This window comes from Pteronotus mesoamericanus, unplaced genomic scaffold, assembly GCF_021234165.1.
Source record: "Pteronotus mesoamericanus isolate MK-2021 breed Mesoamerican mustached bat unplaced genomic scaffold, CSHL_Meso_final contig_173, whole genome shotgun sequence".
Taxonomy (NCBI): Eukaryota; Metazoa; Chordata; class Mammalia; order Chiroptera; family Mormoopidae; genus Pteronotus; species Pteronotus mesoamericanus.
Window position 1 is genome coordinate 12313904 of NW_026555072.1, and position 68345 is coordinate 12382248.

General features: G+C 38.6%; 1 protein-coding gene and 1 pseudogene across 1 annotated transcript; both read right to left on the reverse strand.

The window, feature by feature from the left end:
• Positions 1-2870: 2870 nt before the first annotated feature.
• Positions 2871-33339, reverse strand: LOC129065274 (cytochrome b-245 heavy chain). The gene is made up of 13 exons (XM_054566566.1): positions 33241-33339; positions 30907-31002; positions 29421-29531; positions 22390-22474; positions 20401-20546; positions 19307-19497; positions 16107-16236; positions 13801-13893; positions 11121-11374; positions 10056-10218; positions 8737-8883; positions 6576-6700; positions 2871-5499 (listed from the first exon to the last, which is right to left on the reverse strand). Exons 1-13 carry the CDS (start codon positions 33283-33285, stop codon positions 5373-5375), a joined length of 1713 nt encoding a protein of 570 aa, XP_054422541.1. The 5' UTR covers positions 33286-33339; the 3' UTR covers positions 2871-5372.
• Positions 33340-52124: 18785 nt separating this feature from the next.
• On the reverse strand, positions 52125-52836 carry LOC129065174 (dnaJ homolog subfamily B member 6-like; annotated as a pseudogene).
• Positions 52837-68345: the final 15509 nt, after the last annotated feature.

Below are 68345 nucleotides of genomic sequence, written 5' to 3' on the forward strand. Positions count from 1 at the left end.
ATGAAGCAGAGCATGTCAAAAATCTATGGGCTGCTACAAAAGCAGTTCTAAGAGGGAAATTTATTGTGATAAATGCAGATATTAAGAAACAACTCAAATAACTTCACTTTACATCTCAAAGAACTAGAAAAAAAAGACTGAACTAAGCCCAAAGTTAACAGGAGGAAAGAAATAACAAAGATCAGAGCAGAAATAAATTAGAGACCAGAAAAAAAATCAGTGAAACTAAGAACTAGTTTGTTTTTGTTTTTGTTTTTGGTAAATATAAATGAAATTGACAAACCTTTAGCAGGAACTCAGAAAAAAAGAGACAGCATTTAAAAAAATAATCAGAAATAAAAGAGATTACAACTGATGCCACAGAAATACAAAGGACCATGATATGCCAACAAACTGGATAACTTAGACGAAATGGATAAATTCCTAGAAACATATAACCTACCAAGAGTAAATCATGAAGAAAACAGAAAATTTGAAGAGATCAAAAAAAGAACAGGAGATTGAATCAGTAACCAAAAACCTCCCAATGCAGAAAACCCCAGGACCAGTTGGTTTCGCTGGTGAATTCCACCAAACATTTAAACAAGAATTAATGCCAGTCCTTCTCAAACTTTTCCAAAAATTGAAAAGGAAAGAACACTCCCAAATTCATTTTACAAGGTTAGCACTTTCCTGATTTCAAAACCAGATAAGGATACTACAAGAAAAGAAAATACAAGCTAATATCCCTGATGAATATACATGCAAAAATTCCCAACAAAACCCTAGCAAATCAAATTGAACAGCACAGTAAAAAGATTATATACACTGTGATTCAGTAGGATTTATCCCTGGGATGCAAGGATGGTTCAACATACACAAATCCATAAATGTGATATACCATATTAATTGAAGGAATGACAAAAATCATATGACTATCTCAATATATGCAGAAAAAACATGTGATAAAATACGTCATTTCACGATAAAAATACTCAACAAAACGGACATAGAAGAAACATACATTAACATAATAATGGCCATATATGACAAGCCCACAACTAACATCATATTAAATGGTGAAAATTTGTAAACTTTTCCTTCAAGATCAGAAATGAAACAAGGTTGTTCACTCTCATGACTCCTATTCAACATAGTAGTGGAAGTTCTAGTGAGAGCAATTGAGCAAGAAGAAGAAGTAAGAGGCATAAGTCAAAAAAGCAAAAAGTAAAATTGTCTTTGTTTGCAGATGATATGATTTTATATGCTAAAATAACTGGGTGTAAGCCTATTGCAGAAAATGATATGTATGTGGTCACAAAATTTTTCCAAATGTTACTCACTAGTTACAAAAGTAAAATAATACCTTACATTCATAACTGAGAAATTTGGTGATTAAACTTTATGCCACCAATAACAGGGCAAACTGACAATACCTACCTCCTAATGCAATGCAGTAAGGATACAGTGTCACCTATACATGACTGTATACTAAATGATAGTTTGTATCAGTGTTTAATTCCTTGGGCTGGTTCATTGCATTGTAGTTATTATATAGGTGAAAGTTATTGTTGTTTAGAAAAACCATTACTTGGTGAATTATCATGTTGTATGCTTTAGCTATCTTACAATTTTATTTGTCAGCTATATCTCAGTAGAGCTGGAAAAAATAAAAATAAACAAATTAAAAATTAGCATGAATTGGGTTAATCAGTGTTTTTTTTTAAAGCAAGAAAGGATTACTTTCTTTTTTTAAAGATTTCATTTATTTATTTTTAGAGAAGTGAAAAGAGGGAGAAAGAGAGGGAGGGAAACATTAATGTGTGGTTGCCTCTCATGTGCCCCACACTGGGGATCCGGCCTGCAACCCAGGCGTGTGCCCTGACTGGGAATCAAACTGGTGACCCTTTGGTTTGCAATCTGGCACCCAATCCACTGAGCCACACCAGCCAGGACTAATCAGTGTTTCTACACTAAGACATCATGATACTTAGATAGCCTAAGTCAGTGATTTATGCCACCACTTATATCCAGCTATTCTTAGTATATAATCTGTACCTAGCACAATACCTTTGAAAATATCCTCCATTACTTATACTTTCTCTAATCTACTAGTGCAGTGTAAAGAACATGGACTTTTTGCAGAAAGATGTGGATTTAACTTGACACAGTTACCCAGTAGTTGTGGGATAGTTTGTGCCTAACATTTATCCTCCCTCAACCTCAGTTATTTTTTAAATCAACATGATTGAGATAAAATAGCTACCTTGCAGTGTCATGCAGGATTAGCTGAAGTGTATGTAAAATGTTTGGCATAGTAGAATGTGTTTACTAAATGTTAGCTATTTCTATTATTGACACTTGTTTCAGGTAATGTCCTTTGCCAACGTGACAGCAGTTGCTGACTCCCACAGGAGGATATGCCTATGCCTCTACCCATTTCCTATACACTGGGGACTGTAACTGGTTGACTCATTTAGAATCATGGCCAATACAAACCTGAGTGTATAGGAAATGAGTCAAACATGCATATATATTCACAATCTGATTTGATAACACATAATTACATAGTTAGAACCCAAGTGAAAATGAAAAATAAAGAGGTCTTATGTTAGGGCTTTTTGCCTATGAAATTCTGTCCATGGTGTGACATGATACTTCCTTGTCCTTTATACCAGTGATGTGAGGGTCACCAGGACATTAGCACAGTACTCAGGATTCAGTTTTCCCTTCCCAATCCATAAATTGTGCAGTGTTTGGCATGTCATATACAAAAATACAGGGAATCTTAATTCCACTGAGGCAGAAAAAAAATCTTTGCTATCTGAACCCACCCTTTAATGCAAAGATCAACAACACAGACACCAAAAGAGCTCATTAATTTTAATAGTTGAACACAGGTTTCATAGTTCCTCCTGAGAATTATCTCTCAGGGACCCCCAGGACATTTACATGCCACACCTACAAGTATTCAAATTTCATAAACGCAATATTGCAAAAGCAGGAGAACTAAGAAAAGCCTTTAGAGCCTTGCGATTAAAACAAATGCTTACTCAATTCTCTCAGTTCTTGTTACTAAATGCTAAACTCTAAATGCTAAAAAAGCTGTGCTAGCAGTTTGGAAGAAGCATGAAGAAGGAAGTTCTCAAAATGGCAAGCACTTTTACACTCATTTTTTTTTTCATATTATAACCAGGATGACACAGAATAGATCTATTTATTTTGGTAGCCATATTGGTGTCAAAGGGAGAGAACCCTTTGCTGGTGTCAAAGGGAGAAACATTTTCAGAACAACAAAAAGAGTGGTTTTATTTATGACAAAATAGGTTAATGAGGGCCAAGTTTCCCAGACTCCTTATAACTGTGCTTCCAACTTTGCCCAATGTCAAGAACCAACACTCAGAATACAGACCCAGTCATTGCAATAGCTCAATAAAAACTTGTTAAATGAATGAATTGAAACTTGACATGCTGTGTGAACAGGCTGGACCTATGTTTCTCTAAGTGGAAACCTTCCAGGTACATTTTGGGGAGGTGACATCCAGCAGCAAGCCTGAGTTGTCAGTGCCCTGGCCATTGTGAGAACCCAAAAGAAAAACTAGGTTCTTACTAGTTCATCTCAGTCTTCTGAATATGCCCACTCAGCATCAAAATTTTGTGACCAGAAATTCAGATTCAATATCATATGTAATCAAAATAAAATGAATAAATGTATGCCTCCTTCAGTTACATTCAATATATACAAGACTTTAAGTCTGGGGTAGAAACTGAGCAACATGAGACCCCTTTTCCCTACGCTAAGCTTTGACCTTTTGAGCTTTCTCTCATTCTTCTTTATTTTCTTTCCTCGTTCCTGCCCCTTTCTTCCAAAACCAGTCTTCTGCCCTTCCCTCTGTTTCTTCTCTTTCTTCCTCATTACTGAAGTTGAAGAATTCTAAATATCTGTGGCTCCAGAAGTTGGGTCAATAAAGCTGCTGTTAGTTCCCCCCCCCCAAGAAAAAGAGCAGTAATAAGAAAAAGAAGACTGTTTCTGGTCATGTTGACAGTGATTTAGAGACTCTCTTTTGAACACATAGATAATATTCTATGGAGTGTGATTCTCTATCGAGAATATTCTATGGAGTGTGATTTCAATACACAGTAAGCTGGGAATTTTACTTTCTAAGATATAAATTTCATGATGATGATGATGATAAAACAATAACCCATTAGTCACAGAGTAAGATCCAATTTTCATGCATGAGTATTTAAGTAGAACAAGGGGGGATGATTTAAAGCAGATGGGCATATCAGATAATATATTTATCACAATTCCTAGTTGTAAATTCACAAGTGCTAACTGGAGGAGACCCTTTCAGGTACTAATCAGTTTGCATTTCTTTCATAGCACAGAGACCAAGACTGGAGGAGCCAGCCAGAGTTATGGTAGGAGGTCAGCTCTCTGCCTGCATCTCCCTCTTCTCCAGGGAATCCTATTTGTTACTATCTTTAGCCAGTTCCCTACCCTCAGGAGCATCAGGTGCCTTTGGCTTATAAGTTTAACAGGAGTTATTTCCTTACATAATTCTGTTAAAGGCTTTAAATTAAATCTATCCTGGCATTGTATGGTTCTAAATGTCTTTTCATGCATTCATTCAACAAATTTTTATTGAGTATACATTCTCTGCTAAGCATGACTGTAAATGTTAGATAATACATTAATTCCAGTTAGTCTAATAGTCTTTTGTAAGAAGAACCTCTGACACAATTCATATGATGTATTGGTAAACTGAAGTATGTTTACCAATACCAAAGTGTACTAGTTTATTGGTAAACTGGAGTATGCTCAAAATGTCAATCCTGTCACTATTAAGTGTTGACTCACTCTCAGATATACATATATCTTAACTATTTGGAAAATTTCCTTCCCTCTGACAATATAGAGAATAAAGATGATAGAAAATGGAAAATGAATACTCTCTGGTTGGTTTCTTCTTTTGAGGAGTATACAAGATCATTTCCAGGCCGCCTGGTATTGTGGGAACACTACCAAACCTGGAATCAGATGGCCTACATGTATCTCAGCTTCATAGCCTTTGGGAAGTTACTTCACCATTTTAAGTCCCCATTTTTTTTTAATCCTGAAAACTGAGTCTGGGAATACTTGCCCTGCCTTTCTCTGGCATGACTGATAGGAAAAAATGAAATAATGTTTGTAAAAGTGCTCTGAAAACCATAAAGCCCCATTCAAATGCAAATTTTGACTATCAAATATCTGACATTCCTTAGGAAAACCTTCACATTTGAGTTTCTTTTTCTCCATTTTTTTAAAGGGGGGAACTTACATTATCAACTAGCCTTATTTGGGCACTTGGCAGCATAAGTCACATTTACTTCCTCATGATAGAAACCAATTAGAAGTTTTCCTTATTGAAAATAAAATGCACTCCCCGTGGGCCAGAATCAGAGTTGGAGATGCTTTTTTTACTGAGGGTTTCAGCCAAGGCTTCAGGTCCGCAGAGGAAAACTCCTATTCTGGTACTTTTGGGAAAAAAGAAAGAAAGAAAAGAGAGTTTCAGGCTTTGATATGCCATAGATTATATAGCACATAGGGGGGATTTCCAACTGATTTTAGGCCCCAGGGCAAAGAACCCTCTGCTCCTTTGTCTTTCCCACAAATGGCTGAGTTCAGATTGCCCTGTGGGAGAGCTGCTCAGAGGGCAGCAGGACACTTCAAACGGCAATTCACTTCCCTGGAAAACTATGTTCAAGCAAGGTGTATGGAAACTTCTACCAAAGAAAATATGGTGGTGAATTTCTGAGTCTGTGGGCTACTTCCTTGCAAGGTTGTGTCCTGCCAACCCTCCTGGCAACCTGAAATCAGGAACAAATCTGCTTTAGGTGTACCAGCTCTGCCCACAGCTTGGTGTGGCTTCATCCCCTTACATTTTAGAGTCTGAAGCCCTGCTTCTCAAGGTGTGGGTCCAGGCCAATTAATAGTGAAGATTCTTGGGCCTCACCCCATACCTACTGAAATCAGTGCTGCATTTTGAAAACTGATCCCCAGATCAAGAAATCCCCAAAGTGATTCATGTGCTCATTTAAGGGTAAGAAGCAATGGCCTAAAGAGTACATTTGTGGAGATTTCTTGAGTTTATCATGTATTCTAGCAAGATAAAGGGTCCACTCAAAGTTTCCTGATGGCTAAAGCTTAAGTGAGGGCAGAACAGACCTAGGGATGTCTGTCAACTGAAAGTGGGGACAGTGTCTCCTTAATAACAAGTATAAATTGTATTGAATTAAAAGAATAGATACACTCGTGAAATTTAGAAGGTGAAAGAAAGAACTGAGTTATGGTCCTACTTGGGAGGAGCAGGATTCAGAAAGTCTGAGGTGAGGGCCTGAGAATCTTTGTTTCTAATAACTCTCCAGGTAATTTTGAAGTGATTAAAAGACTCCTCTTGAAGTCAGAGATATGTAGACCATTCCATTGGGTGTAAATACAGGAATCTAGGTATTTTCATTTTCAGAATATACAAATCTAGCCATGTTTAGGAGCTATTGCTTTTAAGCAGACCACAAGCGTCAAGAACACCTTGAAGTGGAAGATGCCTTACTTTGGATGTTGGCTTGCAATTGTCTTGAACTCATTATCCCAGTTGGGCCGTCCATACAAAGTCTTTTGTTTCAAGCCTGTGATGACGTCTTTCTCCTCGTCATGGTGCACAGCAAAGTGACTGGCCTACAGGAAAGTAGATAAATTCAGGGAAAAAAAGAGACACACTATAAAAACACATAGATATATTTACATATCTCACTACCTATTCTAACCATATATATACATTTGGGGCAAGGCATGCTGAAAGATAGAAGATAAAAAAAGATAAATGAACTAGGTCTCCTCATGCAATTTATGATGTAGAAGGGCAGACCTGGAAGTCACGACATGAATAATCATATTTCTAGAACAGGATATGATGAGTGCCATGGAAGAGACACAAACATCTCAATGAGAGTAAAGAAGGGAGTGTGGGTGGAAGGAGATGGGAAGGGAAAGTTTCAGTGTGGCCACCTTTGATCGAGGCTTTGAAGTGTGGGTAGGATTTAATCCTCTGTCTCACTTGCTTCTCTCTCGGCTCTACATCTCATCTGCTCTACAACTTTCCCTCTTCTCACAAATATACCCCCACTCCCACTCCTTTAGGAGAATCACTAAGAATGAAAACAACCATAGACTAAAGTGCACTCACAATTTTGGTAACATAAAGAAAGGTCAAATCAAGCCTAAAACTAGTCTCTGTGTGTGTGTGTGTGTGTGTGTGTGTGTGTGTGTGTGTGTATAGTCACCTATTGATTTCTGTTACCTTTCTAGGGAGCCTCAATTTGAACAACAGATACTTTTCATAAAGAGGTTAATTAAATTTATTCAAAAATTAAGTCAGATTTTAAATCCATTGGACAGGAGATGATGAGCTTAAGAAGGGTGGTTACTCTGGGTTAACAATCCTGTAAAAACTAGTTTTGCAAAGCAAAATGCTTATTTTTAATATAAATATATTTCCTACTAACTATCTGGCTTTTTAAATAATAAAACTGCAAAGCAATTTGTATTTTACAGACATATTTTCTGGGTTTCATTTTTATCAAATATTTTTGGTTGTTTTTTCTTTAAATTGCAGAAGTTGCATCTTGAAATCAGTTTTCTGGAGTAGCAATTTTCATGGTCATGTGTCCCTGGCACATTTGCTACAATACTCTTCTAAGACTTGAAGAATCTATGCTAACCAATATGCCAAAACCTAAATGAGAAAAAGTCAGTTTCCACAGATGTGAAATGCATGGGGAAGATGTCCAGGACTGAGGAGCCACTGAGACACTGGTCAGGAATAGGCAGAGACTCTTGCTGTAGTTCTCTCAGAGTACCAGCTTATGCTGCTTCCATGCAAGTCATTAATGTTTACTTATTTATAAATTGGAATTAACTTGTTTCAGAGTTTCTGAGTCATGCAAAGCTAGAGCATTCTTTGTTGTCGGGGGGTTGTTTTTTGAATTGTAGGATGTTTACATTGCTAAATATCTCTGGAGAGATGGGATATATATACACATAACATACACACATACGTATGTACTATATATCACCCTTTTTAGACATATTTTGATTTATTTCCAAATAATAGTTATCTACTGGGAGTCTCGCTCTGGAGCATTCTGACTCTGCTAATTATTAATTGGATGCCCTTGGGACAAATGACCTAACTTGCTCTGGGCTTTGGTTTCCTCGTCCATAAAATGTGGTTAATAAAAATGGTTACTTCATAGGGTTGTTGTAAGGATTGAATTAGACAAACTATATAAATACCAAGAACAACACCTAGCAAACAGTATATGCTTAATAACTCTGAGCAACTTAATACTATTTAATACTACTTTTAAATTGTATTGTGTATATTACAAAATATGCATAACCATAAAACGAAAGGGATAATCAGTATATGCATGCATATGTGTTTAACACCCCTGGTGGGGGCATTACACTAATAAGGTCAAAGTTATGGCTTTTGTTCATTGTTGGCTCCTTAGCTTTGATCTGTTCCACAGATACCAACTTTAAATCTAATCTCAACCATCTGAATGTGTGGGGATATTGAGAGGTGAATGGGTTGAATCACTGGAATCTATCAACTGTTCTTAGTAAAAACAATGCACAAAACTCTCCAGTAGCCAAGGGAAAGTAAGTACACTGTGGGAAGGACCTGAAATTTGGGCTCTTATACTTACCTGTGACTCATCCCAGCCGGTGAGGTAGATGTTATAGCTGAGGAAATCAGCATTGTTCCTCTCCTGCATCTGGGTCTCCAGCAGCTGAAGCAAGTCCGCAAACCACTCAAAGGCATGTGTGTCCCGGCACAGCCAGTAGAAGTAGATCTGAAAGAGGATGGATCATAAAGCACATTATATTTAAATAGGATCTGTCAGCATTGACACACGGATATCTTTCCTCCCCGCAACTTTTTCTTGCTGCTCAGAAGGTCTAAAAACAAGTGTTCAGAAAGTTCTAGACATTCAACAGCTAGTTTACATGAACCTGCTCCTACTTTCACATTGGCAAGTCAGGAAGTGAACAGCTTGATCTAAAAAAAATACATTGTTTAAGGAAAAAATTAGCCCACCACTTTCTCTCTGGGTCTTTTATTGCCCTCTCAGAACCCCTGGCTTCCTTTGTATCTCCTCTCAGAAAGACCACTGGAATCTAGACTAGCAGTGTCTGCCATAGGACTATTTCCTTGCCTGCCGCTGCCATAAATTCCTGAGTTTCTAGGGAGAAAAGTAGTTAAAGAAGAGAATGAAAAGTCATGGTAATCTTAGTGTTCATATTAGAGGTAATCTCTAGAGTTATTAGAATGTCTCAAGTTTTGTTAAAGATGTCCTTTATCAGACAATGAAACCAAATTTTCATGGGACAAAAAAAATCATCTGGGAATTTATTCTGAAGAGATATCTATAAGAAAGTAAGCTACATGAAAGGCATATCTCCTGCCCTTCTCCTACAACAAAAGTATTGGAGGACTGAAAATGAAATCCATCTTGATTTCTAACCTAGGATCATAGAAAAGTTATTCTATATCCTCTCAATGGAACACGAAGGAATAATTGAAATGGTTATTATAAAGCATGTGACAACACTGAAAAACACTCTTCTTAGAAAAGCAGGACATGAAATTGCACACCCTCAATATTTACAACTTTCTAAAAATATGTACATATGTGGGAAAATATGGAAAGAGAATATACAAACAAGGATAGGTATTGGATTCTCTCTACCCCAACTTTCTTTCTTCCAAATTTCTTGTAATGTGCTATTCTATATAGTAATGTACAAATACAGTATATTACAACTACTGATGGTCCTGCTTATGTAGAAGCACATTTAACTTCTCAAATCACCTTTTTAAGAGAATCCTCCCGCTCTAGAACCGTCCCGGTCCTGCCTACACTTCCCTTGGTCTCTGCCACCCTCAGCCACAAAGGCTCTCTCAGGCTTCACTTGGCAGAGTGTGATGGATGCTTCAAGCCCTCTGAAGAATGAAGGAACTTACCTTTCTGAGCTTCAGATTGGTGGCGTTATTGCAATATTTGTACCAGACTGACTTGAGAATAGATGCAAAGGGTGTGACCCCAATCCCCGCTCCTACTAACATCACCACCTCATAGCTGAACACATCTTCACTGGCTGTGCCAAAGGGCCCATCAACCGCTATCCTGAAAGGAAGCATGAGAGGAGGTGGTTACAGACATATCTTACTTTTCAGAGTGGGATAACGCACACATTATTCCTAGGGGTGTGCAGCATGCCACTTCAAACCAAGACAAGTTATCTATGGGGCACTTTCTTCTGTGAAACAGTTTTCAAGTAACCAACTTAGTGTTAACATTGGGGTTGGAGGTATGAATAGGAATTGTTAGCTTATTGAAAACATTTGGTAACTCTCAGGGGTATTTTGTATATTTCCCCATCCTCCTTCACCCACAACACACACACACACACACACACACACACACACACACACACACACACACACACACATCTGTATTTCTTGTCAGAGCATCCCACACTTGAAATTTCTGCTTATATTGCACATTGAAGTAAAGTAATACATTTCTGTATTGTAACATCTTGTAGATTTAATATGTCCAATTTTCATCTGTCTATTCACTGAGTTATTCAACAAACTTTGCTTCAGCATCCACTAAGTTCCTGACACCATGTTAAGCATGTGGGAAGAAGGAGGTAAAGTGAATGACATATGGTATTTATGCTCAAATAACACATGCCAACTAAGTTTTAAGAATATCTTTAACACACTATAAGTTTGTTAGAAAAATTAATAGACCTTGCCCTTGATCTATAAATATTGAAAGGAATTTTGGAATGTTCATTATTAATATTTTATTCAAATATTTTACACTTCACATAGGATTTATAAATACATGCCCAAACACACCACACACGTAAGATGGGGAACAAAGAGGTAGCTACCTATATTGGTAGAACCTGTGTGTTTTGTCAGATTCAGGAGATAGTGAGAGAAGGAAGGAAAGGAGCTATTCAGTGTCATTTTTCCTGAACTCATACACCTTTGTAATATGCACTTTATACTCACTTAGGTAGCTTCCAGGCATCTTGAAACTCCTGCTTATCGCAGCCACAAGCATTAAACAGTCCCTCCGTCCAGTCCCCAACAATGCGGATGTGGATGCTAAAGAAGTCTTCCTCAGGGGCAGAGGTCAGTGTGAAAGGGTGCCACTCCAGGTTGGACACCTTGGGGCACTTGACAAAAATGTATTGTCCCACCTCCATCTTGAATCCCTTCTTCTTCATCTGTAGCTCGATGGTTTTGAAAGGATGAGTGACTACCTATGGAACAAAACATGTCTCTGGAAACTACACTTTCTCCAAATACTTGCTTTTTCAGTGTCCATATGGATAAAGGGCTGAGATAAGATGCCACACCCAGGTCCCTTCTTCAGGGCCAATACAGCATTTCCTGCAGCAGATGTGACTCACACTGGGCATTGTCCTCAGCTGTAGCCCATGGCCAATGATGTGCTGGTGCAAATATGCAAAGGCCTGGTCCCTCTCCTCAGTTTTGGACAACTCCGAGGATCCATGCAAACTCCAGCACTCCCTGTAGCATCAGCTGAGGCTACAGCTGCAACCACACTGAGGATTTGCATTTTTCCATCCCCAGTCTTGCCTTTCTTTTGACAGGCTCATCTCCTGAGAACGTGCCCCAATAAAACTTCCACATGCAGTTTTCTATCTCAGAGTCTTTACAAGGGAATTCAACCTAAAACACTAGCTTATTATAATATTTTTTCTCTAAGAAGTCAAGTCCAGGGCTAGAAACAGAAAGAAAAGATGGTTTTCTACTCAGCCTTCCTGTCTCCCCAGGGACTGATAGAGAGTGTTAGCATCTGTATAAAGAAGAAGACCCTATTGGCCGAGCTATAGCAACATCTCCCAAACCAAGGATACCTGTGTTTGTCTACCTTTGTCCTAAGTCACACCTGAACCTTTCTAATTTCACACATTGTTTCTGCATTTCTCCCCATTTGGGTAATACACCAGCTATATCTCTCAAAGTCAGCCCCTACCTACCCATTGCCCATCCATGCACATCTTTGTTTATAATACAAAAAAAAATGGAGACAGTCCAAATGTCCATCAATTGCTGAGTTGGTAAATAATTTTAAAAAATAAATCACAATAAAAAGTTTTCATTTCAATACAGAAACTAATACATTGTTTCTTTGATGATTCCTGAAAAGCCTAGAAGAACTTCATATGTACAACTAAAAACAAACCAGGGATATAAAAGGAAAGAAAAACCAATAGAAAAAAATAGCAGCTTCCTAATGTTGACTGATTTTACTGAGCTTTTATTTTCATCAATGAGGAGGAATAGAATGGGAAGTCCTTTTAATAAAAATTGTCAAACATTTCCAAAACTTGTGATTTAAATTTATCTTATCTGATAAAACTGTAACCAACTTCCCTTCATCACTGAAATAAGAAGTTGTAAAGCTGTATTTTAAAAACAAAATAAAAATTTAATCAAAATTATTTTGAAAATTATGGTTACCATGTTGCAATACTGTGTGGTGAAACCAATTTTTAACATACAGCAATTTTGCTACCACAGGCAAAATTGGGATTGAAGTGAATAAAATGTACTAGGGGACAGCATTGTCACTGGGCTCCTCTTAGATACCTTGTTTCTTATGTGTGTTTATGTGAAGAGAAAATGAAAATCTGTTTTCTTCAAAGGAAAACAAGTCTGCCTTAGAAATATGTTTCAGGGAAACACTTATGTGGTTAGTTCTAGTCTAGTTAGGAAAATTTTGAGGTAGCTCTTTTTGCTGATCTGCGGGATTTTTCTAATAGTACAATGTAAGTAGCATAAAAGGAGAACTTTTGTGGCTTTTCATATTTCTAGATTTCCAATGCCAGCTGTCCTCTCTTTACTATGACCTTCCATAGATGCCAAGAAAGAAAAGTTGGGGTGAAGGACAGGAAGAATGGAAGTGTTTTGCAAAAATAACCTATAGTAGGCTTTTGGTAAGTACTTTTTGAACTGAACTGAACGAAATTAAATGTCATTTGATACAAATAGTCTTGTCTGATGTTTCCTGAAAATATCATGAGAACTTTCTATTTCTATTTATTTATTTAGATTTTATTTATTTATCTATTTATTTACTTAATGACGAGAAGCAACATAGAGTTGTTGGAGGGAAAACCACTATTTACCTGGAGCTAGGAGACTCAATTCTAGATGTAGTTTAGTTAGTAACTTGCTTGAGACTTTGGCACTTTAACTTTGGTAGTCAATGATTACATACATACAGAGCACAGAAAAGGAGGTATAGAAGATTTGGGAAACTTTGTTAACCTGCCCTTGATTCCCTAGTTCAGCATCTGAATATTTTAAGGCTCTCTGTATGCTCTTTTCAACTCACCTCTTGCTTCCCCACTCTTAACTAATCACATTATCACTTTATGCCCCCCCACACTCACACACACACAAACCACATTCATTTACACAAAACATTTGGGCTCATTTTTCAACAGAGAATGTTAACTTCTAGTTTACCTGGTTAAAAGGCCCAACCATTTGATTATCAAGCAAAGTACATTGAAATTAACTAGGTCATCTCTCTGCTCTAAGTTTAATCAAAAGAAACTGAGTAAAAGAGCGCTCTGATTAATGATAGAGAACTTGAGTAGATTTTTCCATTCTATAGTAAGATTCTAGTAGTAAGTCCTAAACCAGCCAGTACCTTGGTGATGACCACCTTCTGTTGAGATCGCCAAAACCGTACCAACCTCTCACAGAGATACAGGAACATGGGACCCACTATCCATTTCCAAGTCTGTAACCAGAGCAAAAAAAGAATCTTAAAAAAGGATGTGTTAAGGGGTGATAGTTAATAAAAGATTCATGGGGACAAAACATTTTAGAAGTCAAGTTAATCTTTGTAGGCATTTTCAAATATTTTATATTAGATTAGTAAATGTCTTCTACAACAGAATGCATAAAAAATTATCTAAAATTAAAATAATAGAATTTTGAGCCAGTACGAATGAACATTCTTCACGACTGCATTGGGGAACTATATCTACAGCATGAAACTTTCCCAAGAGGAACTGCCCACAAGAATGGGATTTCCTCCTAGTGTTGCAACAGCAGTTGCAATAACCCTACAGCAAAGTAATTTTGGTTTCGGAATTAACATTTCTCTAAAAGATACCATTTTAGCAACACCATATTTTTAATGCAACATTGCAATTGCTTTCAATTATTATGTACTCAAAATTTATTCTTTTGCAAGATGAGAAATTTTATGTAAGAATTTAGCTATTTCTCCAATATCCTGGTAACTTCCTAAGAGCTATGCAATGCACTTTCTGAATAAGAAAAAACCCAAAGACTTTCAGATTTCTCTGGATTCCCCTCTTGTCAGCATCTGTGGTGTTTCAGAATACTGGAATTACCTTGTAGCATTGTTGGTTATATAAAAATATTTAGGTCAAACAGATCCATCCCAGGACTCACTCAGGTTCCTAGTTTAATACCAGAAGTAACAAAGAATTTTAGAAGGCAATATCATCTAAAAGATGATATTCCAGAATGAATTCCAGGAAGGAAATACAATCATGAAGTGCTTCTCACAGTCTCACAGGTGGTCTTTCTATTAAATTATGTTTTTTAGAGGTGTTTTATTGGAAGTTGAGTGCACTAGTTTAATACCTGAAGTAGCAAAGAATTTTAGAAGGCAACATCACCTACATGTTCCTCTCTGTAGCCAAAGTTGAAGAATATCTGCCCTAAAAAGTCAGTAATGTTCTGCTACTGGCCTTTTTTTTTTTCATAGCACAAGTTCTTAAAACAGTCTGGCATCATCTATTTCCTAGGTGCCACCATGGGGCCTCATTGAACAGAATCAGGTCTTGGACAATACCTCTAATATCCCCTAAAACCCAGAAGCTCCTTTGAGGTAGATGTCTGTTAAGATGATAGTACTCTGACTCCAGCTGTCTTCGAGGAAATGTGCCTTCCCCTAGCCTATAAGGGAACCTGAAATACAGTTCCCCTTTTATCCTTTCCATTGATATCTGCATGTAATGGGGACAGTTCACTGAAGTGTCTGGTTGCTTTCATTAATGAGCAAGGATGTTTAAAGATGTTAAGTCCCCAGAGAACATTCTGTGTCTAGAGAAAGAATACTCCTATATTAGTAGAGTAAAAAGAAAGAAAGGAGAAAATAAGATGGGAAGTTTATCTTCATATTATACTGTGCTTAGGGAAAAAAAACCAATAATTCTGCTCAGAAGTTCTTTATTTGATTATTTTTGCCTAGTTTTATACCAATGGCTAGCATAATAATGAACAAAGTATACTGCTTGCCACGGGGGAAAATGAACATCACAGGGCCCACATATTGCTCTATGGAGCTAAGATATTGAGAATACAAAAAATAGAGTTCTTCAGAGCTCCCAAGAAAAGAAGGTAAATATTTCAGCATGTTTTCCTTTGTCACCCTTGTCACACTCCTGTTCTACAACACAGTGCCATTGCATATTAGTATGAACCTAACTGTCCAACCTCTTTTATGCTTCATTGACAAGACTTCTAGATGCTTAAAAGCAACCTTATGTGTCACCTCATAAATTTCCTTCCTGGCTCCAAAATCTAGATAGAAAGACTTACTTCCTGGTATCTGAAGAGGTTCCTAGCTCCTTATAGGTGATTATCTGAGCTACCCAACTCAGCTCATGATGGAATGCCTCTGAAAATAACTAACTGGTATTATTGTGACCTTCACATCCAGAAGAGAAAAGATGGAACTTCTCAAACCCAAAGAGCACTTTCAAAAATGAAGCTTTTCTGAGTTTTATATCAGGATGTTCATAAAAGACCAATGCAAAGTTTACCTTTCAAGAAATAATTCTCTACTAAGTTTATTAGGAAAAAAGTAGATACATATAACATTCTAGTAGTCCTATCACATTTGTATGTATTTCTTAGACACAGTTTAAAGATTTTGCTAATGAAACTGTAATAGCAACAATGAATTGTTCATACCATAGGAGGGTTCCCAGAGAACTCAGGGATTGGGCACGCCTTTATTTTTCCCCAAGCTGAGATGTTATCTTTGCATATTGTTATATTGTGCTCCTGCAAACTCTTTGAGGTCTGTCCACGTACAATTCGCCTGGGGAGGAAATATAAGTATAGATAGTTTAGTAGCAGGGAATTAAGCAGGTTTTTTGACATGATGGGCATATTTTAAGTATTCTAATAGAGGTCTTGTACTTTTCACTAAAGAGGTATATCTTATTGCTCCCTCCAAATAGATTAAAGAAAGAGAAAGAAGGTATATGATCCTCAACAGTAGGAAAAAAAACATGTACAGTGGCACAAAGAATATTTATATGTAATATTATAGAAGTTTTGGATAAATACATGTTTTCTTAAAGGGAGCATTTGTGCTCCTGTTTGTAGAATTATTTTCATTTATAAACAAACAAAAACAGATAACTGCAAATCTAACAAAGCAACTGCTAGCCCATACAGTGCCTTTGTACAAATTAGAAAAAGATAACCCCTCAGCGAGGACACGCCTACAAGCAAAGACCTTGGTCAGCAGAACATGAGCCTAATTTTATTCCCCATGTATAGCTGACAACCCCTGCAATCATGCAGTAGCCATGAAGCTTAGTACAAGTTCTTTATTTGTTGTTTTGAAATTGTTGAAATTAAACCAAAAGATTGAGGTCAATTTAAGAAGACTTAACTTTGTGGAGATTAAGACATTCTCACAAACATGAGCACTAATGGTTTCTCCCTTGAAGTGCCCGAAGCCCATTAACTTCAATAGATACTAACTAAATAACTACTAAAACTCAAGACAATGTGGGTTTAGTGGGATAGATGAAGGGAGACATAAAGTTGAATAAGTCATGTCCGTGACCTCAGGGAACATAGATAGCAAGGTCTTCAGAACATGTAATAAGAAAAGGCACAGAAGGTCCTTTGTAGAAGTTTGTTTGAGGGACCTAAAATTTATTGTGCCACTTTGTATATTCTGAGAATGTTTTAATTCAAGGTTATTAACCATCCTTTTCTATCTCTAGATCTTGGGGAAGAGATTACCCTGAGCATCAGTTATGTGCCAGGCCTGGGAAAAGGCAGTGTCTACAAGTTATCTCATTTAATCCTCATAAAAAAGCCTGAAAGGTAAGTATTAGTACTCCAATTTCACATATGAAGACGACAAGGCTTAGACTAGGCAACTAAGAGCAGACTGATCTAGTGAAAACAGTTCTGGATCCAAGCCAGACAGCCTTGGTTTTAAGTCCCAGGTTCACGCCTTACTGGTTTGGTGCAAGTTATTGAACGTCTTTTGAACCTCAGTTTCTTCAGCCATAAAATAGGTATACTAGTAATCAATTGACATGATGCATAACAAATGCCAGACACAAGTAAGCATCCAACAAATGCTAACTATTTAAGTTTTTAATACCCAAGTCCACATGAGGAGGATGTAATTTTTTAAAAAATCTGATTTTCTCCTTTTCTTGTCAATGGCAGGACCAGAAATCAGAAAGCCTGGATTTTAATCCCAGTTCAGTTACTGCCTAGCTATGAGACTGTGAGCAATCAGACAACAAGTTTAAGTAGCGGATTCTCCTCAAATGCATTTTTTTATCTAGGGTTCTCTGAAACAACTGGATTATGATCAAGTTCCATTTAAAGGTACTCAGTTGCACTTTGAAGATCTGAAGTTTAAGGTAGCTATTCCCTTTGCATAATTAAAAAAATCAGTGAAATTCATTACAAAAAAGAAAAATATTCCCCCAAAAAACATCTTGCAACATGAACAAGATGTTACAAAATGAGGGTTGAAATTATGAAAGAAAAAGAGAAACTGTTCATTTAAGATAACCAAGTTATTGAAGTTCTGGTTTTATGATTCTTAAGTAATAAGGGCATAATTTGGTTGTTTGGTCACTTCATTTTTAAGGTGCTTTATAATAAGAAAGAAAATAAAATTATATATATGTATAGATATCTAGATATCTAGATATCTATATCTATATATATATCTATGTATAAATATCTAGATATATAGATATATACTAAAAATAAAGATAGTCAATTGCTTTAGGAGAGTCAAGAGATTCTTTTCTACCCAGAATTTTCAGTGCATAGAAAGAGTATCTCAGGGATCAGAGTCAAGTAAGTTGATCAAGAATGCACACAGTGGTTGCCCAATGATGTTTTCACCACCCTTCCACTTTTCACACTTACTTGGTTATTTCTAGGCCAACTGGGCTTTGAGCAAAGTCACTGAACCTAAGCATCCACTTCCTCCACCCTTAGTTATCTGGAGCCCTATTTATACCAGTGAACTTCCCCAAACCTACTTTTGTGCACAGGCGGGAATCAGCTGGTGTGACACAATTGAAAAAGGAAATATGATATTAAATAAGATTTCCAATAAGGCAAACTCTTTCAACCATATGTTAAGCACTGTGTTTCTGAGGTGCTTAGACTACCTGAGTTCCAACCCCAGCTATGCCACTTACTAACTGGGTGGCTTGGGCTACATATTTTACCTATTCTAGTCTGGTTCCATGTCTACAATTTCCCCAGGAAATGGGGATAGTAAGAGCACCTTTACCTCTCGGGGATTAAAAGAAACATTTCACGTCTATAACAAGCGCTCACCAGAGGTTAGCTCTTACCTTTATTATATTAGAATGCTTGAAGGAAATAACCATGTATTTTTCCTTCTAGTGTTCCCCACAGTGCCTGAGATCGGTTCTCATACACAGTAGGCAATCAATAAATGATTGGCTTGAATCAAAACTCATTGAACTACAGAAAACCCTTTCAACTGACTAATCGTTAACTGTTTTAATTTGGGAGTTTGTCCAATATATTCATGATTAAGCCACAGGAAACATATCACTGCAGACATCCAAGACCATACAAGCACTCTTCACATGTTTTATATGCTTGCAAGGATATTCAAACTTTGATGTATTTTCAAACTTGCTATAAATAGTAGCATTATGAATAGCTATTAATTGGATGTAAGAAACTAAACAGCTGCTGGGTGGTTTCTATCACAATGACCTCTGTTGCCCCCTCATATTCCCTCAGAAGACCAGCTGACCACACACAGACAAGGAAGTCACTGTGCTTCTAACAGAGCATCACACCTAGAAACTGAAGTTGTGACATAAAGTAGTTGGTCCTGGAGTTTAAATACTCACTCAGCTCCATGGATGGCAAGACCAATGAAGAAGATCACAAAAAGATGGTGTGTGTACCAAAACACTTCAAAGTAAGACCTCCGGATGGTTTTAGTGGAAGAGGTGATAATTAATATGAGGCACAGTGTGATGACAACTCCAGTAATGCCTGCCAACCGAGTCACAGCCACATACAGGCCTCCCTCAGGATTCTATAAAATACAAATACATACATACACACATTTTTGTATGCTTTCAAATGCAAAACTATCTATATATAAGGTGTCCAGTGTATAAGGAAATAAGTATTTTCACTCCCCCTTTACATAATTCTAACCAACCCTCACAGAGGGAGACAGACTTTGAATACATATTTCTCAATTTCAAAATATGTCATGTGGTTGAGGTGTCATAAATAATATGAATCAATATACTGAAATAGTTCTAAGGGAATATCAAATAAAGGAAATCATTCTACAATAAGATGACCTAAAAGGAGCTCAAGATCTTTCTCCCTTTGATTTGGGAAAGGTCATGGGTGAGTGCTACTTTTTTACCTATTAAAGATATAGTCTCATTCTATTCCCTTGTGCCTTCTAGAAAGAATTAAGATACCCAATCCTAGAACTAGGCCCTATTCCTGAACATACCTGATCCAGAGCAAATCCTGGCTTCCTTAAGCTCTTCCCAGATCATTTAACACAATGCCAGATCCTATAACAAGCCTTTCTTAATGTCCTGAAATCCCCTGCACTTCTTCAAGGTGTGTGGTCTCTTTCGTTGCAGTAAGTAATAAACCCAACTTTGACTACATGTGTATTCCTGGCTTGCTGTTGGGCCTTGCCATGGTGGCCTAGAGTTACTCCAAGCTCCACCCACACACATTCTTACAGGTAATCTTAAGGAACTGAAAAATATCTAGGGACCTCCACACATGGGATCAGGAGTGTGGGAGATATTTTCTCTGTACCCACTTTCTTAGAACCTACAGACTTGTCCCTCTGATAGTCAACTTTTGTTGTTTTTCTGGCCAAGTGAAGTTCTTAATTCACTGAAATCTAGTCCTCAGTTTCAATGGCCTAGGGAACAGGAGAATCAGGAAATAAGAGGCTTACCTTGATTCTCTCTCGAGCAAAATTGAGGTAAGTTTCACCAGGCTTATCTCCAATGTCAGAAAGTGCTATTGAGTAAGGATCAGAATTGTTGACTCGGGCATTCACACACCACTCCACATTAAATAGATGTGCAATGGTGTGAATCGCTAAAGAGGACAGAGAAGAAAAACAAAGGGGGTGAAGGGTATGAACAATTTTATTGTAAACTGGGTTTGCCTATAGCCCTGGACTCTATGATAGGTTACAGGGAAACACATGAATGGCCCAGGAAACTGAGAAACAAAAACTGGGTCTCCAGTACCAGAGAAGCAAGCAATTCTACTGGGTAAGTTATTTTCTAGTTGTGTGAGCATAGGCAAATCACTTAATCTCTATGGTCTCGGTTTCCTAATTTGCAAAATGAAAGTATTGAACTAAATGATCCTAAAGACCCAACCAAGTCCTAAGATTCTATTAAATAACTTTGGTCTCTGACGACATTGAGATGCCCTCTCATTGTCTCTCTTCCCCTGATATATTTATGTTCAAACAGGAAGACTCTCATGTAACATATGCCTTTGGTTGTTCTGTTCACCTGACTCCCTGACATGACTCCAGAGAGAGATGATAATGTTATATTGAACTGATTCAAACTAATTGCCATACGAATTAACTCTTTTTTAAAAAAATAATTCATTCTTTGCTTAACAAGCAGGACTTACTAGGTTCCAAGCACTGCTACAAGTGCTTTATAATTACTTAATCCTTATGAATCAATGATTTAGATAATATCATCTTATCTTACAGATGAGGAAGCTGAGGCATAGATTGCTTTAATTTTGTCCAAGGTCATCAAGCTAATAAGTAACAGGGTTAAGAATCAAACCCAAGCAGCTTGGTCCACAAATCTAGGCTGTTAACCATTACACTACGTTTCTTTCTAACAAGATTTTATCATACATTTTACTTTTTTATACATTTCACTTCTGAAACATTTTATTTGCCACAGCTCAGAAAGCCTGCATAATCTACTAGTAGATGAGAAACACAGTTGAACATCTGCAGTGTAAGCCTGTTTTACTCAGGGAAAAACTCCTTAAGGGCAGACTAAAAAATCTCTTTTTTTCATCACTGTGTATGTGTGCATGCCTATTGTCTGACACATCAATTATTTATTAAGTGACCTAGTGGAGATTTGATAAGGGTCCCAGATACATCCCCTTTTTTCTGGGTTTTTTTTTTTGCATTGTTTAATCGGGATATAATTGATTTACAGTATATAAATTTCAGGTATATAACAATGATTTGATAGTTGTATATATTGCAAAAATATCCATCGCCACACATCATTACAGAATTATTTTCTAGTTATGGGAACTTTAAAGATCTACTCTCCTAACAACTTTCAAATAGAGTATGCAATATAGTATTATTAACTATAGTCGCCATGCCAGATATAACCCTTCTTGTGCCTACACCACCACCTTAATAATTGTAATAATAACACATTATATATGTTACATTTAAACACATATGTACCTATTATATGTTTATGTATATAAGCAATAATAATAAATAAAGTGCTTAGCTGATAAACTCTATTTTAAGGGATTGTTATAGGCTGTAGCCCCTCTAAGGTTACTACAAGAAACCCATGACTCTACTTTTTAAAAGAAGAATTTTTTTAATGAATGAATAAAAGCCTTCCTATGTGGACTAACAAACATTTTTGATATTAAATATGGTGAAAAGAGGTGAACACACTGGGATTTTATCAGAAGAGCCCAAGATAAAAAAGTATTAAGATGTTAAGGAATAAACTCTAATATTGAAATGGTGGAAAGAGGGGTAAATTTTTTTTAACAGAACTTATTAAAAAATACAACATATCTAATCACCACCTAATATGCCTATGAAAGTTGACCTCTTATTTTCAAAAGTATCTAAGAATATAAGGAACTCTCTGGTTTCATGTTTTCTTTGCAGTCTCAAATATCTTAATAAACCCACCAGTATGAAGTGCAATCATCCATGCCACCATTTTATGAAAGGTGAGGTTCCTGTCCAGTTGTCTTCGAATTCTTGTTGAGCAGCACTTTGGATTAAGGGGAAAATAATGAAATAGTAATTGTTAATAAGGTTCCCTCTGTTCCAGGCATTAGATACATATCTCCTTATTTAATTCTCACAACCATCCTAAAAACTATGTCATTCTACCCATTTGATAGATGAGAGAACTGAGGCTCAGATTGATGAATTCATCTTCCCAATGTTAAAGGGCCAGTAAGTAGCATAGCTGGACTAACCAACAATGTTTTATGTTCCCATATTAGTGACCTAAAAAGTCTCTCCAGAAATCCATTGATTAATTGTATAAAATATGAACTTGGACAGAAAACATTTAACCACATAGTTTCTAGTTCAGATTAATATATTATAAACAGAGGATATAGAAATGAACAAAGGGCAGGCCTGTCCTCAAAAACCTGACAGTCTAACTGACAAACAAGTGAGTAGTTTTAGAACAAAACCCTTTTAGGACATACACTATGGGAGGAGAAAAAAATCGTCCACCTGCCTATGTCGATAGAGACATCACAAGGGGCATCCTTAACCAAATAATAATAGCACAAAAAACAATAGGTAATATTTACAAAGAACTTATGCAAAAAGCCTCTTTAAGTGTTTTATATGCATTGACTCATTTCATTCTTACATCAGTCTTATCAGGGAGGTACCATGATTATCAATATATAACAGGTAAGAAAACAAAGATATAGAGAGGTTACCTTGCGTTAAGTCACATAGGTAATAAGTGGCAGTGCTGGCATTTAAACTCAGGCTGTCTGATGCCAAAGATATCAATATTCTCATACCTTGACATTAAAAATAGTATTTTGTTCAATACATTGGTGTAACTGCCCTCATAACATATGTAAGAAGTTGTGGGTTTGAACCTGGACTCAGAACCTGGTTTTTAGTTCAATCAGAGCTTTACCGTCCTGAAAACTGGTCAAATGCTCACTCTGGCTGCTTTGTTCCTGAGACTACATGTACTGCCATAGAGATTCAAAGAACTTTTAAGGAGACCTGAGTTAAATGCCACTTGCCACTCCCCTCAAAATACCTTAGGTATTATAAATATCTAGTTCTAAATATATTCCATTTAAATATAGGGGTATTTAATATTTGGCTTACTTATTTCTAATAAAATATCCTGATTTTATAGAAAATATATAACTATATGAAAAACTGTGCTTACTCCACAATCTCTCAGCTACATCTAGGGAGGGCAGGAAGCTTAGACCTGGACAGCAGATCCCTAGAACTGTAGAAGTACTAGTAAGTAAGACATTGAGAATTTCAGAAAAAGGAAAAAAGAATTAGCCTTCTGTGAGCCAGGCAGGTTACCCACAATCATTACTTCACTTAATACAATAAACTAAGTATCATTTTCCTCATTTTACAGACAATAAAACTAAAGCTAACTCTTATGCTCCTTGGATCCGAGTCTATTTGTCTTTAAGGTTCATGCTTTTCCACCAAACCAAATATAAAAATATAGGTGTTATTCTTTTACCTGTCTGAAAAACCAAGACAAGGTTTTAAGTGTAAGTACTCTATCTGGAAGGTGATTACACAAAACAAGGTTAGGGGAAGTAAAACCTGGAAAGGAAGGAAACCTATAAAGGGTATGTTATATCAACTACCACTACATATTATGTATCAGTGAACTCTCTGATCGGAGACTGTGTAGAACATGCCCCACAGTTTTGCTTTCTGTTTCATTTTTCCTGAGGGGTTAAGAAACTTGGTATTCATCTACCAACTTCCATCTGTCACTGGCTGAGGGCTATACCCAGGGCATCAGCACCCTGGCAATTCAGGCTTGTCCCAGGGGATGACTGAAAGAAAATCCTCTGGCAAAGAATGAGTGGGACTTCCAGAAGGCAGATACCCATGAACTGGAACTGTCAGTGTGGAGGGAACATGGGTGGAGCACCAACAGCATCGGCTATAATGAAGTGACTGTCCATGGAGTTCAGCAGTGACTCGGGCTCTCAAAACAAGGGCTCCCTGTTTGAAATCACTTATTTTATGTATCTGTTGGTAAAAAAAAAAATTGACTGTTCCTGTTTTCTTAAATAGCCTCATTGTCTTTTGTGTTTATTTCAATGTCTTGCTTTGTTTTACTACTTTATATTCGCTACAATTTTAAGAAAATATTTTTTCCTATTTGCCAATTGTTTCTTAGAGTCCCTGTGGTAATTAGAAATCTAAGATGATCCCCAATGACCTTATATAATCTTCTCTCCTTGGGCGTGAGTGCGACCTTACTTATGCACATGATGGGATATCACTCCTGTGATTTTGTTACATTACATGGCAAAAGGGACTTTGCAGAGATAAAGTCCCCAATTGGCATTATGAGAGAGATCATCTGGGTGAGCCTGATGCAATCACAAAATCTGGGTCTAGCCCTGGTTGGTGTGACTCAGTGGATTGAGTGCCTGCCTGTGAACCAAAGGGTCACTGGTTGGATCTCCAGTCAGGGCACATGCCTGGGTTGTGGGCCAGGTCCCCAGTAGGAAGTGTGTGAGAGGCAACTACACATTGATGTTTCTTTTCCTCTCTTTCTCCCTCCCTTCCCCTCTCTAAAAGTAAATAAATAAAATATTTTTTAAAAACATCTGGGTCTAGGAGTCAGAGTTATAAGATGTCAGAGGTTAGAGGCATGAGAAGTGATTGATGCACTGTTGATGGCTTGAAGACGGAGGGGACTGTTACCAAGCAAGGGCTCACACCCAATCTGCAAAGAAGTCAACACTATGGCACCGGATTTTGTGAAAAGGCTTTCCATCTTCAAGTTAACTGGCAAGGAGACAGGAAGCAAGGCTCATGTCTGGCTCCCCAATCCAGGGTTCAGGGTAGGATTTTAAGGAGTTTCAGCACTGGATCTTCCTGGACAATGGACCCTTCACTTCTGTACTCAGGTTCCTGTCATGTCCTGGTCCTTTGTTTCTATGGTGGGGTTGGGGGAGGGAGCAGTTAATGGTTCCCAAGTGCTATTTGTGAGTGATGTTCACAAGTGTTACTCATAAGTAGTATAAACTTTGGTTCCAGGTCCTGTTAGAAACAGGATAGAACCAGCTTGAACTGGATCTGCAGTTACAGAACCACATGACAAGGAATACAGGGGCATCTAGGATCTGAGAGCAGCCCCTGGATGACCATCAGCAAGTAGACAGGGACCTCAGTCCTGCAACTGCAAGGAACTGAATTTTGCTAACAAGAGTGAGCTTGGAAGACTTTTACCCAGAGAATTTGGCCCACTTGACACCCAGATACTACCAATGCTGAACTTCTGACCTGCAGAACTGTGAGCTAAAAAATTGGAGTTGTTTTAAGCCATTCTGGTGTGGTTAGGAAGAGCAAAAAAGTCCAAAGGAAAGCCAGAAGTCATGCTTATTCAGAGCTTTTAAGGATATGATATGATTTCCCCACCATTTCCTGTGCATTTTCCCATGCCCTGTTCTCCAGGTAGAATGTCTTTCTCCTTATATATTCATGTCTGATGCCACCTTCTCCAAGAAGCCTTTATTCACCCTCTGCCCACCTGATAAAACTTCCCCTCTTTTGATTCCTTGCAACTCCTGAATTTGTAGAAATTTGATACACAGTAATAGATAATTAATACAGTCCTTAGTGGAGATTGGAACATAATTGAAGTGCTGCAAACAGGAGAATTGAAAAAGTAAGGTCAGAAAGCAGTGCTGAATTACACTTCAGAGAGCAACTTTTGCCATGAGGTATACCTGTGTTGTAGCCCAGCCCTACCACCTAGCTGTGAGATGTTGAACAATTTACTCAGTTTCCAGTTTCCTTACCTATATACTTACAGCTTTTCCCTCTTAGGTCTGTTTCATATATTCACAGAGAGGTGTTTAGTGAATATTCAATTTTATTGTATCATTATTTAACTTCTCATTTAATATGGCTTGGCTCCTTAGCTAGAAGGTAAGCTTCCTGCATGCATAGCAATATATCATATACTTTTTAAAATTCTTTAATAGTTATTTATTTAAATGAATTACATTTTCACTGTCTTACAATCTAAGATGATTATTCTAAACCTATAGAGATGTATTCACCCACATGTCTACACTTGCCACACTGTTTCTTTTCTACTTCCTGACAAATAATTTTGAAACTCTGGGGATTTCTGTATGCTAAGTCCCATCCTTCCCCATTTTCCTCAACAATGCAGGCTGAGCTTTACCTCTGTTTTTCCTGGGGTGGGCCAACCTTTCATCTTTCTTTATCCAGGTAACCAGAAGGATTATGAAGCAAAGTTTAAATGATTGAAACCACTAGAAACTGAATGGAAGACTGTTTAGTTTGCATAGTGCCCTACTAATGAATCCTTGAAGTTACAATGTCCTTGCCATTTCTAGCATAGCTTATTCAGCATTCTCAAATATCCATATATATGATGAACTTTCTTAGACCATAATACCACAATAGGACAGTTTTGAGTTTAGGTTGCACGTAGGAAAGTGAATAGGCTCTCGGGGCACAATTCTTGGTCTGAATCCCAATACCATTTAATTTCATCTTCACCTCACTGACTTGATAGGCAGATTTCATGAGGTGAAGTCTATGAAAACTCAGTAAGTGACAACTATTATGATTTCCAACATTAGTCACAACACGGACACTCACTTTAATCCCTATCAGAAAAATCAGTTTCATTTGCAAAGTTTACATTTCAGGCTGGAAAACCTAGAAGGAGGGATACAACCCATCTTTAAAAGAACGTTGCTTGCTGCTATCTTCTTTTAAAAAAATGTTTTCACCCTGGCTGGTGTGGCTCAGTGGATTGAGTGCCAGCCTGCGAACCGAAGGGTCGCTGGTTCGATTCCCAGTCAGGGCACGTGTCTGGGTTGCGGGCCAGGCCTCCAGTAGGGGGCGTGCGAAGGGCAACCACACATTGATGTTACTCTCCCTCTCTTTCTCCTTCCCTTCCCCTCTCTCTAAAAACAAATAAATAAAATCTTTTAAAAATATGTTCTTTTATATACAGGTCTTTCTCATTTTGGAGCTGAACTTCACTGCAATTTGAAGGGAAGCCTCATTTCATCCCTGTCTTTAAAGAACCTCAGGAGGATTTTCACTCCTGGGCCACAAGAAGCCTAAAATCAGCCATTACAACAGGCACTACTCATGGGGTGTAGCAGTATAACAGCAGTACAATTTGGGCTTGTGGGGTAATGAGGATTTCCTAACGGGCCATCCTGGTGAAAACACTGCCTATTTCTCAGGGCCTACTTCCTCTAAATACACAGTATTCAAACAGGGAAAGGGGGGAAATAAAAACTAATCATGTCTCTTTAAAAACAAAATGCTACAGTGCATGAGCTTCATTTAGCAAATGTTTGCTGGGTACCTATGGTATATCAGATATAGTATTTTACAGGTGGTTCATTAATAAAACTTTTAAGCAAATGAAACTTTATCTCTGTGGTTTCTTGGGTTGAAAGGATTATTTGGAAATCCTTGTAATCGGTGTCTACTCTTCGTTGTACTCTGCTAATCCTATATTAGTAAATTGAGTGTTGTATCATTCTTAAAGGAAAAAAAAATTCCCCTAGGATCAATGTGAATTCACTATGACGAGGAAAAATGAGGCAGATTTCAAGGCAAGTTCTCCTTGTTATTGACAGTTTAGACCACTTACCTTTTTCAAAATATTCTGTGATTGCCAAATTAGGTATTAACTCCTCAGCTATGCTTTCAAGGTCCTAGTTTACCAGCAAAGCTCTAACTTCCAATTCAGCCTTATTGCAGGTACTTGTCCTTTACGATCTCTATATTCCCATCAAAATAGATTTCTTGCTCTTCTCTTCTAGAAGTTATCTCTACTTAATATGTCATTTTTAAGGAGCTCGTTAATATTAAAAACATACATTTTATTAACAGAAAAACAAGAGGTTATTAGATGCTAGTGACCTAGTGGAATAGGTCCCACCAGGGTATCAATCCCTAACTTTGGAAGAGCTATTCTGGTGTGGTTAGGAAGGGCAAAAAAGTCCAAAGGAAAGACAGAAGTCATGCTTGTTCAGAGCTTTTAGGGATATGATATGATTTCCCCACCATCTCCTGTGCATTTTCCCATGCCACGTTCTCCAGGTAGAATGTCTTTCTCCTTATATATGCATGTCTGATGCCACCTTCTCCAAGAAGCCTTTATTCACCCTCTGCCCACCTGATAAAACTTCGCCTCTTTTGATTCCCTGCAGTTCCTTATTTGTTATGTTTTGTGGAACCCATTTATTTGAGTACCATGTGTAGATACAAACTTCCATGTTTCTCACCTTTGTATAATAATATTAATAAGAAATTTGTATACCATTTTACAGGTTATAAAAGTTCTTTCTACATAATATTTTTTTCTTCTAGCATAGTACATTCAGGAGCTCAAGAAATGGTTGAACTGAGAGTGAAAGGAGCCTTGAGCAATTGGAAAGCTCTGAACTCCTCATTCCCTCACATCAAGACCTTCTTAATCACATTCATTATAGTGTGACTCATTGCCCATTGGTTCCAACTGCTCGGGATGTTACACACAAGAGATTTTCTCTGGCTTAAAAATTTTGAAAAAGATAGCACTGTAACAGTAATTTACAAAGTTCACATCAGCCTCGTAAAGCCCTGTGTGTGTGTGTGTGTGTGTGTGCGCATAATTATTATGTAGGTCTGTGTGCATGCATGCACATGGGCATTTTTGTAATTAATGAGGTATAGATTGATTGGTTGTTATTTTTTTAAAGTCTGTTTCAGGTTAAATGGTTGTTCCAGGGAGCTCCATCAACAAGTGATATAGAAACAAGCTGCAGAATCAAGCATTGCTTGGCTCATGAATATTCTACGGAGACTGAAATCCTCAAAAAACATTTGTTTCCTTTTTCTAAGAAAGGACATTTAGCTTGACTGCCTTTTAAAGTTTGAGGAACTCAAAATTTGTAAATGGTTGTTCTTACCGCACTGGAACCCCTGAGGAAGGAGAGTAGATTTCGACAGACTGGCAACAGTATCAGCATGCAGTTGAAATTCAGGCAGGCTGCGGGGGCCCTGGCCAATGCCAGCGCTCGCTAGAAGAGGCAGAAGAGCGAGTAGCGTGATGCCTGTGAGCACAGAACTCCTCACCCAGTTCCGCAGGGTTCCTAGCATAAGACCCACACACCAGAGACATCAAGTTGTCTGGAAAGGTAGGTCCTTCTGAGCCAAGGGTTTATGCTTTAGGGCCTGCTGGGACCTTTTGTTTTAATCTGGCCCTTACCCCCAACCCCAACATTTTTAATGAAAATTTTCAAACATAAAGAGAATTTTAAATCATTTCATATTGAAAATTATCCATCTTCCCAATTCCATCTTTTACATTTTACTATGCTTGCTTTATCACATATCTACCCATCTATCCATCTCTCTCATCTATCCATCTATCTAACCATCACTTTGTCCATCCATCAACATATCTTACTTTTGATGCACTTCAAAGTAAACTGCAGACATCAGTTTGCTTCCCCCTATGTACTTAAGCATGCATATCATTAACTAGAGTGCAATATAAAAACTAGGGTTTTTAAAGGAAGTTTTCTTAGCCCTTAGACTGACCTTAAACCTAACCTAAGTTGGTATGGTATAATGCTTTGGTATTATAATTATTCTTTGAAATACCTAAGGAAGCTGCATATTTTGGAGGGGAAAAACAATGGGAAATCATTCTTCTCAGCATCAACCTAAATAAGTTAACAACAACCATAATAATGTAGTATAATGATATAATTTATACATATGACTTATAATACAATTATATTACTATTATTATTAAGTAATAAATTTATGGTTTCAGCATGATGTAGCAAATAATATCTTCTGGGGGCAGCTATAGCTGTAATTATTTTCATCTGTGATGAAGAAGAGACCTGGCAGTTCAACAAAACTGAGAATGGCTAATGGACCCAAGGAAAATTGGGGGCCTTCACTCTGCTAGCCTAATCAATGAATGTGACTCTTGGACAAATCCCCCAAAGTCTCCATCTGTAGGGAGAGGCTTATTTCCTGATGTTCATTTCATAACATGCCACTAGGAGCAGGGTTCTCCATGCACAAAAGTGGTAAGAATTGGATGATTTAGAGAATGTGAAAAGTCTCACTTGTCCCAGCTGCATTATGCCTGGATACATCTCTCCAACCTACCTTTCAATTCCAGAGTCAGTATTAGATTTAAGCTAAACACTTGTCCAGTGCTTTTTGGGAGGGAAGGGATGCTGCTGGACCTCTGCCATACTTTTGTTTGTCCCACACTAGAAAACCTAAAGACTCTTGTCTAGGAGGTTGCAATGGAGGGAACGAGGCTGATGGTGCTATTTGGGTTGGTCAGAATATTTACTGAAAATGCTAAAATGAATATTTGATTAACACTATGAGCCAGTCAATATTTCATGAGATGGAACTTATACTTACCCCAAGGAGTTTTCGAGTGTAAAAGAACTTAGGTGGAATATCATAAACCTGGTAGTACCAGACAAAGAGGAACACGTTCAACCCCAGCCATACCAGCTGCAAAAACAGAAACAGTTGCATGAAGTTTTCATATTTCAACAGATGGATTTCACAAAATATTGGTGTCAGACCAAGGTTAGGACTTCCCCAAGTCCACCCTTTGACACAGGTGGTTGCAAAGATGGGTGTAACCATCTTAGAGCTAACTCTTTCCTAGGGCAGTAACTTACTTCTCTGTAATTGGTCTTTCCACCCTGTGTCATTCCACAGGATTGTGTTACTACTTGGCCACTATGCCAAGTTATTATCAATCTATCTCCCCCACCCCTTATTTCACATCATCTTTTTTCTTAAACTTAGATAAATGATAGCACTTGACTCTTCTTAGAAAAAGAAGGTAAAGAGATATGTTGATATGTTGTTATGTTTTCCCCCACACCAGTAGGACGCTGTGTTCTACTTTCACAGGTGCCAATCAACTCCCTCCACCACGCAGCATCCCACCATAGCTAGTGGGAGTCTCATCAGCTAAAATGTCAAGCCTTTAATTCAGAGATTTTCAACCAGTGTGTGGTAAAAAAACTTTAAAACATGCAATACCTGACTATTTAGTCAGGGGCACTGACCTCTTTTCCCTTAGACTGTCAAATAAAAAGACGATAGCCAACGCAACAATAGCCATCTGGTGTGAATGAATAAAAATTATACCTATTTTTTTTTGTCATAGTGGCCAAAAAGCATAATGTATTTTTGGGTATGCTGCAGAATTATAGTAATTAGTTTATGTGTGCCATGTGATGAAAATGGTTGAAAATCACTGCTTTAATTCTATTTGGTAAGTTTTCCTTACTGTTTGAAGGAGCGTTATTGAGCTTAAATGGCCGCATAAGGGGCAGGGGATTTTTTTTAAAAAAATAGACCTTTCTAGATTGTGATTGCTTATTTCATCGGAAGCACTGACTGTATCAAGCAATGACACTGTCCAGTCTTCTACCTTCAGCTCCATAGTAATCTTTTCTTAACTGTGCTTTGAAGCTATTATATGTCCACAGATGCTTGAGAAGTCTCTCTTTAAAAAGAAGCTGCTTCTTTATTTCCTAGCCTTGTCATTCTTATTCTTGTTTTTCAAGCTATGCCTTCATTTTCAAGTATGTGAGTGCATAATTTAGAAGGAAATCATTTCCTGGGGAAAATTGTGGTGAGGTCTAAAAGTGTAATTTGAACTTATTTTGTACAGGAGCAACCTGTTCATAAAATGGTGATAACTCAAATTAATGGCTCTGAGTCCTCAGAAGAATTCTATATACATTAGAATGTTGGTTTGACATATTTTTTAAATTAGAAAATATGTGTTGTTTCAAATATATTTGTACCACTAATTTCTCCCTATCTTGAAAACTCAAAGACTCAATATTTACTTCATGATAAATTCTTTCAAAGGTTCAATTTATGAATTCTCCTTAACATCTATATAATGCTCTCATTGAATATTTGGAAAGGCTAGTTATAAATCACATTTCTATCTTCTCAATTGTCCATGATTGCTTTGCTGAGACCAACATTGTAAAATAATAGTTGATCTCTGTTATTTTAAAAACTAAAGAAATCAACTTATCAATTGGAAAATTAGCCCTATTTTTACATACAAAAATTGTTTCCCAAGATATATTAATTGATTTTTATGTAATCATATATAATATATATTAATATACACTGTATATGAGTCTATATATCTAATTTCAATTCCCTTCCCTTGAATTTTTATAAACTTTATAAATTACTTACCTCAGAGATAAGAAGGCACTTTACAAAAAAAGATGAGGTTAATCATTTTTTTGTGTAATTACTGATATAAAGGTTAATTTCCCACACGTGAGGCCCTGTTGTACTTGTTATTTGGAAAATCATATAAAATTTCAATTGCCCATTTTTTAAGTGGTATAAATGCATAAAACATAGAAATTTGCCTTGGAGTAAACATTAATAAACAACTCAGACTCAGTGATCATTAGCATGAAATGTCTTCTGCTCCCTCTGTGAAATGCTGGATAATTTAGTACTCTTAAAAACTCAAGAAATAAATTAGGTGAAAGTAATCCATGGTTACATTTTTTCCAAGAGTCAGTCTGGAAGAATTGACTCAGTCAGCTCACAAATGGATGCATGTTAACACAGTAAATCAGTTTCAACAAATATATCAAAGAAATAAAACAAACAAAAACCTTTGTTCCATTTTAGTTCCCGGGAACGCAGACAAGTCAGAGAATTCAAAATATATCTCTCATGTGTACTTACAATGACGAAGATGGAGAGCCCCTCATTCACAGCCCAGTTCCCCATGGTGGCAAAGGTTTACTCTCTTGTGTCAGCCTTTCTTTTCTGCTGTGCTGCTTCTGCCTGTGAGGAAATGAAAACAGCCCTTTGGGGCAATCTGTTTCCTTTTCTACTATCAGAAATTAGCTAATCATTGGTCAACTGAAAAGCTTGTTTTCATGAAAAAAAAATTCAATCTTTGAACCACAAAAGAACTACAGAAAAAGAGTCTATAATGATCTAATCACAACTAAGTAGAGTAGGAAATGAATGAAACTAATTTCTGCCATTGATAGACAAATAATAGTGTAATTCATTGGACGTATTTTACACAGTCAATTAACTTTTTTGACTAATCGGTTATGAATTAGAAATTTTTAAAAAGTCACCCAACTAGCCATGTCTTCATGCTGAGTGAAAAACATTAAATAGGTGTGATATATTTTGACAGTCTGAAGCAGCATTTTCAGTTGTATTGAGAAAAATAATAACAATAGTGACTGTTGATATTTATAGAATGATTACATTGTGCCAATTTTCTAAGGTATGCATGTGTATATGTACACACATTATATATAGATGCACACATATATATGTGCATATTGATGTACACAAAGACACACACATATATAAATTCAGTATGTGTAAATCATTTGATTATAACAATTCAACCCGTATAACATAGGTTCTATTATTAGGATTACATTTACAGATGAGGAACCTGAGACCCAGAGCAGTTTAGTTGACAAAGGTCACGCAGTTAAAAAATAGTGGAGCTGGGATTTGAAATACAAGGAATTTGGCTATACTTTTAACCGTGTTACTAGAAAAAAAGTCTGACTATGACAACCCCATCCAAAATCACTCCAAATACAAGTACAGGAAATGAAAATATAACAAATATACCAAAATGTTAAGATGATTATATTATTTTCAGGCAGATATGACATCCTCTAGGCCAAGTATGTAAACAGGGTCAGAACAAAAGTAGGTCAGATGTGGTAGATTCCAAAACCAAGATTTCGCATTTTTCCTGACTACTACCTAGTCTTCAGGACACAAAAGGAATAGATGGCAGGATGGCAAGCCCACTATGAGATCTAACTTGACTAATTGCAGAAGGGTGGTTGTACAACAGCTGTACTTACTAGAGAGGCAAAAGAAGAAACAGGAGGAACAAAGGAGAACGAGAAGTAAAAAGAGAAGGAGAGCTATGAACTCTTTTGGTTGTTGTCTACAAACAACTTGAGACAGCCTCCAGAATGGTGACAATTAGTAAAGTAGTATTATTTTTCATTTTTAGTATTTATTTTTTATTTTTACTTTATTTTTTAAAATTTTATTTTAATTTAATCTTTATTGCATTTTTCATTACTTTTGAGTCCCCTTTTACCCCTCCCCCCACAATCACCACACTGTTGTCCATGTATATAAGGCCTTTTTCCTTTTTGCTCAATCCTTCTAACTCCTCATCTCCACCCTTCCTGAGATGTCATCCTGCTCTCCGTCTATGAGTCTGTCCCCATTGTCCTTGTTAGTTCAGTTTGTTCATTGGATTTCACATATGAGTGAAATCATATGGCATTTGTCTTTCTCAGACTGGCTTATTTCACTTAGCATAATGTTCTCCAGGTCTATCCATGCTATCGCAAAGGGTAAGATTTCTTTCTTTTTTATGGCTGAGTAGTATTCCATTGTGTAAATGTCCCACAGTTGTTTTATCCACTCATCTACTGATGGACACTCGGGCTGCTTCCATATCTTGGTGATTGTAAATAATGCTGCAATGAACATGGAGGTGCTTATGTTCTTTTGAATTAGTGTTTTGGGTTCATTCAGATATATTCCCAGAGGTGGGATCACTGGGTCATAAGGCAGTTCCATTTTTAATTTTTTGAGGTATCTCCATACTGCTTTCCACAGTGGCTGTATCAGTCTGCATTCCCACCAGTAGTGTAAAAGAGTTCTCTTCTCCCACATCCTTACCAGCTCTTGCTGTTTGTTGATTTGTTGATGATAGCCATTCTGACAGGTATGAGACAATATCTCATACTCAGCTGTGACCTTCTCCATTGTTCTCAGACAAATGTAACCCAAATAAAGGACCACTGGCTTCATGGTTCCATTCCATGCAGATGAATTCAAAAAAACACAGACAATCAAAACATGTGCTGGTTATTCGTGTCTGCTTTGAGATCTATTCCCTACCCTTTCCTTGCTCTGTTCTGTTTCAGAAGGAATTGCATTTGCCAGGCTCCTCAGGCTCTGGCTTCCGGTATGTTCAGTCCAGCTGGAGGATAAGAAGCAGAAGAGAAGCCAGGGTTTTTTCCCCCCTGGCTTTCTGTTTCAAGTGACGTCTCTGGAGTGGCTGCATTTTCACTGAGGCTCCAGCTCTCACCAGTCAGGCTTTGTCTCTGCGCATGAGCTCTCTGCAGCCATTGTCACTGTAGTTCTAGCTCCTGCCAGGTGGTACTGGCTTCTAGGATTGAATAAGATTGTAACCACTTCCTGTACTTATTAATATTATGTTGCCTCTACACCCATGTTGGGATTTTCCACTTTCCCATCATCCATGTAAAAGATTCCTCATATGAAAATTCCTTCTGTTGAAATATGGTGGCTTCCGATTGCACTTTGCCTGAAAAAAAAGTAATTCAGATATGTACTCATTTTCTCATTTAGTTAAAGAACTGAGTCATATATGGATAATGAGTAATAAAACACCTTAAAAATATGTTCTTTCTATCTAGGGCACTCTAAAACTCTTTTGTAGGGATGACTACTGCTACACCGAGCTTTGAAACTTACCAAAGTCTTCTCCTCTCTACTTCTCCCCCTTTTCTCTTTCCCATACTACTAGTCTATCTTCTCTTATCTCATCTAGATCTTCAAGTATCTCCCCCATTTTTTCATCTACCTCCTGAGACCTGCACTGTGCTGTAGAAGCAATGGGAAGGGGGCCATGAATAGACATTTAATAGGAAATAAAGTCCTTCTTTTCACATAAACCTATTTTGGAACATTTTTCAACTCCCTTCCCCTCCACAATTTGAGAAAAAAAATTTTTTTTTAAAAACCAGAATATTTTCCCTGGGTAATCAATAACTCTCTCTTATTGCTTTTCTCTTCTCCTTTATAAAAGTCATCACAGGGCTGTGAATAGAGATGTCTTGAGAGCTTTAAGAACCTCAATCAGCTTCACAGCTGGAAGAAGAAAAACCCATTGCAATAAAGAATAAAATCTTTCTTTTATGGAAAGTGACTTTCTTTTTGAGGACACCAGTCTAGTAAATTGTAATGCGCACTGCTATTGAAAAGACAGGCAGAGAGTTTGATAAAAGAGAAACAGGTATTGGTTGACTGGTATTGACTGGACATGAAGAGTGAAGAAAATTGAACTTCTATGCATTAGCTAACAATTTATTTTCTCTGCCATTTTGTCTTCCATTGTCTCCTAAGTGGTTACTGTTAAGCTAGACTGTGGTGAATGCCACCTTCCAGGTGGCAGTATGGACCAACATCTTCTCGCTTGTGACTGAAATCCTAAACACTTCTGGCCGAGAAAAAAGGGAGAAGCAAATGCAAGTCTCCAGGAAATTCCTGACTTTGCATCTTGAGTATAATTCCTTCTTGATTTCTCAAATTAAAAAATTAGGCTCCTAATTTATTTCAAGAAGGATGTGTGAAATTGCTGAAGAAAGAGAGGTTACTACACCAAGATTTCCAATGAGTTTTGTTCCTGGTGATGAAAAAAAATGGATTTCTGTTCCTTTCATCTTTGCTATACATGCTGTTCTTTCTAGAACTGCCATGCTGTCACTCTATATGCTTCTATAAGTTATGTGGCCCTGCTTTCCTCACCTAAGGGTGACCAATGAAAGGACTTCATATCACTGGACACAGTGATTTTCCCAGGAGTGGGCACTTGATCCAAATAAGGCCAATTAAAGTTATTTGCTTGAGGAGTGGGTTGTTAGGGATGCTGAAACTGTTCTCTCTTTGTCAATGATGTATGCCTACTGTTGTCATAGATCATCTCTATTACCTTGTGCTAAGAAACTGCCGAAGAATTATGCCAATACAAACAAAAAACAATCAGTAGCTGGGGAAAAATGGAGAGGTTTAGAGACGAATATGATGACAATGTTTGAGTTCTCAGGTCTGATCTGCCTGAGACACTTGGACATTTCAGTTATTCTTATAATTGGGTTTCTTGAAAAGTAGAGTCTGAGAGGGAGATTAATGTTCAGGAGGTACTTTCGGAGATAAACAAACACCCAAGGAAAGTAAGGAAAGATAAGAAAGCAGAAGGAGAGGTGGAATTATTTTATGGTCACAATTAAGTCCCCAGCTATACTATGAGGAGACCTGAAGCCAGGATGACTCTGAAGGATCTAAGGAAGATGGCTCTCTTAACTGAGACAATCTCTGTAGGTGATGACAGCAGAGAAGCAGTCCCTTCATTCTTGAAGTTCAACCTGATCTCCACATTATAGTACCTAACTTTGTTACATAAGCCATGAATTCCAACCATTACCACTTCCTGCTTCAAACAAACAAACAAACAAACAAACAAACAGCTGGCTTTCTACAACTTATACTTAGAAGGGTTCCTACTAAAGCATGGTATAACGAAGCCCACTTTTATTCCAAAACCACAATCTCCAAGGTTAGTGAAAGTTGAATAAGGCTGCATAAATGGGGTCCAGATGTTCTATCTCCTGTTTGAAGGAGAAAATAAAGAAGAACATTCAGAAAGGAAGAGGCAATTTAGTCACCAGGTGACTAAAGGCATTAAGAACATAGTTTTGACTAGTATTTCTTTTAATAGAAAGTAAAAATATCTCTGTGATAAAGATTTAAAAGTTAACTCTGTATGTTAAATGATTTGTATAGAATAAGTAATCAGAATAATGAAGAAAATGAGTAAAGCTGACATATTTTCTCTCACTAATCATTGATTTGAATTTAAAACTGTCTATGCTTCCTGTGTAAATTGACTATTTTCTTTTTTCTTGAAAAAATGTATTTGTGCAGACAGATGTTGGTTTTAACAACTGCTAACAAATGGATAATAGATTTATCTGTATGATCACTTCATAAGTTATATAAATGTATAATCACTGGACTATACACCTAAAACTAATATAATATTGTATGTCAACTATAATTAAATTTTTTAAATAAAGCAAAAAAGGAATTTTTTTTCTATGTAATCTATTTAAAAATGAACATGTATATTCCAGAAATGTTACTGTCATGAAAGGCAATGAAAGGAAGGATTCAAATATGTATAAAATGTATTATTTTACACGGTTCAAAGGACTTTGTAAATGTTATTAAGTTAAAGATTTTGAAATGGGGAGATTACCATGGCTTGTGCCTGATAGGTCCAATGTAATCTCAAGGGCCCTTATTAGCGGGAGGCAGGATGTTCAGAGGACTAAAGAGAGGATGTGAGAAATGAAACAGAGATTAGAGAGGAAAGAAGATTCTATGCGGCTGACTTTGAAAATGGAGAAAGAGGCCAGGAGCTAAAGAAGGTAAGGGATGCAGCTCTAGAATCTGTAAAAGGCAAGGAAATGGATTCTTTTCTAGAGTTTACAGAAGGAATGTAGACCTGCTGACACCTTGATTTGAGCCCAGTAAAACCAATTCTAGACCTCTGGTGTGCAGAGCTGTAAGAAAACAAATTTGTACTGTTTTAAGGCAGTTGGTTTGTGGTAACATGTTACAGCAGCAACAGGAAGCATATACCATTTTTCAGATGAGACATAAGAGCCCCAGGAAGATAAAAGAACTTGCCCAGTTGCTCGTCTATTCCAATCCCGAGCTGAGATTTGATTCTGGGCAGTCTAATGTATTGCTGCTTATTTGAGCCACCAGAACCATTTTGTAAAGCTAAGGCTTCACTGTAAATAATAAAATCACTTCATGAGTATGGGCTGAAGTTCCCAAGGCCCCTGCATTGAATTTGAACTCTGCTCTCTCGCTGTTGGGTTGCAACACATTATATAACTCTTCCCCACAAGACTGATCTGAAGAGCCCTTGATTTCCAGTCTCCTTCCAACAGCCTAAGTTTTGCTGACAGTTTCCTGCCATAACCATATGCATGCAGAACTAGCTCAGCCCAAGAAGTCTTTAGGAGATTGTTGAGCAACAAGAGTTAGGTCCCTACAACCAGGTTCTGCATATTTTGCCTGGATCTGAAGGAAAAAAACTTTAGTCTGTGTCTCCTCCATCACTTTTCCTCTCCCCAGGGATCTATCTGAACTCTCATAGTCCCACCTCAGGCAGTTATCAAAGTCTCCCTTGTGAAGACGTTAATCGATAATTTAAGTGGTAGTTAGGTAAGAGAATCAAGTGTCAGCTCCACTAGGAATGCTGGCATTGCAATAGGATTCTGTATAAGAGGAAAGGCCTATTCATTTCACGTGACCCTGAGGTCTAGCTCCCAGGAACTTTCAGCAAATAATGTTTGGCCTAACAAAACTAATGAGGTCTAGCTCCCAGGAACTTTCAGCAAATAATGTTTGGCCTAACAAAACTAATAAGGTCCGATTGCTCACTAGTGAGAAAGTGAAGATGTTTCATGTAATTGTATGTAGTCTCATGTAAAGTATTTGTTAACATATATAATCACAGTATAATGATAAAAATTAGAAAATATAAGATGGGTACCGTATTGCTACTTAATCTACAATTCATATTCAGAGTTTACCAAACTATCCCAATAATACCCTCTGCGTGATTTTCTTTCTCTGCTCCAGAGCCCCATCTGAGATCATGCATGGAATCCAGTTGTCATATATCTCTGGTCTCTAATCAGGACCAGTTCCTCAGCCTTTATTTTCTTTCATGACTGTGGCATGTTTGAAGAACATAAACTGATTATTTTGTAGGTTGCCCCTCATTTGGGGTAGGTATGATACTTGCTCATGACTATATTTAGTTTATTCTTTTTTGGCAGAAATATCTTGGAAGTTATTGTGTCCTCAGCACATCATACCAGGAAGCACATGATGTTGGTTTGTCACATTACTGGCGGTGGCCTTGTTCTTAGGATATATACATCGAAGTGTTTAAGAATAAATGAAAGCAACTTATTTTCAAATGATTAAAAAAGAATATGAAAAGAATGATAATATAAACATGAAAAAATGTTAATAGTTGATAAATCTGGGTGAATAGCACACTGGATTTCTTTGCACTATCCTGGTAACTCTTCTGCATGCTTGAAATTATTTTAAAATAATAAAGTTCTATAAACTGCTTCAAACATAAAATTTGCCTATTGTATATGTTCATTTAATAGATTATGAAAGGCCTTTTACTTATACAGCTTTTTTCTAGTTTTATGGACTTAATTACTATAATAATTTTTGTTCTTAGCCATGTAACTATAAACATATAGTTCTTGATGTCTCAGTAAATTTGATATATCATTGATGGGATTTTGTTATTTTATAACATTCTTTGGCTACTTATCTGTCCAGCGTCTTATTAACATAACTACTGTGAACATTGCTTGGAAATCTGTCCTATGGAAAGAACAAAAGCATTTATTTCACAGCTAAAGAAATCTGATATATTAGAGGTTGTCTTCACCGTGTATAGATTGCTCTGGAAATTGGGGGCAGAATTAGTTTGGGGGAGTTGCTGCACTTTTGTTAAGGAAGACACTTTGATGTGCTTCTGGGTAATTTAAAGTCACTAACTGGTCTAGGGGTTAGAGGTTGAGTTGGAGAAAAGCTAAACTGCTAAGTACAATAAAATGAAGTGATGCCATCCTTGGGTGGAGAAACTTACAGTATTACCTGATTTGAGGCTTGAACTGGAGATTGTGGAAGAAAATGTGGTGGATAGAAGTGGTTCTCACAGAGATGAAGAATAGGCCCCAGAATAAGACAGAATGTCTGGCTCAAGAGATGACATGGCCAATAAGGGATTTATCCACTCATGGTAATAATCTTAGAGAACAGGAATACAACATAATGACTTCTGGCTTTCCCTTTTCCATATTGTAATTCCTTTGTGTTGTTTGTACATTTTCACTAAAGCAGATTAACCAGCACAACACAGCATCTGCCTTGAATTAGTGGTCATTTTTAGGGGATAAGGCAGAAGCTGGCCATGAGGTGAAATAGGCTAGAAGGTATGTGGGAAAAGATATTGGACTTCCAGACACTTGCTGGGTTTTGAGTTGTAGTGATTTGGATATTAAAGGGAAGAAAACTGCAGAACCCAGAAGAACTTGATTATATACAGGAAAGCAGCATTCAGTTGCCACGTATGGCTCACATGCAATAAATGGTAAGTAAAAAAATATGTTGCAATGGTTTATTCAAGTCCAAAAGGTGTGCCTACCTTTTACTACAATAACCATTAGGTGAATAATGATTTAGCAAGGTGAGGTAGATCAAGAATGAGAATTTTCCTATGTGTATACTTTCAAACTTTGCTAATTTAAGGACAATGTGCAGAAAAAAATAAAACATAATATTTACTTTAATGTAATGAGCTTTATTAATTTGTGGTCATTTGTGAGATACTGAACTGCTTTCTTGAGACTAAGGTCTCAGTAATTAAAAAAGTCTGAGAAACTCAACCAAGAGTTCAAATGAATCATAAGGTTTTACTTTCTCACTGATGTGTGAAGACATCAGTGCACAGTGAACTTGAAACTACAGCTAAAAATGTGACTATTGCTGTCAGTTCAAGGAAGTGAAGACATTCAGACACAAGTCAGACTTTTATATAATTCAGAAACAGCATTCATTTCCCTTACTAAACTTCCTGGGGATCAGTGGATTAATCATTTTGAACAAACGCAAACATTTTGGTGGAAATGAAATAATTTTAAAAAGATTAGATGACTATAAATGACATCTAAAATTTCTTCATTTTCTTTTGAAATTTAAATACCTATATCTATACATATATAATATAATGGAATTAACTATCAGTTCTCTCAGTGTGATTCAGTTTTAAAAGTATTGATTTGGATTAAAAATGAAATATACCCATCACAACTGGCAGTGTCCGTATAACTATAGATGCCAAAACTCTCATAAAATGTCCAGCAATGTGACCCAGTGATGAGCAATGCTTGGGTCTCAGGTAACTGTATAATTGCTGTCATTAATAAAATTGATGAAATCAAAGAGGCACCGTGAGTAATGCAAGCCCAGAGTCAAAACGAGGTGCTCTCTGGCTATATCCACTGCACATTTCCCCAGGATATTTTAACCTGTTAAATACCAACATATAAAGCATTGTTTTAGACTCTTCCAAAGATTTTCCCAACTTCCTTTTCCTCTGTTGCCTCTCAATATAGGGAATGAAAAAACAAATACTGGTTCCCCCAAACTGTCCCAACTTCCCAAACTTCCTTATAGCTGGCCTTAAAAAATTCTTCCAGGTGGAAAGGAGATAAACCATTATGGGGAAAGCTTTTTATTTTATTGAAAAAATAATAATAATAAAGTCATAGATGATGTCAGCAAAAATGGTGGTGTTGTGGACTGAATTTCTCTGCTCCAAAATTCATATGTTGAAGCCCCAACCCCCAATGTGGCTGCATGTGGAAATAAGGACATTAAGGAACTAATTTCAGTTAAGTGAGGTTCTAAGAGTGGGGCCCTAATCTGATAGGAGTAGTGTCTTTTTAAGAGGAAGAAGAGACACCAGGGAGCTTGCTGTTTCTCTGCTTGTGCACAGAGGAGAGGTCATGTGAGGTCACGGTGAGAAGGTAGCCGTCTATAAGCCAGGAAGAGAGGCTTCACCAGAAATCAACTCTGTTGGCACCTTGGTATTAGAGCTCTAGTCTCCTCAACTGTGAAAAAAAATAAATTTCAGTTATTGAGGCCACGTAGTCTGTGGTTATGGCAACATGAGGAGATTAATACAGGCAAAGGAAGGATATCCAGGGGCTTTTCCATCCCAGAATCATTGAAAATCTTGGGAGAAACTCTCAAGTTAAACCATATCAGAACTCTGAAAGGTTTATAGCAACTAAGCGAATGCTTAACTAAGAGAAAGGCCACCATAACACAGAAGGAGAGCTTTGTGCCATTTTTACTTACCCTTGTCCCATCACCCTCCCCAGGATGGCAGTAGTGATATGGAATACAGCAGCACGTATTCCCACGTATAGGTCCCTGGTTGTAAAGGGACCAGAGCAGACTTTATTTCCAAGGAATAAGAGTATCTGTTTTGACCAGTGTGGGGGCTCCCTGAAGGAGTAACAAAAGCAATTAACTTTGTTTCCCCTAAATTATAGTTCCCTCAGGCTGGAGATGTGGCTTTGCAAAAGTCCTCATCAAAAACATTGAAAGGAAACCCACTCCCACCTGGGGTGAAACATAACAATTGGGGCAAACAATAGACACATTGACAGCCTGGGAGGAAAAGCTGGGGAATGAGATTCTTTAAGGAATAAGGGTTTTGACAAGCTGCCCTGTAGACTGGGGAAACTAGAAGGTCCATGGGGAGGATGCATGTTCAGAAAAGACCTAAGAAAACCATAAGCTTCCACGTCTGGCTCATCTTTAGGCTCTGAGCAAGTGGGCGGTGAAGGTTAAGACAGAAAAGTAAATGGCCTGGCTAAAGGTTGTGGCATTGTCCCAAAACATAGCCAATCTTCAAGGATCTGGACAATATTTGTTCTTCCTTTCTTTTTAAAAATTTGGCTCCAGGTGTTAAAGGAAATCTCTGTCAACTGACTAGCTCCCAACTGAGTAAAAGGAACAGGGAGAGCTCATATACCACTCATGGCAAAGAATACCAACTTTACAAAAGCATTTTAGAAAAAAACACTAAACAAACAACTATAACCCACAGTGAGCAACAGCTAATATCCGGAAAGAAGGAGAATCTAAGATACAAAATGTCTAGTTTTCAACAACAAATTAAAATGCATGCAAAGAAACAAGAAACTATGGTCCAGAGAGACGGATACAGAAAATGTGACAATATATTTCACCATTGAGTAATGTGCGGGTTAGGGACACAATACGGCTTTTGATTCCCCAAAAACATAACTACTAAGAGCCTATTACCCTTTGCTACAGTATGGATGGACCTGAGGAACATGATGCTAAGTGAAATAATCCAGGCAGAGAAAGGCACATACCATATGATTTCACTCATGTGTGGAATCTAATGAACACACTGAACTAATAAAGAAAATGGGGACAGACTGATAGAGGGAGAGCAGGATGACGGCTATGGAGAGGGTGGGTAGGGCGTGGAGGGATTGAGCAAAAGGGAAAAAGAACTCATGGGCATGGACAACAGTGTGGTGATTTTGGTGGGGGGAGAACGGGACTAAATAGTGATGAAAAAATACATTAAAAAACTTAAAAAAAGAAACAAATGAAAAAAATGAGCCTTTTCTTTGGCCAGAAGCCTTACCGATAACATAAATTGTTGATTAACACATATTTTGTATGTTATGTATCTTGCACTGTATTCTCACAATAAAGTAAATTAGAGAAAAGAAAATGTCATTAAGAGAGTCATAAGGAAGAGAAAATACATTTACAGTACTGGACTGTATCTATTGATACCCTAAGTTTACATTGTCTGGTTTTAGATTAAGTGGTTCATCTGAGAGTTTTTTCAAATTGTTGATTAAAATTACCTGCACATTAGTAGACCTGCACAGTTCAGGCTGGGTACAAGCTTCTAGTTATAAGATGAATGAATAAGTTCTGGGGATCTAATGTACAATGTGGTGATTATAGTTAACAGGACTGTAGTATATGAGTACACTTGAAAGTAGCTAAGAGAGTAGAACTTAAATGTCTTCACCACAAAAAAGAAATGTTAATTATGTGAGGTGATAGGGGCATTAACTAACCTTAATGTGCTAATCATTTTTCAACATATATGTATGTATATCAAATCATCCCATATAAATTATATCTCAATAAAGTTGGGGGGGAGGAAGATAAAGTCATACCGGGGCCCTTAATCCAAATGACTGGTGTCCTTATAAGAAAAGCCTCTGAGGATAATGAGATGATCATGGAATGAGAGATGCAGAGATTGACAATATTATTTGGTAATAGCTTCACCAAAGAATACCCCAAATTGCTGACAACTACCAAAACCTAAGGAAGAGGCAAGGAAGGGTTGATTTCCCCCTACAGGTTTCAGAGGGAGCATGGCCCTGCTGACAACTTGATTTAGCAACTTTAGCCTCCAGAACCATGAGATGATATATTTTTGTTGTATTAAGCCCCTCAGTTTGTGGTACATTTGTATGGCAGCCCTGGGAAGCTAATACATTCCCCTTGTACGGAAAACAACATGTTCAAAGGCCCAGAAGCAAGAGAGAGAAGGAGTCAGTCAGAGAACTGCAAATAGCTCAGTATATTTGAAATTTAGAGGCGGGGGCAATGCCAAAAAGTGAGGCTGGCTAGATGAACAATCAGGGGCTACATTATTCAGGAGTTTGTAATTAATCTTAAAGAGAAATAAAAGACTTGTTGAATGGTTCAAGAAGGGGAATAAGATGATCAGATTTGTGTCTCAGGAGAGTACTATGACTTCAGTAAGAAATGGGTTGGAAGAGAGCATTGTAGGCAGGAGTAAAATTTAGAAGGCTACAAAATTTGTTTGGATGAATATGTAAATTAGCTATTGCGGCATAAAAAAATTCCCCAAACCCAGTGGCTTAAAACAACTGTGTTATTTCTTGCAAGTACTTGAATCAGTTGATAAATGACTAATCTAGGCTGGGCAATCTGGGAGTCAGCTGATCTAGACTGGGTTTGGCTGGCCATGACTCCACACACTGTGTTTCTTACCTTCCTCCTGATAAAAGTGGACAAACTTGTGCACATCTTTCTCATAGAGATGGAAGAGACACAAGAAAGCAAACCCAAAATGGACAGGTACTCTTTCAGGCCTCTGCTAGCATCATGTCTGCTAACATCCATTGGACAAAGCATATCACATGGCTGAGTTCATTTTCAAAGAGTAGGAAAATACATTTAGTCCCTTGATGAGTGAAGTTATAAAATCACATAACAAAGGCTGTGCATGTATGTAGGGGTGAATAATTGAGGCCATTAATGCAATCCACTTGTCATGTGGGAAACTACTTTAATATTATAGTGGGAAATGAATGTAATGGTGGCCTCCAAGTACACTACCAGGCAAGCTATTCCAGAGGTCACAGGAAAGACAGACCCACAGACCATATGAAAATGCTTGATTCACATAGTTTATCAAATAAACTTTAAAACACATAGCAAATGGCAAGGAGAAAGAGATGAGGTAGTTTTATGCATTGAATACAGGGTATAAGCAAGCAGAAGGACCACACTTCCTGAATCCTGGAATATGCAGTAGGTGTATATTCTCTCACTTTCTCTTTCTCTCCCTGCTTCCCTCCCTCCCTCCCCGTTCCCTTCCTTTCTCTCTCCTCTCTCATTCTCTCCCCTGCATCAGCCTTTCTTACTAATTGTGTGGTTATGAGCAGATTGAAGGTGCCTGAGACCAATGGCACACACTTCCTCTAATAGATGTAGAGACGAGTATCCCTAGCCACAGCTGTAGCTTTCAATAAATCTGCTTAACAGCTAAGGGTTTTATTTGTATTTCTTAGGAAGAGGACACATGGGGCCAGGATGGGTATCACTAGTTGATGGCTGCAGCAAGACTTCATAATTATGGAGTGCCTCATAATCCTGATATAAAAATAATATGCCTTTATTTATCATGTATACCATGAGTATTCGTGTTTCCTCGGTCCTTTCATACTTTTCTATTTATGTTTACACATGTATGTTCTATTTACTTATCTCACTTGTCTTCTCGGTTAATAACTTATTTGTTACTATGGACTGATTCATGATGTCCCCCAAAATTCACATGCTAAAGCTTTAACTCTCATTGTGACATAGTGTTTTTAGGAGATAATTAAGGTTAAATGAGCTCATAAGGGTGGGGTCCTAAACTGATAGGACTGGTGTCCTTAAAAGAGGAAGAGAGAAAGATCTCTTTCTCCATGTGCACACACCAAGGAAAAGCCATGTAAGGATATAATACAAAGGCAGCCATCTGCAAGCCAGGAAGAGAGACCTCACCAGAACTCAACCATCCTGGCACCATGATCTCATACTTCCAGTCTCCATAACTGTGACAGAATAGATTTCTTTTGTTTAAGCTATTGAGTCTATGATATTTTAATGTGGCAGCTTGAGCTAAGATACAGATCTATGTCCAACACATCATATGAGTTTCACCCATCCCATTTTTTCTTTTCTTCCACTGAAGAATTGAATATTCTCAAACAATACAGCAAATATTTAGTGTACCAACTCTCTGAGAGATGGTAGTGATGTGAATTAGACTAGAAACAATGACAAGGGAAAGAAATGGAAGGATTAATATTGCCAGGATTTTTTGACTGAGAAATTAACTAAGATGAGACTGAAGGAACAGGAAGGAGCCAAAATTGACCTCTACTTTTTGGCTTGGGCAGCTGGGTTCATGGTAATGGCATCTCCAAGAGAAAAAAAAAATGCACAGGAAGAACAACCATTATGTGGAAGGAAGTAGTGAATTAGGTTTTGCAGAAGATTGGGTTTAGGTTTTGGGGAAGGTGTGATCTGAATGGGAAAGTGTTGGCTGGTTAGTTGGATGTACAGATGTGGAGCTCAATGATGAAGTCTGGCAGGAAACATAGGTGTGGGTATCATCAGTAAGTAGAAGGTAAACAAGATCACGGGAGATTGCAGCAGCACGAGAAAAGGAGCTCCAAGGAAGACACTTCTCAGATATTATGTTTTGAAGGACAGCAGGAGAGGAGGAGTCTGAAATGGAGAGGAATAATTGCAGTCCAAGAACAGAGGGCAAACCTGCAATGATGGGGCTTGGCAGCCACTGGAGTCTCAGATACCAGTCATTTAATGCTGAGAGTTTAAGTATGAGATGTTGATAAGTGACCACAGATTCTAACAATAACAAAGTTAGTATTGACCTCAAGAAGATATTTCAGTGGACAGCAAGGACAGAAGCCAGATATTAATGGGTTGAGGTGAGGGAATGAAGTTACTTCAATATAACTGGCTGTGATAGGGAAGGGAGAGCTTGGCTAGAATAAAATATATATATATATACACACACACACACACACACACACACACACCGGAGGGATTTGGTTTCACTTTGTTTTAAATAAGAGCTTGTCAATGTTGTTGAGAAGGAGCTAGGAAAAAGGGAGAGGCTAAATATGAAGGATCTTTGATAGAGCAAGTTTCCTAAGCACATGGAAGAAAATGCAAGAAGCCTCAGACAGGAAGAAGGGCCACTTCTCTTATAAAAGGAGGGAAACACAGGGCAGATGCAGGAAGGTTTATAGGGCTGGTGGTAGGAAGTTGAGAGACTTCCTCTTTGTGGTTTCCATTTTATTTGCGAAAGAGCAGAAAGGTCATTTGTTACACATGAAGTGGTAGGTTAACGTTTCAGGAAAATGAAGAAAGTTTTCAGGTTTTGTTTCTGCCGTTGGGAAGTTGGGCTTGGCTGTAGAAGCCAAAATGATTTCCAGACAGACCTAAGGACCCATTTGAATCTGAAATCATAAATCAGTAGTGATATAAATCTGTGGGTAATTTTCATAGCTCTCCTTAGCAACTCATGTGCGAGGGTAGGGGAAGAAGGCAGTTGAGGTGATTAGGGTTGGGATTTGCATGGCAGAGGCTACAGGACAGTGTGTGAGGAAATTCAGGACATGTGTAAGAGAATGGGCGCGGCGATGGATGGTAGTCTCACATGGGTTGCACACCAAGACGTGAACACAGGAGGGAAGCAAAATCAGAGTCAAAAAGAAACTAAAGGTCTTGATGAACACTTGGGCAAGAGTGAATGAGGAAGAGAGAGAAGAAGATGGTGATCCACAGGGGCATGTCTGAGGTGGAGATTTTAAATATGATGCACTTTAAGCCCTGGCTAGTGTGGCTCAGTGAACTGAGCATCGACCTGTGAACCAAAAAGTCACAAAATATGATGCACTCCTAGGAGATGACCAAGTCCATAATGTGGTTATGGGAGAGGGTGACTGAAGTAACAACCCCTCAATGAGAAGGCAAAGGAGAAGTAAGGCAAGATTCTGGATCCACTTAAGTTACTCAGAATAAAGGTCCTCTTATCATTGGAAAGAGGTTCAATGAAGTTCCATAGAATTTGTTTAAATCCAGACCTTCTACTTGTCAGATGTATGACCATACACAACTTATTTAATCTCTCTTAGACTCAGTTTCCTCATCTGTAAAATGGAAGAGGGGTATGAATACCTACCACATTGGGTGGTGGGATGATGAATGGTACACAATGCACATAGCACAGTGTTCAACATGGTAGCTGCACAATGCATGACTTCTACCTCCCTTTTGAAATGTGGCCTATAGACTTGAGAAAGATGTTCTAGGTGTGGTCTGACTGGTCAAGAATGAAGGGGAGTCTTGGCTTCCCATATTGTGGAGATAACATGTTTATGGCACAATCACAGACAGGTTGTGCTACTCTTTTAAAGCGTTGCCTCACATTATTGGCTCACACAGAAGTGTGCAATCAACTTGCACCACCAGAACATTTTAATATAAACTTCAGCAATTGAGTCAGGGCAGCTGATAAAAAATATGTGGCCTGAGATTATATATATATATATACACATATATCTCCATATATACATATATAGAGAGAGAGAGAGGGAATCCTTATGGGAAGAAGTGTTGTTATATTAGTCTGCTAATGTTCCCATAACGAAGTGGGAGACCACAGGCTGAGTGGCTTAAACAACAGAAATTCATTGTTTTACAGTCCTGGAGGCTAGAAGTCCGAGGTCAAGGTTTCAGCAGGTTTAGTTTCATTCTAAAGCCTGTCTCCTTGGTTAGTAAATAGTCATCTTTTCATTTGTCTTCACAAGGTCTTTCCTCTGTGTGTGTCTGTGTTCTAATCTTCTCTTCTTATAAGGACATCAATCAGATTGAATTAGGGCCAACACTCATCACCTCATTTTAACTTAATTGCCCCATTAAAGACCCTATTTGAAAATGCAATCAAATTCTGAGGTAATGGGAGACAGGATTTCAACATAGACATTTTGGGAGGGATACATTCAGCTCATTTCAGTTGAAAATGAGAATTCCATTTTTCAAAGACTGTAGGTTTGCCAAGGTTTCTGGTCACATCTTAAGACACATTAAAAACACACAAAAGCAAAAAAATGTTGAGAGACAATATAAAGTAAGTTTCAGTAATATATAATAATATAATATTCATACCACAGGGGGAAAACTGAAGAATTATTCACTGAAGGAAGATATAAATAATGCATCCTTTTCTCTGAAGATAAAATGTCTAAACTTGAGTCTAGGAAACAACAAAAAATTGCATGCTGGGTAGGTGGTCTTTTTCTATTTGATAAGGTCTGAGCTGGTGTTTGGATATGCATTTCTTAGAAACATGGGCATCAATGTTTCTCTGGAGTTTGAGCTTTGGGAAAAGCTCTGCTAAAAAGCAGCAATGATGGTGCTGTTGCCCTGCAGATAGGTCCTTGGAACTGCTGTTATAAATGCAGGGCAGATTTTACTAAGTCATCTGAGTTCTCTCATCCAGTCTTTATTTGAAGGTCACACAATTTCAAGATGACCACATAGGTCTAGGAAGGAGACCAACATTTCTTGAATATCAGCTACTGTCAGAGTTTGTGATAGGTGGTCTGCATTCATTAATTTAACACAATACTCACATCAAGATTAAGAAGTATCTCTTCTCAGCCCCCATTCTAGAGATGAATGTGTTGTGGATTAGAAAAATCATGTACCCCATTTAAAGTCTCATGGTGGTAGTAACAGAAGTAGTATTTGAATTTAGGTTCGTCCAAAAACAAAGCATTAGCATATTTGATTATTCAAAACAATGAGTCTAAACCAGTATTTACAATATGGTAGCCACTAGCCACTTATGGCTTTTTAGATTTCAATTAATTACATTTAAATAAAATTTTAAATTTAATGTCTTCATTGCACTCACCATATTTCTAGTGCTCAGCCACAGGTGGCTGTTGGCTTCTCTATTGGACAGCACAGATGTAGAACACATTTTTGTCACTGCAATTTTTTTCTTTTTTTATTTCCTTTTTTAAGCATATGACAAAGACACAGTTTACTAGCTTTTTTTCTTTTTTGATTTAATCTTTATTGTATTTTTTTCCATTACCATTTAGCTCCTTTATACCTCCCTTCCTCCCAGTAATCACCACCCTGTTGTCCATGTCCATGAGTCCTTTTTCCTTTTTGCTCAATCCTTAAACTTAAGATTAATATTATATATTTAAACAATTGTCAAAATTTACTAAGTAGCCAGCATTCATGCACGACTAGAAACCACTCTCAATTTATATTAAACGAGAAAGCTATTACCATTGATGCTTTAATATGTTTCACTACTAAATACTGGAAGAAATTTAAATTATTTTTATTGAAGATTCATACCAGCAATGTTAACTTCACAGCAGGCTGACACTATTTGACTCACATTTCAAACACAATAGAAAAGCGAGTCCATGCTGGTGTTAATGCAGAAGTCATGGCCACCTTGGATTATGTTTAATAAAGAAACAAAGTGCATACAGAAACTTACAACAATTTTAAAGACAAAAAAAAAAGGTCCCATCTGTGGTCCCAAGAAGAAATGGAAAGGTTTATGACAAACAGGGCTTCAATGAGCTGTATATGAATACAGGTATAATGAAAGTTGAACTCATTTGAAATCTCCCCAAAACATGTTCCTATTAATCCTGAAATGATGCTTGTTACAGCAATCATTTCTGTTACATGCATGTGTTGAATTACTTGTTATGCGAGCGTAACAGCTGCTCCTTACTATTTATCATTGAGGACTTTAACTGGCCATCTTCTTAAACTTCTACTCTTTCCTGACCATTCTCACTAATTCTCTTTGTAGTGATTTCTCTGCCATTAACTATTTTTGTAGAAGTTGGTATGAATTTGAATTTGCCCATCCCACTACTACCAATTGTAGTGAAAGAGAACGAAGTGAGGCCCGGATGACCTAATGACCTGAAAGAGGTAAATCCTGTAGAAGAAAACCCTCCTCTAAAAGATGTAAATCATGGAAGGCAGAGAAGAGCCTTTGCCAAGGATCCAGCTCCCATGGAGGTCCTCTGTTTCCCAGAGAAGTCATCAAACAGGTCTTTGAAAAAGTCTAATGAAATCAGGTCCCTTCCACCAAAAAATTCCCTGAACACGTCATCTGGGTTCCGGAATGTGAAGCCGATTTCAAGCAGTATGTCAAAGTGACTTCCAACTCCACCTCCATCATTTAATCCTTGTTTGCCATGTTTGTTATAGATGTCCTGTTTTTTAGCATCAGATAGCACCTCATTTGGCTCGGCTACTTGTTTGAATTTTCTCTCTGCTTCTACTTTATTCTCTGCATTTTTATTTGGATGCGACTTCGGTGCCTGTTATTGGTACACCTTTTTAATATGCTCAGCTGAAGCATGTCTGCATGCCTAGAACTTCATAGTAATCCACCATGTTTTAACAGGCCATTGGAAGGAGTCGGAGGACACAGGAACCAGTGGCGGGGTGGCGCAGCCCAGTGCCCTGGGCTCCTGTGTTGCAGGGTCTCCTCATGCTTTCCTTTCTCTATTCTCCAACAACCTGTCACTGAAATTTCTTTTGGACACTGCTGGTCTAGAACTAACAGGCCTTGATATGATTTCATTGAATAATCACTTCTTTGAATGTTTCATTGACTACATGTTTTACAGCAACTATTAAAACCAGGAACTAATAAAAGTGTAGATACAGAGGAACAAATACGATCACTGTGTTTTAAAATCTTTTTAAATGGGGACACCTGTAATTGAACGACAATAAAATAAAAAAAAATTCGAAACATGCATAGCTAGAAGTGACTATAACATAATGTGTAACTTAACTAATGATTTTAAAGCAACTACCCATGTAAGCACCAGCAGGGTTAATAAACAGAACACTGCCAGTCCTCTTGTATGCCAGACTTGATATATCCCTTCCTAATCATGGTTCAACCCTCTTCCATCCAGGGGTAATCATTAGACTGACTAAGTAATTATCACTTCCTTTACAATTGTTTTTAACCTATGGGTTCATCACTAAGTCATAGAGTTTAATTTTACTTTTTAAAAACTTTATGTAAATTGAATCATTTATTTTTTCATCTTGCTTCTTATGTTCAAAGCAATGTTATCAAGACGCATCCATGTTGTTGCACATAACTGTAGCTAATTCACTTTCTTTGCTGTAGATACAGTATTCCTATTGCATAATTATGTCACAAATTATTTTTCTCTTTTACTGTTGATGGCCATCTGACTTGTGTCCAGTATTTGACTATTACAAATATCCTATTGAAAAAGAGAGGATTTTCCCTTCTGTCAAAGTGAAACTCAGGTTAGCAGGAGTTTACAAATATTTCTGACCACAGACACAATAAAAATACATCTTACATTGTGACCCAGTGTACTCATAAATGTATAAACTGAAACAAACATTCCCCCAAAGAATAACTGGCTCCGTATGTGTAAGGCACTTTGATTTTTTTCCTGTGTATTCAATTCTAGTCTATTACCTTTTTAAAAGGCATTCGAGTTGTGATCCATTAAATTCATCTTGGGATCTATGAATGGTTTGCAATCCACGGGTGGTAAGATTCTGAAGAGTGGGTTACAAAAGGTATGGATGGCAACATTCAACTAGCAGGGCCCTTCCAGGACAAGTCTTCCACTGTTTCCATGACTACTCATTTTTCAGGCCAACAAAATCAACCATGCAGTGAACCAAAATTATCATGGCAATCTGCTTCTTCCTCTCTTCATCAAAAGAGGGATGTAAATGCGGCACACAACTGAAACAGGCAGAATGTGGGGTCTGTCACCAGTCCTTTCCAGAGGGCATCTAGACCAGCCTGTACAGGAAGCCTTTTGTTTCAAAATTGGTTTGTCCACGTATCTCACCCAGGCTACTGAAGAGCTGACCCCTTCCCTTACCCCAACAGCTGCTCAGGCAAGAATTTGCTTATTTTTTATTGAGCTGGCCCTTCCCTAGGATGTGGAGGAATTACTGATGACTCAGAGAAGTGAAACCTCAGCTCTGAATCAGAGGACATGTCTCCTTATAAGCCACCCTTTGTGTTTTCCCCACATTCCCAAGTTCACCCCGCTTCTCACCACTGAGGACAATGAGTGTCACCTACTTCACCATATGCCCAACTACCCATTGCCATTGGGTCGATTTACCTATCTGGGCATTATTGGGGCTCTTTCCCAGCTTGTTGGAGATGGAACCCCACAGTAAAGGGCCATAGCCTTGCCAGGGTGTCAGGTTAAGTCTCCAACTCTGATCTTTCTGCAGAGTTGTGACATGAGGGTTGTGAAGGGAGTGACATCTGGGAATTGTGAATGTGGTGTGGGCATGAGGGTGATGGTGTTCTACTTTTAGCTGCTGAAGCAAGAACATGTGATATTTTGGAGGGCCTCAAGGGAGTGGGTGGTTAAGAGCAGGGGTTTTAAAGTCAGATGGCTTAGGCTCAACCCCAGCTCTTCCACTTCCTGCCTGCATGACTCTGACTTATTGTTCAATGTCAGCCATGGTTTCCGCATGTATAACTGCTACTTCTCAGCTCTGTTTTGAAGATGAAATGATACAATGTACATGAATCACTAAATGCTTAGCACTCAAAATGCGCTCACTGACAATAGCTGCTGTTAATACTTTGCTGTTGTTATCATATTGTCTTGGAAAGAGAAACTGGTAGAGAAACCTAGGCAGTGGCTCTGGGAAGAAGCTAAATGCAAGATTGAATGTCTGGGAACTGGACATATATAGTAGTTCCCCCATTATCCATGGGGGATATGTTCTGAGAGCCCCACAATGGATGCCTGAAACCATGGATAGTACAAAACCTTATATATAGTATACTTTTCCTTGTACATACATAACTATGATAAAGTTTAATTTATAAAATAAGCACAGTCAGAGATTAACAATAACTAATGATTAAACAGAACAATTATAAAAACATACTGTGATAAACGTTATATGAATATGGTCTCTCTGTTTCTCAAAATATTTTTGAATTGTTTGTTTCTGAAATTTTCCATTGAATTTTTTCAGACTGTGGTTGACCACAAGTAGCTGAAATCATGGAGAGCAAAACCATCGATAAGAGGGATAATTGTACTACACTGGAATCCAGAAACTTGCTCTACCTGGGATAGCAAACATGGTTTTGTCTCATTGGTGTTTTGGTTACTATAAACTTCAAGGAGGTCTGTGCTGAGAATGACTCTGAAGCAATGGCAAGTGTCAGTGAAGCAAAAGACATCTTCATTGCCATCCTGGTCTGCCATGGGTTTGGAGTGGAGAGGAGTTTGGAGTAGAAAAAACAGCTGAAAATTTGCCTTTCCTGCCCCTTTAGTGACTTAATATTTAGCGATTTAATCTTTAGTTCCCCACGATTTTTGAAGTTGCTCTTTTAAAAACATCATTTCTAATGGACACCTGTTGGGTAGTATGTAAGCCTCAACCGCATTTCTGCAAGGGGCATATTTGAGGAAGTGTAAAATGGAGGTCGGTCAAACAGTGGAGGGGAAAATAAGTGGAAACAAGCAGGCAGTCACAGGATAGGGAAAGTAAATGGGAAGAACATTAGAATATGTGCAACTTCTAAAACAGCATCCTAAACTCAGGCTGGGCCCCAAGGCAAGGCAAATGCCAAGTCTGTACATGACTGAGCAAACACTGCTCCCTGGTGGCCAAAGAGAGTGTGACTTTGGAGGGGTCCATGGAAATCACAAACTATTTGAAAAATGTGAGGAAATGGATGAATGAAAAGAAAATTTAAAATATTTAAAGTGTGTGTATTGCCATGTGTTCATATGAAGCCTGTCCAGAAGTCATTGTTAATATAATGAGAATGCTTTGTGCAACAGCAATGTAACCTGGCAGCCAAGGAGAGTGGGCTGGAATGTGCATGTGTGAACAATGACAACTTCACTGTACTAGTCAGTGGGGGTGGTAGACGCTGTTGAGTGAGCATGTGTGCTGTGTGGCCATCGCATTCAAAATGACTGAGCGAGCAGAAAAACAAATCTGCATCAAATGGTGCATTAAGTTTGAACATTTCCTCTGTGGAAACTATTCAGATGATTCAGAAGGCCATAGCTATGGGCAACTGGTGATTGGCAGCTTCATCATGACAATGCACCTGTGCAGGAATCACATCTCATGCAGAGTTTTTAGGCAAAACATCAAGTCATCCAGGTGACTCAGTGCCCCAACAACCCAGATTTGGCGCCCTGAAACTTCTGCCTTTTCCCAAAACTAAAATCGCCTTTGAAAGGGAAGACATTTCAACCATCGATGAGGTTCAGGAAAATATGATGGGGCAGTTTATGGTGACTGGGAAAACTGTGTGAGGTCCCAAGATGCGTACTTCGAAGGGGACTGAGGCATCATTGTCCAATGCACAATGTTTCCTGTATCTTGGATCATCTTCAGTAAATGCCTCTATTTTTCATAGTACATGGTTGGAAACTTTCTGGACAGACCTCATATATGTGAGCTGGGTATAGAAACCAGAGGGTATTAAGAAGCAAGATTGAAAGGTAAATGAGGAACACACATCCTTTCTTTATAGCTGGCATTTACTGAATGTTTGCAACATGCCTGGCACTAGTCTAACTGTTGAATATGTACTATGCCATTTACTCCTCACACTGACCTTATGAGATAGTACAGTTATGTCCCCCCAGTGCAGGTGTGGAGATTGAGGCACAGAGGGGTGACTGCATGTAGCCCGAAGGCACTCGGCAAGGAACTGGCAGTGCTATAAGTTCCACCCTGGCAGGTTAGCCAGAGCCCAGTATATGTATTTGAAATACAAAGGAAGCCAGAGATTGAATGCAAGTTTCAGAGATTTGCAGAGCAAGTAAGTAGAGCAAGGAGCTGAATTAATAATGAAGGCATGGGGATACCGTATCTTTCCCCAAGTGAATCACTCCACAAATATTTACTGAGCCACGACTCGGCACTCCCTTCTGTGTTAGGCACCATGAGGGCTGCGAGTCTAATATGGGGTAGAGCCCCAACCCTCAAAGAGTTCACAGTCAGGTTGGGGAAACAAAACACACATGAGAACACAGCCAGGAATCAACATAACTGCATCAAAACGTGGTGTAAATTGTGCAGGGCTGAGTAATGGCAATGAACAGGAGGATTTAGGAGGCATCTATGAACAAGGCTAAGGAGTGGGGGTGGGAGCGCTGTATAATAAACCACACTAGGTTAATGGAAGCACAGTGGTCTTCTTCAGCCTCCAGAGTCATACAATTCTCTTATTACCATGAGTTATGGGGAACAAAAGATCCTAATTCCTCTGCTTAAATGTTGACTTCATTTTTTATATCTTAGAACTCCTTAGGACCTTTTCCATACCTCAAGATGTCCAGGACCAACTGATCAGATTTCAGGGCCAAAATTAGTCCACATTAATCCCTTTAAAGGTGAAAGATGTGCCTTGAGGAACAGGTGGTTGAACTTTTCCTCCACTGGTCTTCAATTTTAAGAGTTGAGTATTGGCAGTGATACGAAATACATAGGGTACATCTTATAGCCTGCTGTGAAACATTTAAGCTACTTAAACGTTTCTAATGTGAGGAAAAGGATTTTTCTAGGCCAGCTAACTAGAGCTCTCCATCGAGGTTGAAGGAGAAAAAATATCCTGCTTCTTTCTCTCAGGAAACGCTCTCTTTGAGGACTTTCAGGAAAGAGATGGATGGTCTGTGTAGGGATAGAAGTTTTTCTTGGCCCCTTGCCTGATACCATCAAATGTCATGTAACTATGACCCCTTAAGCCAACTGTCTTCCTCTGCAATGTGAGAGTACTTAATAGTGTTAGCTTTTTGGCTCAAAAAAAAAAAATAAGACTTGATCTTGATAATCTAGGTTCTAGGCCCAGATGTGCTCTAACTCACTAGTTGGCCTTGGTGAGTCCTACCAGTTTTGTTTTTTTTTTTTCCAGGAAGGGCAGAGAGTAACTCTGAATACAAAGATTGTTGTAGAAGAGTAGGATTTGAATTCCAGAGTTCTTTCCTCTGGGATCTTCATGGTTTCAGCCCAGTTCTTTGAATCACAGAGGTGTTCCTTGCCTCAGTCCCCAGTCTTACACCCCAGCAGAGAATCCTCCCTATTGAGTATGCATATTCCTGCCCTTTCATATCAGGGCACTCCAGGAGATGCCACCAGGCTTGCTTATTCCTCCAGTCTCTGACATCTGCCAAACTGAACCACATCTGCAAATTGAGGTGTGAGAAGAGCCTAGTGGTTAAACACTTGGGCTTTGAGATCAGAAAATATTGGGTTTGAATCGTAACCCTGCTACTTACTATACAACAGCAGGAAAGCTTCTTTTTCTCACTAGTCTGTTTTCTTTTCTGTAAAATGGAAACAATTTCAGTAACTGCTGCATAAAGTTAATGTGAGGAATGAAAGTGATCATGTGTATAAGACACTCAGCATAGTGCCTGGTGCATGTCAACACTGGTTTTTCTTCTCCTTCACAACATGTGGTTCCTGGTTACCTCTCCAACCTGACCTATCTCCCGTGATCCAGCAGCACTGACATACAGGCTGTTACATAGTGTTAAGAGGTCCTTTTTACTAATTCCAGGCTTCTGCACATGTCCCTGTACCAGGAACATTCTTTCCAGTACCTCCAGCAGGCAAGTGCCTATTCATGCTTCAGATCTCAAGCAGAGGCAGATCTGTTTTATGGGGCTTGAAGCAAAGACAATTTGGTCTGGGAAGAGGTTTTGAAAAAAAAGATTTAAAAAATAAATTCAACAGTTGGTATGAAGTGAAAGAATATTTAGAATGAAAACAAAATCACAACAAATTACTGGAGCCTTGGATATTCAGGTCCCTTCTGTGATCTCTTTGGGCACTGCGGCAGAAATGCTTAGTACATGAGCTTCCACATTGCATCTTGACTTCTCTTTCCCACCTAGAACGTGCTACAACTCCCAGAATTCACTGTGGGTCCTGAGGCTTAAGCTTTATAAGGTTCATGGTAAATTCACCTCTGATCTCAGATTTTATGCAACTTTCTCTGTGAATCTTCTCTGAACTTCCAAGACAAAATCTGGTCTCCTTATATTTCTTCTTAGGACCACCTGGGTTATCGTCTCATCCTAGGTCTTACTTCTGTGCATTGAAATCATCGGGTCAGGTGTCTGTCCCTTCGAATACACTATGAGTTCTGAAAACCAGGGCTAGTTTCTTGTGTTCCAGTCTGCCCTCATTGCCTAGTCCAGTACTGGGCTCATGACTTCTTTAACTACCTGTTGAACTAATGAATGAATATCAGGTTTTCCCCCTCTAATCTCAGGAAACCCTGATTCTCCAGGGCTGAGAAGAATTCTCCTTCTTGTTCTTTCTAGATGCTCACAGCCCCACAATTTCAATCCTGTGACACTAAAATAATCCCACTAGTAGGCATTCTCACAGGGTAATTGGGTATAATTGCCATTATTTATTCAATATGTGACTTCTTCTAGAGAGCTTCTTAATCCACAACATATAATACAAGAGGGCATGAGTTAAGTATGAGGTATTTTTTGGAAAGAGGGGATAGGGCAGATTCACATTTTCCCCATTTCATCAGCTCTGCTGGGTCTTTTTTTTTTTTTTCAAAAATGTCAATGAAAGACACTACTGGTTGCCCTGCAAACGGCTCTTTTTCCCAATCATAGTTTCTTGTGAGATGCTATTTTTTGGGGGTATTCTCCCTCCTATAAACTAATGGATGGTGGGCCCTTTGTTAACCCTGAAAGGTGAATGTTGTGTAGTCAAAGAAATCATGGCAATTCCATTCTCCTTGCCAGAGAAAGCTTAAGAGGTGGGGATGTAATTCAACTCTGGTCAATAAAAAATGGAAAATTCTGCTGTGCAGGCTGGATGGCTGCTGGGAAATATTTTCCTCCTGAAATAATAGATACTAAAACAGAAATGTGCTTTCTAATTGTGGATTCAGTTGTGCAAATGTTAATGCCTGAAGCACCGGTTGTCATCTTGCAGTCATGAGACAAGCGTGAAGAGGAAGCAACAGGTTGAGGATGGCAGAAAGGAAAGCTGGAAAGCCTCTGGCACCCGAAAATGTTTAGACCACTAGAACCTAGAATCATCTCTCTCCACATGCCTTGTTCATTTAAATAACTATCCTTTTCAGTTATTTTTAATCAGGTGTTCTACAAATTGTAGCTGAAAGCACCTTGATATAATTTCTACACAGCCAAGGAGGCAAATTGGGAGGTGAATTAAAGAATGTTTAGAAATCACTTCATTATTTTGATGGTTATTATAATATACATTCATTAGTGCTTTGAAATTGTAAAAACATTTTGGTTCAATGACATACTTTGTGTGAAGGCAGATATTTTACTTCTCGAAGATAGAACATTCACGTTACCTTATCTCTTGTATTAAGCTGGAAATGAGAAAAGCCAAGGGATTTGCATGTGAACAACTGTCTTCTTAAAAGAAAAGAATATACTATGAGCCCAAGTGAGAAAATATTGCAGCAGAGAAAAAAACCTTCCAGGGTAGCAGTTCCCAACATTTCCAATGACAAAGGACATCTTTGAAGGTCCCTTCCTACATAATAGTGGGTGAATTTTTAACAACAGCTCATGGTAGAGGCTGGGAGGGGTGTTAATGACAAAGTGAATTTAAATACAGTGACTATTTTAATCAGTCCTGTCCTATCACTCACAACAGCATCCCCGTGGGTTTGAAAAATGACTATAAAGTGGATGCCAGATATCCCTGGTTAGTGTGTAAATGACTCTAGTTAGTGGAGAGGAGTGTGATGCTTTTCCAGTTCTTGGAGGTTTGCAGCCCTATGGCTGGACACCATTGTTCTGAAAAATTTTGCCACTCTACTTAAGGAGGTCACCTTGTTAGGAAGTGATGTCAGGGAACCACTCTCTTCTCCACTGGATGGTGGTGGGAATGGTCTTACAGCACCACTCCAAAAGAGAATTTCTAAATCCTGTTTTGTTTCTTGAGTGCTATTGTTCCTGAAAATCTGACTCATTAACTGTAAAGTTTAGGTAATTAAAATAGGAAGCCAACTAATAAGAAATTAAACCAGTACATATAATGCAATTGTCTACAGAGGATGATATTCTCAGGGCTCTAGGGAGCAGGCTAATCAGGCTTCAATCAGGAACTCATCATTCAGAGAGAAAGAATTAATTCAGGATGGGAGATAGGGAGGGAGCATAAGGACAGGAAGAAACTCAAAAATCTATCTGGAGGAACCTCTCCTTGGGAGGAGGTAAACCCTGAAACCTTCTCACATGAAAGTGTACGCTGCAGTGGATTCTGGGTGGGGAATCTTGAAAACCTGCTACAAAGAGATGCAGCTGAATACTGTTCTGGGTTACAAAATCAGCTTAAACCAACAGTTTTAGACCTCCTTGGCCTAAAACTTCGGGAAAACCCATGCAGAGAGGCTGAGAAGGAGTGAGGGATTCCCCACAGCAGGATTCTGAGGCAGACACACCTTCTTAGCAGGTTAGAGGCCTAGTCTGACAGGCTGTGTTGTGTGCTGGGAAATGAGGGATTAGGATGTTTTTGAATTCCCAGCTCTGTATGAATCTCTGCTTCTATGAAGTGCCTTTTCCTGAAAAAGAGAAAAACCTGAAAACATTACTCATTTAATTATAGTATATAGTTGACATTTCTGAGCTCTTTCCCATTTGTAAAAATGTTCATAGAGAATACACTCTCCTGAAAAAGGGGACCTGGAGAAATATGGCCATAGAGGAGTAATATATACTTCCCTTATCTTCTTCTTAATCTTTACAAACTTGGGTCCAAACTCTGTAATACAAACAGCAGGGCAGGGATGGTGAGAAAACCACAGGCTCACATATTAAGCAGTGAACACTTGAGGCGTAAAACGAATATTCATGATAAAGAATTATCCACAGTTCACCAGTAAGCATTCTGATAACATAGATATGTTTTCTTCAAATAGCTTTTCCAAGTCTGCTGTAGTTTTCCCAGCATTTATAGTAACTTAAAATTTTGATAACTTTGTTCATTTCTAACTGGACTTTGGAATCAGACTGCAGACAGAGGTTTCAATATTAGCGCCACAATCTACTAGCTATGGGAACTTGGATGCTACTGCCAATTTCTCCAACATGAAATTAATAAAGAATGATATGAACTGGATCTCCAAGGTGGTGGTGTAGGTTAACACAGCTCAACTCTTCGCACAACCACACCAAGATTGCAACTAAACTATAGAACGACCATCACTCAGAACCCTCAAAAATCGAGTTGAATGGAGGTCCTGCAACCACATAATTAAAGAAACCACATCCATCCAGACTGGTAGGAGCAGTGATGTGGAACAGGCTAGTCCCACACCCATGTGTCGTGGATAAAATCCGAAGGGATGTCTTGGGAGTGAGGGGGTCCAAGCCCACACTGGGCTCCCCAGCCCAGGGTTCCAGTGCCAGGAAGATAAGTCCCCGTGGCTCTGTCTGTAAAATCCAGTGGGGACTGAGTCGGTGGAAGAAACTACTGGATTCCCACGCAGTTCCCCTTAAAGAACCCACACATGGACTTACTCAGACTCACTCCCACTGAGTTCCACTACCAGGGAAGCAGCTGGAAAGGCACCAGTGGCATACAGGGAGGAACTGAAGTGTGTGGCATCAGGACAAGAGCTGGGGGACAGCTTTCTCCCACACAGAACTGCTGGCAGAGTCCAATGCTTCCTCTTCTGAGCCCTCCCCCCACAGAGCCACAGATTATGATGAGCACCATATCTGGATGGAGAATCCATGAACCTGGCTCACACTGTTTGTCCCAACTGGTGATACCCTGAGACTTTGCCCCACCCAACTTACTGGCCTGCTCAAGCGGGTAACAGGAGCTTTTCCACATGAATAACTTGCCTCGGTATATGCTTTTGTGTCACGGGGAAGCACGAGGCTCCTGGATCTGAGGGGCACTGTCCGGAGCCAGCTGATGAGGGAGGAGGGCTCTGAATCCTGCAGACTCGGTCCCGGGGTTGTCATGGATGCGGGGAATAAACACGAGTCGTCGCAAACACTTCTCTGTTTGCCAGGAGAGGAGCCATAGCTCTTCCCTCTAGTGGAGAAGGCCCTGAGCCACTTTGTCTAAAGGCTTTTATTTAAAGGGTTATCAGTGAGGCTAGGTAACAAGTGATGTCATTATATCAGTATGTTAATGTTTACAGAGAATAGGTGATCTTTTGAAGAAAACAAATGGCAGGAACACACCGATTTACATGGGTCCAAGAGGAGACAAGTAAACATGAGAGTGACAAAGGGTTTAGGGTTAGGGTTTGTGAATAATGTAAATTTCTTTCCCAGCATGAATTGACTATCATAGCTTTTGAGGGAAAAACAAAGCATGCTTTAAAGAATTTACTTCTAGGCCTCATTTCCCCTGGGAACCACCAGATCCAGTTTAGGGCTCTCTCCAGTACTGTTTTGAGCCTGAACCAGGTGGTGGTAGGGAGCCGCCAAGAGACAAGGAGACGTCTTTCAGATAGAATGACGACCCTGGCCACGTTCAAGCTGAGCCGAGGGGTGCAGGCCTTTTTGCCCTTTCCCTGTGTCTCCCAAGTCCTTGTCCTGCTGCCCGTTTAGACTGTATCTGGCTTAGGTTGTCCCTTCTCTTTGAGGAATCTTACCCGTCATTGACTACCAACCATCTCACAGGGCCGAGCAGGGTGATATGAGAGAGGCAGGGGTACTGCCCCTGCCAGGGGGACAGGTTTTGTCTCCTCAGTTGCCTGTTTTCCCAAGGCCTCCTTGATTATTTCCAGCCTTGTGGCCCTCTTGCCTGTTGGCAGGGATACAGTTCCTGAAACCAGACAGGGCATTTCCCAACACTTTTGATCTTCCAAAACCCTTTTAAACAAGCCCCCGTACCTTGCTAAGTGGCCTCAGGCCTGGCACTAGCAACAGCTGGCCTTAGTTCACATCCTGGTCTCAAATGGGCACCTACAAGCCCAGCATAGGGAGCAGCCAGCTGTTGATCACTTCACAGCATATGCCAAGTGGCCCCAGACAGAACACAAGAAGGGAGAAGAGCCCTGCTAAAGTTAGCCCTGCTCTGTGGAGTAGGCCCCTGCACAGCTGATCCTCCACAGAGGCCGGAGGTTGGTGGTCAGGGGTCACAGCCAGCCCTTGCAGCTGATGGGCCTGGGTAAATCCCTCCCATTGACCTGCGAACAGCAATCAAGGCTCAACTACAAGAGAAGGGTGTACTCCACCCACATGAAGGGCTCACCTCAAGTACCCAGCTTGGGTGATGGGGAGGCTGTGCCACTGGACCCTATAGGACACCTACTACATTAGACAACACTACCAAGACATGGAGCCAAAGCAGCTCTACTTAATACATAGAAACAAACACAGAGAAGCTGCCAAAATGAGGAGAGAAAGAAACATGGCCCAAATAAAAGAACAGATCAAAACTCTAGAAAAAGAGATAAACCAAATGGAGATAAGCAATCTATCAGATGCGGAATTCAAAACACTGGTTATAAGGATGTTCAAGGAACTTAACGAGGACCTCAGCAGCATAAAAAGGTCCAGTCAGAAGTGAAGGATACACTCATTGAAGTAAAGAACAATTTACAGGGAATCAGCAGTAGAGTAGATGAAGGTGAGAATCAAACCAATGACTTGGAACATAAGGAAACAAAAAACAACCAACCAGGACAGCAAGAAGAAAAAAGGAATCCAAAAAAAATCAGTATAGTATAAGGATTCTCTGGGACAACTTCAAGTATTCCAACATTTGCATCATAGGGGTGCCACAAGGAAAAGAGAAAGAACAAGAAATTGGAAAACTATTTGAAAAAATAATGAAAGAATACTTCCCTGATTTGGTGAAGAAAGTAGACATACAAGTATAGGAAGCACTGAGAGTCCCAAACAAGATGGATGCAAAGAGGTCCACAACAAGACACATCATAATTAAAATGCCAAAGGTTAAAGAGAGAGAGATTTGAGGAATCAAGATGGCAGAGGAGTGAGTGGAAGTCCCACTGACCTCCTCCCAGGAAAAACCTGGAATAAAAACTAAATTGTGGAGAAATCACCTGGAACAAACAACTGAACAATAGTGAGAGAGGAGCCTTGTAACCTTGGAGACAGAAGAATCAGCTTTAGCGCAATCTAACCAGTAAGGAGTGCAGTACAGACTTGAGAAGGCAGGCAGGGCGCCCACGGGCGGCAGCACCAGGAGGATATTGAAGCGGCCAGTTGGATCCCCCTGAGAAGAGCAGGGTCTAAACCAAAAGCGGGGATCTCTAGCCCACAGCACCAGAGCCCAAAGTGTACACAGAAACCAGCCAGCTGAGAAAAGTGGCAGGGTTGCTCTCTGCCAGAGACAGGTGGCTAGAGACTCAAAGTGCCTTTTAAAGGGCCAAGGCAAAATTCTTATTTGCAGCCACTTACCCTGGTCTCTGGCAAAGGCGAGGGCAGAGTGGACTAGAGACACCTGAAGAGAGACTGGGTACGGAGGATTTGGGGAGAGAAAGGGGAGAGTAGCCTGTGGAATCCCAGTGCTGACTCCTCTGCCATACGGCAGCAGTGTGAGAAGACCCAATAACTCCGCCCCGAGGAGGGACTCTGTCCTGCCCTGAGCTGTCTAAGGCAGCCTGCTGAAGGCAGAGTGACTAGATTAACAGCTGAAGGAGGCAGCCACAAACAGTAGATTCCTGGAAGTCTCGAACAGACTGCCTAAGGTCAGACAGGGTCAACATCTGACATCATCAGGGGCAGATCCAGAAAGTAAAAACAGCGGTTTCCTCCCATAGAAGTTCACACCACAAAGTCAGGAAATCAAGACAGATCAACTTAAGAAGCAGAAGCAAAAGAGAAGAGTCTCACAAATAATGGGAAGACAAAGAAACACCCCCCACTCGAAAGGAAAGGAGGAACCCCAGAAAGAGAACTAAATGAAATAGAGACAAGTAAACTATAAGATACTGAGTTCCAAACAATGGTTCTAAGGAAGCTCCATGAGCTCAGTGAGCTCAGAAAGAATTACCAAAAACTACAGGGAAACTAAGAGGAACTTATTGCAAATTATATCAGCATGGAAAAAGACATAGAAACTATCAATAAGAGACAAGAGGAAATGAAGAATACAATTTCTGAATTGAAGAACATAGTACAAGGAATCCAAAGCAGGCTACATGAAGCTGAGGACCGAATCAGTGAGCTGGAAGACAAGGTAGCAAAAAGCTCCCAGAAAGAGCAAGAAAATGAAAAAAGACTCAAAAAAAATGAAGAGATGTTTAGGGAAATGCAGGACAACCTGAAACATTGTAATATCCGTATACTAGGGATACCAGAAGGAGAAGAGGATGAGGAAGGAATAGAGAACCTGTTTGAAAAAGTAATGATGGAACACTTCCCTAATTGGAGGAGGAAAAAAGTCACAGAAGTCCAGGAAGCACAGAGGGTCCCATTCAAGAGGAACCCAATGAGGCCCACTCCAAGACACATCATCATTAAAATGGCAAATATCAAAGACAAACAGAGAATCCTAAAGAAAGCAAGGGAGAAAGAGGTAGCAACATATAAGAGAGCCCCTATACGGCTAGCAGCTGACTTCTCAAGGGAAACACTGCAAGACAGAAGGGAATGGCAAAAAATATTCCAAGTCATGAAAAGCAAAGGTCTGCAACCAAGACTGTTCTACCCAGCAAGGCTCTCAATTCAAATGGAAGGCTCTCAATTCAAATGGAAGGCAAAATAAGGAGTTTCCCAGACAAAAGAAGGCTAAAAGAATACACCTCCACCAAACCAGCACTGCAAAATATGCTAGAGACTGCTTTAAGAAAATGAAGCGTCTATGAATACCCAGTTCCTTTCACAGTTGCCAATACTTGATATTACCAATATTTTTTAATATGTATTCATGATTGTGACAATGATGTTATTTTGTTACTTTATTATTTGTTAAAAGTAAACCTGTTTTGTATATTTCTTGCCTATTTCTATTATTTTGAAAAAGCTTTAAATGACTTTTTTGTACTCTTTATCCATTTTTTAATTGAATGTTTGTAGACTTTTTTCCCTAAAAAAACCCCAAAAACCATTAACCCTTTTTTAGATGTGTTGCAAATACATTCCAATTCTATTACTTGTCCTCTAACTTTTTTTTTATAGGTATATTACTGTACAGTCTTAAATGCTTAATATAGTCATACTGTCAATATTTTACTTTATAGCTTCTGGGTTTGAATATTTTACTTCAGGGTAAGAAAAATATAATTTTGTGTTTTCTCCTAAAACTCCTTAGATTCTACATGTTGATTTTTAACTCACCTGAGTATTCCTTGAATAATATGTGAAATAGGGCTCTATGTTTTATTTCAAGTAATAGTGGTCCATGTACCTTATTTGTTGAATAAGCCTTATTTTACCCATTGATTTGAAATATCAACTTAATCATATATTACATTGTTAGACAGATATACATGTTTGTCTCTAGAATGCCCATTATATTTCACTGATCTACTTGATTATTTCTGTGCTGGTGTCATGTTGGTTTAATTGCTAAGACTTTATAATCGTTTTAAATTTTTAAATATTTAATAATTAACTTTGACATTTAAAATATAGATAAAATCAATCTACATTTAAGAAAGAAAGAGAGAGAGATGGAACTCCTACCTTTTGCGACAACATGGGTGGAATTGAAGATAATTAAGCTAAGTGAAACAAGCCAGTTAATGAAAGACAAATACCATATGATCTCACCTATAAGTGGACTCTATTCAACAAAATACTAATGAACGAAATAAACCACAGGCACGGAAACGTGGAGCAGACTGAAAGTGACCAGAGGGGAGGGGGAAGAGGACAATGGTGGAAAGAAGGAGAAGGGACTAGACAAAGAACGTGTATGAATGACCCATGGACATGGACAAC

What these genes read in the sequence shown, in the direction of transcription:
- LOC129065274 (XM_054566566.1), bottom strand. Translation starts at nt 33,285, where the DNA reads ATGGGGAACTGGGCTGTGAATGAGGGGCTCTCCATCTTCGTCATT. An exon ending in AGAAGGTGGTCATCACCAAG is followed by an intron (nt 11,375 to 13,800) that starts GTACTGGCTGGT and finishes TTTGTTCCATAG; the next exon opens with GTAGTCACTCATCCTTTCAA. An exon ending in GATGCCTGGAAGCTACCTAA is followed by an intron (nt 10,219 to 11,120) that starts GTGAGTATAAAG and finishes GCTTCCTTTCAG; the next exon opens with GATAGCGGTTGATGGGCCCT.